General features: G+C 37.1%; 3 protein-coding genes across 3 annotated transcripts; 2 read left to right on the forward strand and 1 right to left on the reverse strand.

Moving 5' to 3' along the window:
- Window positions 1-6,858: 6,858 nt before the first annotated feature.
- On the reverse strand, window positions 6,859-26,603 carry LOC148271543 (uncharacterized). Its single transcript, XM_088241265.1, is given in 16 exon segments — window positions 6,859-7,824; window positions 8,503-8,635; window positions 8,709-8,860; window positions 10,850-11,029; window positions 12,306-12,419; window positions 12,422-12,499; window positions 14,478-14,608; window positions 15,745-15,868; window positions 16,403-16,534; window positions 17,604-18,281; window positions 19,826-19,927; window positions 20,823-21,149; window positions 21,767-21,870; window positions 23,429-23,506; window positions 25,926-26,013; window positions 26,473-26,603. Coding segments are annotated over 16 exon segments (2,694 nt in total). The 5' UTR covers window positions 26,512-26,603; the 3' UTR covers window positions 6,859-7,590.
- A 6,196-nt stretch (window positions 26,604-32,799) lies between these two features.
- LOC148271544 (carboxypeptidase B1-like) lies at window positions 32,800-37,463 on the forward strand. The gene is made up of 3 exons (XM_088241266.1): window positions 32,800-32,883; window positions 33,868-34,077; window positions 36,627-37,463. Exons 1-3 carry the CDS (start codon window positions 32,881-32,883, stop codon window positions 36,978-36,980), a joined length of 567 nt encoding a protein of 188 aa, XP_088097392.1. The 5' UTR covers window positions 32,800-32,880; the 3' UTR covers window positions 36,981-37,463.
- Window positions 37,464-48,578: 11,115 nt separating this feature from the next.
- Window positions 48,579-57,915, forward strand: LOC148271545 (queuine tRNA-ribosyltransferase accessory subunit 2-like). The gene is made up of 7 exons (XM_088241264.1): window positions 48,579-48,843; window positions 49,430-49,698; window positions 51,214-51,398; window positions 51,919-52,088; window positions 53,648-53,886; window positions 55,936-56,061; window positions 57,681-57,915. The coding sequence occupies exons 1-7, from the start codon at window positions 48,718-48,720 to the stop codon at window positions 57,889-57,891; spliced, it is 1,326 nt and encodes a 441-aa protein (XP_088097390.1). The 5' UTR covers window positions 48,579-48,717; the 3' UTR covers window positions 57,892-57,915.
- The last annotated feature ends 14,174 nt before the right edge of the window (window positions 57,916-72,089 follow it).

The raw sequence follows: 72,089 nt of genomic DNA on the forward strand, positions 1-72,089 counted from the left end.
AAGTTCACGAAACGCGTGTTATTATTAGTGATGAAACGGATAGTGTTTTGGCCAGATACCGGATATTCGGCGAGCCCCTGAGCGGTATAGCCGGATACCCGGCCCACTGCTTCTTTTTTTCAAGAAAATATATTTTTATTGATGTATTTTAACAGAGATGAAGAATATTTTATAGAAGGTAATATAGAAACCACCGTTAAACTACTGGGACTCATCCAATTCTGACCTTCCTCTTGACGCTCAAATTAGTAGAACGATAAGTTCATGCTTTTACCAGCTGAGACAGATTAAATGCATACGCAAAAATTTGCCAGTTGATGCCGCCCGTCAATTAATAAATGCGTTTGTAGTGTCTAGAGTCGAGTATTGTAATGGTATCTACGCAGGTCTACCAATGAATAAAATGACTCGCCTACAGTCTGTATTGAATGCCGCAGCGAGACTTATTTTTGGTATCTCTAAGTTCAGTCATATTAGGAAGTACTCCCGAAGGGGAATTACACTGGCTACGGTTACCACAGAGGGTGGAATACAAACTCTGTTGGCTTATGTATAAGTTACTGCACAACTCTGCTCCAGAATAGATATTCTGTCCCCTTAGATAAGGGGACTCTGCATTCCAGATGAACTAGCTGACAGACGTCTCACGCTTAGATCAGCCACATCAACGTCGAAAGGAAAAGTTATACCTCTACGCAAACAGCGCACTAAATTTGGCGAACGCGCATTTGCGGTCGCAGGCCCTACGGCATGGAATGCTCTCCCAGCAGAGGTCCGAAACTGTGAGAGTGAAGTGATGTTTCGGAAAAAACTTAAAACCCACTTGTTCTCTAAATCATTTGAATAAATCCGTAGCATGTAACAACATAATAAATTGTTTTAATTAAATTACAAATTTAAAAGCTTCAATTAAATTAATTTAACAATATAATCACCATGTAAAGCGCCCTTGAGGTATTTTATTACGAAAATGGCGCTATATAAGTTATCCATAATACTAATAATAATAACGCTTGGTCGGGAAAACGAATTCCCACGCGGGTGCGGGGCGAGAAATAGCGGGGACGAAGCCCTAGGGCTTCTACGATATAGTGGACTGTATTTTTTAATTTTAATAAATATGGTGAATATCTTTGATATTCGGTATGCGATGTCAATCAGTCACAACCCCAACAAATGAAATGGATCAGGAATGGAAGCCACTAACCCGGTTCATTCTCGATGGAATTGCGGTCCGACTGGTCGATTGCGAGCGGCATCAACACTAGGACAGGCCCCCGACCTGGAGCTGAACACTGGTGGTTGGTGGAAACAATGATGCAGCACACAATTGGCGAAAAAATATACAACACGAGGTCCTGCTGTGGCGGGTTATCAAAAGATACTGGAGCTGGGAAGTGAGCAGTTGTTGTGGGTAAAGGATATTGAATTGTGACAATGATCAAAAATGCATACCCACATAATTCGCAACCAACACTAAATATTCCTTGTTAACCGGGGACGAAGGAGCATATGAAGCGAGTGAGGCTGAGGCTCACTAAGAAATCATTGCTATTCACCAGTACCTAATATGTATTTTAATTCGCATTATATCAACACTTTATGAAGATAAATAACTAGCAACCAATATAAAAATGCTCAAAGATGCCTACAAACATGGTCTGTACTGAGTTCAACAATGTTTGAGTATGTCCAAATGCTTGCAGACTGGCTGGATTTCCTCCCTAGGGAGTTATTAATATTTAAATTTATTTCAACAGGGAGGGAAAACATTTTTGAGAAGGGAATATGGAAGTCTAGGCATTTACAGGGCTTATGACCTGTCATTGGCTGGTTTAAGTGGCCACTTTACACACTGTAACATTCACCATTCTGCCTATGTTTGAACATCCACATTCTCTCAACTCTTCCATCTGTTGTTGACTTTTGTGAAGGAAAAGAGCTGAAACGGAAACACTGAGAAAACATTATAACAATAATAAAATATAATTATACCTTTTTAAAACTAACTCAGAAACTATTTCACTCACACAATAGGCTGCTCGCGTACACGGTAATAGAATAAAACAACGAGTAAAAGTGTATCTGCTATTAGAATCGGTACATTTTGCGCTCTCGCTAGTCTGGCAATCGAGCGGTTAAGCGACCATTGCGGGTGGGGATGAGAAAAACAAAGTTTGACCAGTTTAAAATTTATTTACAAATTATAAATGCTTACAATATAGTTTGAGAACATCGTCCTCTTTGGGCCTGTTTCATTTTTAAACATATATCAAAGAACGGGCCCTCATTTTTTATATAATATATATGCATACATATATATTTATAATATATTCCATTTTTATCTCTAATTTATCACTAATATTAAACCTAATGTCCTAAGGAGACGCCACAATGTATTTATAACTAGAGATAAAACGTACAGTGATTTGGTCGGAGACCGAATATCCAGCGTCCAGATACCAATTATCCGGCAGTCGGATACCAATTTCCGGCGGCCGGATACCAAATTTCCGGCGGACAGATACCGAAATTAACGAAATGCAACAGACAGAACCCCGATCCGTCAGAGCGTAGCTGAGGTTTTTCTCTGAAGCTAGAAAAGCGCAGTCGTTTACTGCCAACAAATACTTAAAATTTTGTATTTATTCATCGCAATTAACCCCAAGTATTTAATTATTAAAAATAAATTTGTGATTAAAATTACGCCTTGTTTACCTTCAGTATCTGGTATCTGGCCATGCTGTAACAAATATACGGCCAGATACTCCATTCTAAAAAAAGGCAGGATACTCATTTCATCTCTAATTATAACATTAATACCAATTCTTTTAAAACAGCTTAAATAAATATAGACAAATTTCGTGTAAGCGTATGTTAATTCTTTAATCTGTACAATCAGTGAAAAAGATACCGTAACAATTTTCATAATTTAGTATTTATAGCTAATTTTGCGAACACCAATGTATTTTTTAACACATTTTTAACATTGTGTTCGCGAATTCAATTCAACGCCTACAAAATTAAAATCAATACAAAATATATTTACATCCCACAAAATAATTATTAACAGTAAACAATAAGATGCTTATATTCTATTTTATTTTTAGTGGCTAAAATTTTTTGTCAATTCGCGGATTACGCGATAAAATTTATTTTTTAGAACGACGTTTAAGACCAACAACTATCCGTAAAGCTGTTTCACATAAATTATTGCTTTGTACAAAGTGGTTTTCATAATATCAAATTTCACCATAAATATAACTGTGCCTTGATGAAGAAAATCAGTGGGTCTTTTGTGTTTTTAGCGGACAGAGTCAAAAAAATATATTATTATAATCACTAGGCTATTTTAAACATGATGTCATTGGTTTGCCTAATATGCAAGAGGTCTCGGGTTCAACTCCCGATACGATCGCCAATGAAGAAGTTCAGTGGTTTAAAAAAAAAAAAAAAAAAACTTTATGTACAATATTTGAGTTTGTCCAAATGTTCGTAGACAAAAGACTGGATTTCACCCCCTCGGGAGTCATTAAGATAACAAATTACAACACGGATGGAGAATACCTTAAATAAGGGAATATCGAAGTCTAGGCATCTACAGGGCTTATGACCTGTCATTGGCTGGTTTAAGTGGCCACTTTACACGCTGTGTAACATTCACCATTTTGCCTATGTTTGAACATCCATATTTCTTCAATTCTTCCATTTGTTGATTTTAGTGAAGTTAAAGAGCTGAAACCTTTATTGTTGCGAAGAGATTCATCTGACTGAATTATTTCACATACGAACATTTGGACAAACTCAAAATATTGTTGATAATATCCAATTGTTTGGGCTCCCCTATAGCTTGGCGCATTATTACTCTGAAATCACAACACTCTGTCACTTGATGATTTAGAAGAACTTGTGACGTCTTTTAGAGCGGTAAAATTTTATTAAAATCAATTTTATTAATTTTTTCATATGTTTAGAGAAATTTATTCGTACAATAAAATGCTCTAATTTTAAGCGCGTGCAAGAAACATAGCTTATATCCAATTTCCCTAGGCACTGAACTCCCCCATTGTAAAACATTTAAGTTTGTTAGTCAAAATTGTTGATTACTGATTGATAGTCAAAATAATTTATTATAGAAATAAAATGGCAGAGATACTTAAACCCACAAATTTACGATAACCAGTGACCGGTTTCATCGGTTTCAGGACATCGAATCGGCAGTCATAGCCTCAACGATATATTAATGTATTCAAACTCAGTATTTTATTTCTATAATAAATTATTAAAATAACATTATATAAACTCTTGTATTTACCCCGCAACACTTTGTAAACAGGTCCTTCAGTCAAAAATAATTCAATTCAATTACTATAATATAATTTTGGATTCTCTATCCCGACTATTTTTGTATGAATACAGTGAATTTTATATATATTAAAGATAACAGTCTCGATAATGTCGCGAAAGCGGTGAAACTGGTCACTGGTTATCACTTGTCCTTTATTTCTATAGTAGATTAATTGATATTACAATATTGCAGTGTTCACGATCGTTTCAATTCAAACATTGCTACGTGCAATTGATTATACCTATATAATGGTTTTGCATTAAATATTGTCAAATTGATTTTACAATGGTTTCATTACAACACTGGTTTTCTATTAAATATTGTCATAGGCAATTGATTTTACGGTGGTTTTATTTAAACATTCCCACAAGTATTATTACACAATGTTTTCACATTAAATATTGCCATAAGCAATTGAGATTACGGCAGTTTTTTCAAAAGTTGCCAGAAGTAATATTACAATATTTATCACACAATGGTTTCATATTAAATATTGCAAAGTGCGATTGATTTTACAATGGTTTCATTACAATACTGCGGTTTTATATTAAATATAGCCACGGGCAATTGATTTTACGGTGGGTTTATTTAAACATTGCCACAAGCATTATTACACAATGTTTTCACATTAAATATTGCCACAAGCGATTGAGTTTACAGATTTTTCAAAGGTTGCCAGAAGTAATATTACAATATTTCAAAGTGCGATTGATTTTACAATTGTTTCAATTCAAACATAGCTACGTGCAATCGCTTATACCTATATAATGGTTTTGCATTAAATATTGTCACATTGATTTTGCAATGGTTTCATTACAAAACTGTGGTTTTATATTAAATATCGCCCATGGGCAATTGATTTTACTGTGGTTTTATTTAAACATTCCCACAAGTAATATTACAATATTTATTACACAGTGTTAAATGTTGCAAAAATCTATTGATTTTATAAGTTTCAATTAAAACATTGCTACGTGCAATCGAATATACCTATATAATGGTTTTGCATTAAATATTGTCAAATTGATTTTACAATGGTTTTATTACAATACTGTGGTTTTTTATTAAATATCGCCCATGGGAAATTGATTTTACTGTGGTTTTATTTAAACATTGCCACAAGTAATATTACAATGTTTATTACGCAATGGTTTCATATAAAATATTGCCACGTGCAATTAAAAGATTTATACTAGTGAGCCATGATTAATATATTAAGTATTTCTGTGATAAAAATTACCTTTGAAGCGACATTAAGAATACAATTTGGGAGTTTTCAACTAATAAATTGACAGTACATAATAATAAACAACTCTGCAACAGTAACTATGAAAAAAAATAATGAAAAAAGAGATTTAAAAATTGACAAACGGCGATTAATTATTTTACACAATAAATATTTACATAAAACAAAATACAAAAATTAATTATAAAATGCGTAATTGTTACAATAAAATTCATTAAAAAGTCAAATAGAATGAAAATGTAAAATAATATTAATATTAAGTAGACGCATCTGATTTCTACAAAAATATACGAATATACACTAAGGAGTACAAAATTACGCTAAAATATACCAAATACTTTCTCATGATACGTAAAAAAAATGAAAGAAATGCGTAAACAATAATTTTTTTCTAGAGTATTCGTGAATATTCATTACAAATGCTCGCCGGCGGCGCGCGCTCGCAATCACTCGAAGAGAATTTATCTTCAACTATTCCCTTGAATAAGCGCTTTGAAGGAGATTGTTTGTAAGAAAATTATTCATCGTACTTTTTGATCAGAGGAAAACTGAAAAAACTATTTTCATTCATTATTTATGTTCAAAGCATTAACTTTGGGGTCAAAAAATTTAATTAATGTTGGTAAATATAAGTATATAACCCAAGTGCTGACTTTTTATGTCTATCGGTTTCAAAACGTATTCGTCTCTTCATCAGGACACTTTCTACACCAGCATGCAAATAATAAAAAAGGACTTAAATTAAACAACATGTAAGTGTTTCACATTAAAAAAGCTGCAAAAAATATTATTCCCGTAGTAAATAATCAAATAACTTTTCAATATAGCCCACTTTTTGATTAAAACATTAACGAATCGTGTAACGTTCAACCTCTTAGCCGATACCCTTCTGAACACCCACCCCAACACATTCTGCAACAAATTGATAAATATAAATAACCTAATTATACTGTTGGCCTCGTGGTGCAGTGGTCAGCGCGTTTGCCTGCCACGCAAGAAGTCTCAGGTTCGATTCCCAACATGATTGATGTAAAATATTTATTTAAAAAGAGTGATTTCACACTAGAATACTTCATAGTCCCTGTACTGGTACCTGAAGCGCATGACTGATCATCTTACATTCATGCGACAAAAATAATCAAGATACACTGCGATTGGTGTACCAATGCAGTGCCCTATGCACCATTGGGTGCGGAAAGGGAATGATGGTGATGAATTATAGTGCATGTTCGGACATGGTGGTGTTTTCAACCCATGTATGTAGTTTATGTATTTTTTCGTAAATACTAATTTCAACCAACCATGCGCTCAGTAGCTGCAAGACTTGTTGTAATCTAACTTATATTTTTATAAATTTGTTTTTTATTTCGTTTTTTAAAATATCTCTAAATCTCTAAACTTCATTGTCAAATAAAAAAAATAAAAAAATAAAATAAATAGGGGCTAGATTTCTTACTGTCCATGTGCTCTGTGGCTGCAAGACGTGCTGGGATATTTATTTACTGTACAGCGTCCTTGAGGCGACTTTCACAAAAATGGCGCTATATAACTTATCCAAACATGTATATATAATGTATACTACAGTGACGGTGAAGCTGAAAGTGTATTTTAGTATTTGCATGTTGGTGAAGTGAGTGTCCTGACGAAGAGACGGGTACGTCTCGAAACCGGTAGACATAAAAAGTCAGCAAACACTATTTAATAACATTAATTGATTTTCATTCATGTTACATGTAAATAAATGCTACTAGAGGTTCGAACAGACAGTTCGATGCTGTCAAGCAAAGCGGTACGTCTGATCGCAATGATAGTCTGTTAGAGAATGTGGTGGAATGTAGATGACATTTTATGTCATCTACAATGCGCTTGTAACGTGTATATTTATGGTACTCTATTGGCTATCGGAGAAACCGAGTGAACAGACCATTTGCATTTATGTTATGTCCATTTGAATATTTTCCTATACCACCGAGGGTCCGGCCGGCCCCTGGCCAGGTCAGCAGAGCAGGTCCTCGAGCGCGTCGAGCTCGGCGGGCGCGAGTGGCGCGGCGAGCGCGGCCAGGTGCGCCGGGGGCAGGGGGCGCGCGGGGCGCGCGGGCGCGTGCGTGGCGGCGGGCGCGCGCAGCGCCTGGCGCGCCGCCGAGCGCAGCAGCGCGCCCCACGCGGGCGGCGCCGGCCGCGGCAGCGCCCCCGCGCGCTCCATCAGCGCCACCAGCAGCGACAGCCCCAGCTGGAAGGAGACGCACCTTAAGACACGGCCTTTTGAACAAAGTTTGTCGGTGAAAATTTAACCTTCGCTTTATGTTCACCATCTTGCCTATATCTTTTTGTATCAATTTTTCTCTTAAGATACGCTGCAATCGGCGTAAAAATGCAGTGCCCTACACATCATTTAGTACAGAAAGGGAATGATGATGAAAAAAATAGTAAAAGCATTGAAGATAGTCAAAAAAAAAAACAATGCATTGAAGGCAGGTAGGTAAAAAAAAAGGCATTGAAGGCAGGTAGGTAAAAAAAAGGCATTGAAAGTAGGCTTAAAAACGGCAATAAAGGCAGGTAAAAAAGCAATGAAGGTAGGCAAAAAGGGCAATGAAGGGAGGTAATAAAAAAAATAGTGGATTGTAAAGTTTGTGGTTTTTTGGAGTGAGTCAGAGACAGAGGCTAGAACTTGGTTCATTTTTGAGAATTGTTTTTTTTATTTTTATTTATTTTGTTTATTCAGAAAAACAACAGCAATACAAAAAAATATATACAACATTATAAAAAAAAACATAAAATAAAGCCAAATAAGTTTTCCAGATAAATACAATCATAAAAATCCAGTTCAGTTAGATAATAATATATGTAGAAGTGCATGTGTGTGAGGGTGGGTTTATGAACTTTTTCTTTCTGTAGTCCAATAGCATACCTGCGTGGTGAGGAGAAAGTGCATGAGCCCCCTCTGCATGGCGGGCGTGCCGGCGCGGGGGGCGGAGCTCTCCTCGGTGAGGACAGTGCACAGGTCCGACACGGGGGCCCATCCCTCCGTACCATTCAGGTAACTGCAAAAAAATGTAATAAAGTATGCGTCGCGGGTCGGATTCGAGACGTACGGTTCAGGGTGCGGTGCGGTACCTGGAGAAGTGGTCCAGCAGGGGGGCAAGGCAGGGGGCGTCCCTGCGGCAGGCCAGGGGCAGGCAGCGCAGCAGGCGCGGCCACAGGCGCCCGAGGGCCGTGCGCCAGCGCTCCACGGGGGTGGTGCACGCCAGTATCCTCGACACCAGCAACTGCGCAACGCAAACAAATACTGAATCGAAGAATGGTTACCTATAATGACAGTTTTGGTGACATCGACATATTACACTGTAAATTCTCGATTATGAACGCTATTGTCATCTGTATTTATCGAGACGGTATACTTAACTTCTATACTATCTCTATCTACCGCGGTATGTTCTACCTACTTGTCATATCCACATCATATGATCGAAACTAGCCAATGGAACGACCGCTAACAATTAGTTCGCGTTCCTTACGTCATTAGCATTTCAAATACTACTCATTTATATTTTAAATATAAGATAGAAAGTGCCCACTTCAAAGCGATTATAAACTCCAATTAATCCCAATTAAAGCAAAAAATGCTCGCTTGAACATGAGTTTTGTATGACTTTTGGAAATCACCTAGACGGTACACTTTACGATCGTCTGTATGTATCCACCGATCGACGCCTCGATACATACACTCGGAAAGATAGTAAAAACAGATGGAAAAATATAATAACTAAATTATTTTTTTAGAGTAGTAACTTTCTAACGCCTAGATACTCTGATTTGTTAATAGGACGGAACCTAGCGACATTATTTTCACATCTAGGCGTTCGTTTTATTAAAGTGACAGTTATGTCGGAATTTAATTCGACTTCAAAACTTAGTTATTTCTCTCATATTTTTAATAAGCATTTAAGAAAAAAAATTCCAACCTCAAAACGATTAAAAATTTTAATAAATCATAATTGAAAGAAAAATTGCTCCGTGGAACAAAATTTTTGACACTTTTAATGCGTAGATAAACGTATCGAGGTTCTAGACCCGTCGGTATAAAACGATGTACTTCCATCAAAACTTGATGGTGGGGGTATCGGTACTATACCTTTGTAGTCGGTCGGGAGACTTTCATCTTCAACTATGACGTCATACTGAACCTATGTCATTTTAGAGTGTAAATATGTGTACCGTGACGTACGCTTCCCCTTGTTTCATATCGATGTACCTACCCAAAACTTGAAGGTGGGGGATCGTCAGTCGCGTGCACAGAGTTTTTAACTAGGGCAGGCAGTATAATGTAACATTTAATTATTTTTTTTGTATCAATTTTAATTTAGGAGTGCATCTTCCTTTGCTAATAATCAGTTTTTTATCCATAAACGATAGCCGAGAAAACGCGTTGTTTCTTAAAACGATTAAACACACATTTCCGTCACTATCACAAGTTTTACAAAACTCCATTTCAATTTTTTCATCAACAAAACAAATATGGACTTTATTCTCGAATGTAAAAGAAGAAATCCGTTTGAGGTTATTTATCTGACATTGTTTTGAATCGTCTTTTATTAAATAATAATTGAAAAAATCGCTAGATGTCAGTAACGTGTTCGTTTTTTAGTTCAAATAAGCACTGCCTATGAACCAACTCATGCACGCGTAAATACAACTGAAAAATAACCCACACGTATACAAGAACCAATGCGTGAAGAAAATAGGCGTTTTTAGTTCGTGCCTCTGCCGTTAGCGGCGTGCCGATCGGAACGATACACGACATGGCGCATTTTTCAAATTTTACAAATAGTAACTTGCTTTTTAGTTATTGTTTTAATAAAATTCTAGTAGGGTAGGCACTGCTTATGTGCCTATATGGAACGCACGCCACTGGGGATCGTAGTATATCTTTTTAATCGCTAGAGGAAATTTATCTTCAACTATACCACCAAAGTGAAGGTATGACGTCTTTATCTTCCCATCATAATCGAGGCACTGGTACGGGCACCTTGGAAAATAGTTTTAGTAGTTAGGAACACGAATCTCTTCGCAACAATAAAGGTTTCAGCTCTAAAATCAACAGATGGAAGAATTGAAGAAATATGGATGTTTGAACACAGGCAAAATGGTGAATCGACTCACAGTGCGTAAAAGTGGCCACTTACACCAGCCTAAAGTAAATGCCTAGACTTCCGTATTCCCTTCTCGAAAATGTTTTCCCTCTCTTCATTCCTTACCTTTCCCTTGCGGACGGTGAGGAAGGACGCGAGGCGGTCCTCGTGCAGCAGCTTGGCCAGCAGCACGGCCAGCAGCTCCGCCCGGTTGGGGGCGGGGGCGGGCGGGGGCGCCGGAGTCCCCTCCCCCGCGCCCTCCGGCTTCTCCTCGCCCTGCAGCAGGCGCTGCTTCTCCTCCCGCTCCTGCTCGCGAGAAAATAAAATTGTAGGGGTCTTTTCCAAACTCAGTTACTACGAGGAAGATGGGGCTGACTCAATTTGCTCGTTATTGAAATTATAATAAACGCTTAGAAACATAGGCACTATTTTCTGAATTTAAAATGCAGATACAGTAAAAGCCGACAGAACCGAAGGGCATGTATGACAAGATATATTAATGTGGAAGAAGCTAGGAATGTATGCCAGGATAGATGTGTGTGGCGGTCCATTCTCTCTGCCTACCCCTACGGGAAATGGCATGATGGTAGTAGAATTAGTAGAGTAGTAAAACCCCCTTTTTGCGTTTTTCAAAGAAGCAGTAAAAAAAAGTGTTGAATGTTCTTCATCTCTGTTGTAATATGTTAATATAAACAGCTCCCCAGGGAGTTGAATCCAGTCCTTGTCTACAAAAATTTGGACAAACTCAAAATATTGTTAATAACATTATTATTTTTTTAATAATATTATTTATGTATTTTATTTGTATTTTTAATCTTGAAACAGGGCGCACACAAACATGTTCTAATGTGAGCTCGAATAATAACTAAAACAACAAAACAAAACAAACCATCACGCCGTTTCTCCGTAAGGGTAGGCAGAGAGGATAGAACGCCACAACACTCTATCTTTGCATACAGATCTCGCTTCCTCTACATTCATACATCTTCTCATTTACGCGCGCCGATTATTCCTACTTTTGACATGTCCATCTTTAAATATTTGTTGGATTTTGTCATGCCACGTCTTTCTCGGCCTTTCTCTGTTTCTGCATCCATTAACATTCGCATTGTAAATATTCTTAGCCGTTCTCTCGCTGTCCATTCGTTCTACATGTCCAAACCAGCGCAGAGCTCCTTTCTTGATTTTGTCGATAATGCTTGTCTCAGCCTTACATAATGTACGGATCTCAACATTTGTGCGTCTATCGTACATAGTTTTACCGCACATTCGCCTGAGAGATCGCATTTCGACAGCATTCAGCCTACTTTCATCGCTGTTTTTCCAAGTCCATACTTCGCTCCCTTACATCAGGGATCGGACCAGGACTCCGTTGTGAACTGCCAATTTTGCCTCTTGTGACAAGCATTTATTTGCCAAGGATATTCGAATAATAACAATGTACATATATTTCCTTATTAAGCAATTTAACTCATATTTCTTAACCTACCATGCGAATTCCACTGCGGATTGTCCGAAAAATACGGTAATTCATGATAAGCGTTTATATTATGAACTAGCCAGGGGTACGGGATCCACCTACCTTCAGCACCAGGGCGTTGGCGATGGCCAGCGGCTCCGACAGGTCCTCCACCAGCAGCAGGTGGCGGTACAGGGCCTCGATGGCCAGCAGGGTCTGGCGGCCCTGGCGGGGGGACCCCCGGCGGCGGGGCCCCCCGAGGACTCGGAGACCACCTCCATGTCCATGATCTTCCGCGGCGCCGTCACCGAGCCACACTGGAGACACGATTCACCATTACTGATATGTCAATGATGTTTTGAGTAAAAGGTAGCGAAAAACATTAAGCTGTTATTTGCCAAAACAGCTAGGAAAAAAAAAAAAAAAAAAACAGTTAAACAGTAATATTTATTTTCGGAAAAAGCTGTAACAGTCTCATGAGAAAATTAAACTGTTACTGTGAAGAAAACTTAACGAATGTGTCAAATAAAACAGTTTAAAAAAAAAAACATTTTTAAAGTGCCCACAGTGAAATTTATTTTATTTATTTAATTTTACAATACGCCCAAGGGGCATTTACAAAAAATATACAGTTAAGTACAAACATAGTGCGTAAAAATTTAAAAGATAAACAATGCTTTTTTGTATACATTTAGAAACAATAAGAAGCATACTGCCATGCAAAATTAAAAGTGAAACTTTACATAGTAAAAAGAAAAAAATAATTTTATATGGATATAATAAAAGTAATTGAATTAAAAAGCAAATTGTAAATAACTTGTAAAGAATTCAAACAAAAAAATAAATACATTTTCCATATACTTACAAGTATAAAAAAAATGGTATCAACAAATTATTGTTAAAAACAAATAATGAAAATTAGTTAACAGTAAGTATATAATTGAAATAATGTTAAATTGTTTCTTAATTAACTTTTTTGAAATCTGTTCCAGCAGTTGCTTGTACCAGATTTTTGGCCCACGCTGCTATTTATTCATTATATATACGGCCTAAGGCAATTACAACAGTTACATGAAGAAACATAAATGCAAGAAACTGAACAAAAATAACATAAAACTATTTAGCAAAGACAAACAAGGGCCAAAACAATAATTGTATACAATATATTCATAAAAACGAGCTAAACCATGCCAATCCAACTTCATCCCACACTGTTTAGTCGCGAAGAGATCTACGAAAAGCCGGAAGATCTATCCCAAAGAATTCCAAGTCGTGTGATGAATTGACTAATCTACACATTCTGGACATTGGGGCATAAAAACCAAAGTTGCTCTTAGAAGATTTTATAAATAGCAGATTTTAACTTCTGGTGACACGGTTGGGAACATGAAAAGAAATTGATTGCAACAGAGATGGGACATCACTTACAGCATTAAATATTTTGAAAATGCATATAAGGTCCATCTCAGTTCTACGTCTCTCTCCAATGAAGACAGATTAAGAGATTGCTGTTTCAAAATAGGAATTATTACCCCTTTGTAATCCGAGCAACCATGCCACTTTTCTTAGAAAACGGTGTTGGACAGACTATAAACAGTTATTTAACAGTTCCACAAAACAGTTAAAATTGAAACAGTAACTTCATTAAAATAACCGAAACGCCTATCTTTATTTTGAGTATGTCCAAATCATTGTAGACAGGCTAGATTTCACTCCCCATGGAGCGATTAAGATTTAACTTAAAAATAGCCAGGTCGATGTGACGTGGCTAGTGTCGCAGACTCATGAATCGGGGGTCCGAGGTTCACACCCCGCTCTACCACAACTTGGTTTCCATTTTCTAATAGTGAGTTATTTACAACTCGTTGAAAATGACCCCCAAAATTGAAATATTTGGGTACATCATAAGGACACAATTAAAAGCGTCTCCATCTCTGTTGTAATATGTTAATTTTTATAGCTCCCTAAGGGGTGAAAGTCTTTATCTTAAAACATTTGGACAAACTCAAAATATTGTCAAACTGGTCCAAGGAGAATAAAAATTAAAAATGTTTTCTGGCGTTGCCTAGTAGGTGAAATAATTCAGCCAAATGAGTCTCACTCACATCGATAAAGGCTCAGCTCTTTTACTTCACAAAAGTCAACGGACAGAAGGGATGAGGAAATATGGATGTTTAAACATAGGCAGAATGGTGAATGTTGCACGCGCCAATGACCGGTCATAAGCCCAGTAAATGAACGCCCAGACATCGATGAAACGGAACCTCGAAATGGGTTCGAGTAACGCTACTGTACCTGCAGTTTCCCTAGAGAGTTTTCAAACTGCGTGGGCACGTAGTGACGCGGGCCCTCGGAACTCGCGCACGCGTTGTCTGCCCCACTGCGCGGAGTGTTGCGTCTCTCCCGCTTGCCTTCCCCGGAATTCGCTGGAACAAAACAAAATTTTCAAATCTTGTACGGGAATGCGAAAATTGGGAACATGAAGTATGAAGTCAGAAAAAGCCAGCTAAACACATTCTAAAATGACAGAGATCCTAATAACTATCCATTCAATAGGTGCGTACATTTTCATGGTCACTGTTATCAATATGTATCTTTTTTTTGGGGTTTTCCCGTGTCAAGATTCAGATTTGTTCCGAAGTTTCAGCTACCATTGCAGGAGCCATCTTCAGAGTAAACGGTGTGTGATTTACACACATGTGACATGACACACGAGAATCCACTCATTTTATTTATTCAAGAATTAACTCATTTTCTGATTTGAGAATCCACTCATTTTCTGATTCGAGAACTGACTCATTTTCTGATCCCAGAATCCATTCATTACCGATTTGAGAATGCACTCATTTTCTGATTTGAGAATCCCTCAAGATTTTCTTATTTAAGTATTTAATCATTTTCTGATTTGAGAATCCACTAATTTTCTGATCCCAGAATCTTTTTATTACCGATTTGAGAATCCACTCATTTTCTGATTAGAGAACTGACTCATTTTCTGATTTGAGAACTGACTCATTTTCTGATCCCAGAATCCATTCATTTTCTGATTTGAGAATCCACTCAATATCTGATTCAACTGATGAGTGTTATGTGACAAAAACAAAAAGCAGAAATATCTATGGTTTAAGTTTTGAACACCAGTACAATTGTTGTTAAAATAACACCTTCATCAGCTCTCAAAATCGGCTTCCTGCTCCTTTTTGATTGTGTAGTCAGCTTTACGTGTGAAAAGGCTGTACATAAAATCGTCATTTTTCAGTACATTTAAAAAAAAATGCGACATAACGCCCCCATCCCACTCGTGTCTCCAATTCAAGAATCCATTAAGATTTTCTGATTCAAGTATTCAATTGTTTTGAGAATCAACACATTTTATAATTCGAGAATCGACTTATTTTCTGATTCGAGAACCAACTCATTTTTGGATTCAGAATCAGCATGCCTTCAGCGCAACATGTTTTTGAGCGCAATGCCTATTGTGACGCCCATAGACATATTTTTTCATTTTTAAATCCTTGTAATATGTCCATTGCTGCTAGTAAAAAATAATATAATGAATTACCGTTGTATCTTTCATATATGTTGTTGAGGTTCTGTTGGCTAAAGGGGTGGTTCTGCTGGTTGGCCTTGTGGGCTTCCTTCATCTCTTGCTGCTTCTCTTTCTTGGCTTGTCTATCCAGGAACACCTGCAAGGCATGTCGATTCATTGAAATTTACATCCCCAAGAAAGATTGCATGAATTCATTTATTAAACACCGAGTTGGACCCAGCAGCAAAAGCACAAAGGTCATTGATAAGAAGCATCCGCCTTACAGATATCATAGTGATATTAATTAAAGGAATAAGCAGTGCTTGATATCAAACAGCAACATTTTACCAAAGGTAGTGGTGGTCTCTCACACTAACAGAGATACACGCCCGTTAATTTCTTTTCACTATGAGACTCGCAGTTCTCAGACATGATGATGATGAGTGAATGAGTAAGAAAACTGTAGGGAAGTGGAGGAAAAGGGGAAATTAAAAAGTATGTATTATCAAAATGTAAGGGTTTTGCATACCGTGCAGTAGTGATCATTCATGTGGGCATTGCCCTATGCACCACTGGATGCAGATAGGGACATGATGATAATGATGTGTGCATGAATAAGAAAACAGTAGGGGAGTGGAGGAAACGGGTAAATGAAAAAAGTATATTATCAAAACGTAAGGGGTTTGCATACCGTGTAGTAGTAATCGTCCATGTAGGGTGTCCCGGTATTAAGCTGCATCAACTGGATGTTGAGTAGCCATTGTTTCTCCCTCTGCGACATTAGCCCGCCGTATTGGTCCCCGTCGCCTCTCCTCTGCGCCGACTGTACACACAAACAGTGTTGTAAAGCACAAACAAAATCGCCCACTGGGCACGCGCTCACCCGCCCCGCGAGCCTTTTAAAATCTAAAACTGAAATGTGGTCCCGTGGCTGCATCGCAAACTCACGGCTCAGAGGTCCGAGATTCATAACATGATTACAACTTGTTCAAAATGGCCCTCAAAATTTAAATATTTCATTAATCATAAGAAAATATTTTTGTTTAAACCAACTGGTGCAAGAAGAATATAAATAGAAAAATATTTTCAGGCGCCACTAGTATGTAGGCAAAATAATTCGGTCTAATGAATCTCACCCACATCAATAAAGGTTTCAGCACTAACTTTACAAAAATCAACAGATGGAAGAATTCAAGAAATATGGATGTTTAAAGATAGGCAAAGGGCAGATAAACATTATACATATAAGTACAAGTGTAATTATTACAATGGAATTTCATCAAGAATTTAGTGACCGACCGAAGTTTCGGTTTTGGTCAGGTTCGGCTAATAAAACAAGTTTCGGCTAATAAAACAAGTTTCGTCTAGTAAAACAAGGTTCGGCTAATAAAACAAGTTTCAACTAATAAAACAAGTTTCGGCTAATAAAACAAGTTTCGGCTAATAAAACAAGTTTCGGCTATAGCACAAGTTTTGGCTAATAAAACCATTTTCGGTCGCGGTTTCGGTTCCGGCCAAAAATTAGCCGAAACTTCGGCTCAGCCGAAACCAGCAGTCGGAATGTGTTCTTGTATTGCCATTGTATAACAAAAAAGGCTCGGCTGGAAATCTTGTTTCGGTCGGTCACTACAAGAATTGTAAATAAATTATATAAACCAAAGAAAATTATGAATGTTACGCAGTGTGTAGTGGCCACAAAAAAAAAAAAAAAAGCCCAGTAACTGCCCAGATTTCCATATTTCCTCTTCTAAAATGTTCTCCGTTTTTCAAGGGCCACGCTTTGCTGTTTCATAAAGCCTTGGATTTGCCGAGTGCGAGTTTGAACCCGGGACCTCGAGACGGCGACATTACCACGGAACCGCGACCCAGTTTTAAAAATAAGTTTTACCTACCTGATTGTTCCCCATAAACTCGTCCAAGGTCTTCGTCCGTCTGAACTTTTGAAGGCTTAAAAGCGGATGCGTTTCTTGTATAATTTGCATAACTTCTTCCTGGGAGAACACCCTTTCGGTACCGTTCACCTTTTTCGGTTGGTTATTGGCTTGAACATTGTTGTGATGCTTGAACCCAGCGGGCTGCGATTGGTTACTCCGCAAGTTCATCTGGTTTTGCAGCATGATGGCGGGATGCTGTTGGGAAGGCGCCATGTTATTCGGCAGCTTGTTCATCATCGGTTGGTTCATGTTCTCCATCTGCTGATTCATGTTCCCCATCGGTTGGTTCATATTACCCATCGGCTGATTCATGCCCCCCATCGGTTGGTTCATGTTCCCCATTTGGTGGTTCATATTCGCCATCGGTTGGTTCATGTTCCCCATTTGGTGGTTCATATTCACCATCGGTTGGTTCATGTTACCCATCGGTTGGTTCATATTCCCCATAGGCGGGTTCATATTCGTCATCGGTTGATTCATGTTCCCCATTTGGTGGTTCATGTTCCCCATTTGATGGTTCATGTTCATGTGGTGGATGTTGTTTTGCTGCTGCTGCTGCTCTATGGCTTGCAGGTTTGTCATGGTGTGCGGAGGTCTTTGTAGCAATCCCGGAGGCATTTTGTTAGGCGGCAATTGCTGGAACATTCCAAAATATATCATTAGCATTTAATAAAAATATATCACAATAGAGATAATATCGTAGTCTTATAATATTTGAATACAACAAAAGGGCCGTTTACATATGACCAGTACAATTTATTATAATAAAATAAATATAACGGTATATTCGTGCCAGAGTGTTTCAATACTTTCTCGGGTGTCCCGCAAGGCTCTAATCTGGGTCCATTGTTGTTTTCTATTTTCATTAATAATATTAATGTTTATTTTGTAGAACGCCATATTTAAACTTATAATATAACTTTAACATATTACAACAGAGATGAAGAACATTTTAAAGAAGGCAATAAAGAAATCTAGGCATCTACAGGGCTTATGACCTGTCATTGGCTGGTTTAAGTTGCCACTTTACACACTGTGTAACATTCACCATTCTGCCTATATTTGAACATCTATATTACTTCAATTCTTTCATCTGTTGATGTTTGTGAAGTTAAAGGATCTGGGCGTTAGATTTGCGAGCACCCTGACATTTCACGATGGCATAGGGCATCAGTGTTAAATCATTGAAGATGTTAATGTCAACTAATTATTTAAAAAATAGCACTCTTTGAAGAATACAGATTACCTATAATGACAGTTTTATTGACATTGACATATCACATTGTAAATACCATATTTTTATCAGATCTGTTAAAGACAATTTTAATTTATCTCCTGCTTGACTTTTAACTTTTAATTTTATCTTTCAATTTTGACTTTTTAATTTTAATTCTTAATTTTATCTTTTAATTTTAACTTGGTAATTTTAATTTTAATTCTTAATTTTAACTTTTAATTTAAACTTTTAACTTTAATTTAAACTTTTAATTTTAATTTAAACTTTTAACTTGAATTTAAATTTAAACTTATAATTTTATTTTAACTTTTTATTTAAACCTTTAACTTTAATCTAAATTTAAACTTTTAATTTTAACTTTTACTTTTGATTTTAACTTTTGATTTCAACTCTTAATTTATACTTATTTATATGTACATATACTACCTGCATCTAATAAATTATTGTTGGTTGTGAATTTTTACAAAGAAATTTAAATGTTCATGGAAGCAGATAGAGAGGGAGCTATACAATGTCTTCTCCCTTTTATGTACTTTTTATTTAATTAAATTATTATCCCCTCTCCTCCTGCATTCATAATTAGTGGGAAATCTGTAATTGGTCTTACTTTTCTAAATTGTTCTTTTGTACGTTGTTAATAAAGACTGTATGATTTCCTTAATAAATAAATAAATGTTATGATTCTTTCTGCATTATGCCAGGGTTTTCGAAAATGCCCGCGCACTGAGAACTCTTCACAACTCCTCGGTGCGAAGTAGACTCGAGAGTGGCTCGATGATTTGGGGGCCACATGAACTGAAGTGCTCTCTTATGATACTTTACCTACAACATAATTTCTTATCCCGCAAAATCAACAACTCTATCAAATAATTCCACCAAATAAATCGCCACCCCAAAGTGGCCGCTTCGAAACAAATGAATATGTGTATATGAGTGTCCTTACATTGAAATTCCCAAAGGGGTGCATCGGGGGCGGGGGCCCCGCCAGGAAGGGGGGCCGGTGGCCCATCATGGGGGGAGGCATCATGTTTGTAGGAAATCGGTTCTGCAACAATACAAAAAAACAACCCTTTTTAATCATTGAAATTCATCATCCATTACATCCCCGTACAGCAGTGAACTGGTTTTATTAACAATGTTTGAGTATGTCCAAATGCTTGCAGACTGGCTGGACTTCCTCCCTAGGGAGTTATTCATATTTAAATTTATTTCAACAGAGAGAAAAAACATTTTTGAGTATCTCACCAGCTCATTTACTTCACTAAAGTCAACAGATGGAAGAGTTGAGGAAATGTGGATGTTCAAACATGAGCAGAATGGTGAATGTTACACAGTGAGTAAAGTGGCCACTTAAACCAGCCAATGACAGGTCATGAGATCTGTAAATCCCTAGACTTCCATATTCCCTTTTCAAAAATGTTTTCCCTCTCTGTTGAAATAAATTTAAATATGAATAACTCCCTAGGGAGGAAATCCAGCCAGTCTGCAAGCATTTGGACATACTCAACATTGTTGAATTAACTACCCGGTAAAAGAAGAAGTATAAAAATTGGAAAATTGTTTTCAGGCGTTGCCTAGTAGGTGATTTGGTTCAGCTCTTTTACTTCACAAAAGTCAACAGATGGAAGAGTTGAGGAAATGTGGATGTTCAAACATGGGCAGAATGGTGAATGTTACGAAGTGTGTAAAGTGGCCACTTAAACCAGCCGACGACAGGTCATAAGCCCTGTAAATGCCTAGACTTCCATATCCCTTCTCAAAAATGTTTTCCCTCTCTGTTGAAATAAATTTAAATATGGTTTTATTAACCCCGTCCTCCCGGCGATGTGTAGCCAGTACGCATTGAATCTAATCGAAAACATTTCAGCAATCTCTATAGCTGTGTAGAATATGACCGGACGTTCCTAATAATTCCGTCACGAGTAATGAAATAAATATACCTGAAAAAAGGGCATCAACATGGGCATGTTGGCGTGCTGCTGCTGCTGCATCGGCGGGTGCTGCATCATGGGCGGCTGCTGGCCGGGCGGCGGGCCGTGCTGGCCGGGCGGCGGGCCGTGCTGGCCGGGCGGCGGCTTGTGCTGCCCGGGCGGCGGCTTGTGCTGCCCGGGCGGCGGCTTGTGCTGGCCGGGCGACAGCTTCTGCTGCGCGTGCTGCAGCTTCTGCAGCTGCGGCGGCACCAGCATGCTCTGCTGCTGCCTCATCATGTTCCTCTCCAGCTCCTCCACGGACAGGGCGTTCTTCATCCATGCCGGCGTGGGAGGGGCCTGTGAAGAAAGATTGTTTATGAATACGGTACCTCGATTGCACATCTCGGTCCTTGTATGCAGGAAGACAAGATGGTCGGTCTCACGCTTCTGATTCAGTCCAGGGGGTCGTCAGTCCAACGTCGTTAATAATTAGGTTTATTTTAGTTTTTTTAGTTTTAAAGCTGATTTTATATATTAATGTTGATTTATGTGTCAAGCATTGTATTAAAAAAAATAATTAACACGCCAGATACGAATGATTTTTGGTGTGTCAATATAAATAACTCCTTTGAAGTTACTACAAAGTTATGTCGTCACTTTTTCTGACAAATGTAATTCTAATCAAGCTATATTTTAAGAACTATAAGTACCCTAATATAAATAGAAAATAACATGTTCAAACACAATGACGTTATACAAGAGTTAAATAATCTGCATTTGATTTTGACCGCGTATAGACTCGAGTTCCAGACAACACGCAGTGTGTTAAAAGTTGCTCCGGCAATTCCTACAATTATTATTGATTCCTACAATTATTATTGCGCCCTTGAGGTGATTTTCACAAAAATGGCGCTATATAAATTATCCAAACATTATTATTATTATCACCCTCGCACAGAAACAGTAATAAATACCTGCGCTAGGTTGGGTAGAGCCGAGGGCTGCGTGGGACAGGGGCTGGTCGCCTCCGAGGAATACTCGTCATACTCCTCCAGCACCAGGTGAGACAGGAAGGCTTCTAAACAGAGTAAGGGGCCATTTTACAATCATTAAAATAACATAACACTGTGAAATTTTGTAAAAAGATCATTCAATAACAAATAACAGATGATTTAAAAAAGCCTTTCCATTTCCTGAGCAATAGGGTTGTTGATTGTCGGAATAAGCTGCCACAAGAACTGATCTCAATGTGTAGTCTCAATGGGCTCAAAAATGGACTAGATTTGTTTGGGAAAAGTTAAAATGCGCCAACAACAAAATTTTGTTTAAATAGATTTAAGCATATCAGTTTTAAGCTGCTCGCTTAAAATGAATATAATAATATTATTCAAAATGCTTTGAGCATGTTCAAACGTTTGAAGACAGGCTGGATTCTACTCCCAGGGAGTTATAAAGATCTAAATTTTTTATTGCAACAGCCAAAGAAAACATTTTTGAGGAGGGAAAAGGATTTTACATTTTGGATTTTAGTTCTCACCACTCGGGCTATTGAGGTTGACTCGTGGTCGGCGCAGTTGTGCCCCTACCTTCCGACTTTGCCTGTGACTGTTTGGGAGGGCGGCTTCTCACTTACGCCGGGAAACCGGACTGCGGCAGACGCGGGTGATGAACCAGCACACATGGTGGTAACGCTTGTTGCTTTTGAAATGTTCTTTTACAATAATAACGTACTAACAGAACTGAACTAGGCTGAAAATAGACCAACACTTAACCCATCTAAAACGGAACGACTATGGATGGCTTCAGCCAGACGGCACTACCCGATGTAAGGAGTACCGCTTTACCCACCGTTAAACTACTGGAAGTCTTCTATCATTCTGACCTCTCTCTTGACGCTCAAATTAGTAGAACGATAAGTTCATGCTTCTACCAGCTGAGACAGATTAAATGCATACGCAAAAATTTGCCGGTTGATGCCGCCCGTCAATTATTAAATACGTTTGTAGTGTCAAGAGTCGATTATTGTAATGGTATCTACGCAGGTCTACCAATGAACAAAATGACTCGCCTACAGTCTGTATTGAATGCTGCAGCGAGACTTATTTACGGAATCTCTAAGTTCAGTCATATCACTCCACTGCGGGAATTACACTGGCTACGTTTTCCACAGAGGGTGGAATACAGACTCTGTTGGCTTATGTTTAAGTCACTGCACAACTCTGCTCCGGAATATCTAAGGGAACTATGCACTCCAGATGAACTAGCTGACAGGCGTCTCACGGTTAGATCAGCTACGTCTACGCCGAGAGGAAAAGTTATTATACCTCTACGCAAACGCGCATTTGCGATCGCAGGCCCTATGGCATGGAATGCTCTCCCAGCAGAGATGCGAGGCTGTGAAAGTGAAGTGATGTTTCGGAAAAAACTTAAAACCCACTTGTTCTCTAAATCATTTGAATAAATCCGTAGCATGTGACAACAAAATAAATTGTTTTAATTAAATTACAAATTTAAAAGCTTCAATTAAATGTATTTATCTATAGAATACCGGTGTAAAGCGGCCTTGCGGTATTATATTACGAAAATGGCGCTATATAAGTTATCCATAATAATAATAATGCAGGTGAAATACATACCCAAATCCGATTGATGTTTGTCACTTTCAGTGAGCATAGACAATTCTTCATGCTGCTGTTCCCAGTCTCCTTCTTCGCCTGAAAAATAAAAGTGTTATCATTATTTTCAAAACAGCATTTCCAGTTTGTCCTAATTTTTGTAGAGGACTGGATTTCACCAATCCACTTACTAGGCAACGCCTGAAAACAATTCTCCAATTTGTATGCTTCTTCTTTTACCACTTAGTTGATTTGACAATGTTTTCAATTGATTTTATTTAATTTCAATTTTTTCAATTTTATTTATTTATTCATATGTATGTACATTACAAAATGGAATATCTTAATTCATACATATGGAAATAATTCAAATAATTAGGTAAAATTAGGTATATATTTTTAAAAAACACATTAGTATACATAATATCCAAAGAATAATATGCATTATTGACAGAATCAAGAAAGGGGTGCTGCGTTGGTTTGGACATGTAGAGCGAATGGACAGCGAAAGAACGGCTAAAAGGATCTACGATGCAAATGTTGATGGATGCAGAAAACGAGGAAGACCGAGAAAGACATGGCACGATCGAGTCCATCAAATACTTGAAGATGGACATGTCAAAAGTAGGAATAATCGGCGTGCGTGCATAAGATGTATGAATGTAGAGGAAGCGAGGTCTGTATGCCAAGATAGAGTGTTATGGCGTTCTATCCTCTCTGCCTACCCCTACGGGGAAACGGCGTGATGGTTTGTTGTTGTTGTTGTTGTAATATGTTAAAAAAGTAAGAGAATCTTGTAACGAAAAACTATCTCAGAGACGTGAAAAATGACAATGTTCAAAGTGATATTGTTCAACATAGAGATAGCCCTTCCAACAGGCACAACCATTGGCAGGTCGGTCCTGTATATTGGAATGTGAAACAGTCTATGCTGACGCTGCCTAAGGTAATTATCCGGAACATAAAAGCTAATGCTCCGCATAATTTCAGGGTTGTCAATAATACCGCGCAACAATCGAAAGAAGTGCGTTGTTAAATACACATTCCTTCTAGTCTTCAGACTGCTGTAACCGAGCATACCCTGGAGGAACTCGGTGGGATAAAGCCATGGATAATATCCGCACTCCCTCGTGTAGAGAAACCGAAGAAATTTCTTCTGAACCTTCTCCACCATAAGAGAGTACTTCAACTCACAAATGTCCAAATGTCAATATCATGTCCAAATGTTTGCAGACAGACTGCATTCCCTTCCTAGGGAGTCATTCAGATCTAGGTTCAGCCGGATGAATCTCACCCGCATGATAAAGGTTTCAGCTCTTTTACTTCACAAAAGTCGACAGATGGAAGAGTTGAGGAAATGTGGATGTTTAAACATGCAGTCTCGTTAGCAGCACTGTTTTTGACAACCTGTCAAAGTTTGACGGCCATCGGATGTTCAGTATTCTGTCAGCGTCTGTTTGAGTGAGACGGAAAATTGTTGTTTGGCGATTTTTACAATGGATAAAAAATTGGAATTAACTTCACTAAAATCAACAGTTGGAAGAATTGAAGGAGTATAGATGTTCAGACATAGGCAGAATTGAATGTTACGCAGAGTGTAAAGTGGCCACTTAAAGACAGGTCATAAGCCATGTAAATGCCTAGACTTCCATATTTTCTTCTCAAAAATGTTTCCCTCTCTGTTGCAACAAATTTAGATCTGAATAACTAACTAGGGAGGAAATCAGCCTGTCTGCAAACATTTGGACATACTCAAAACATTGTTGAAGAAAATATAGATACGTAAAGTCAGCAGAAAATAAAGAAATAACAAAGGAAAATCAAACAAGAAATTTTAACATAGGTACGCAGCTAATTAACAGTAAATAAAGAGTTTTAATTTAAAAAGTATTGAAATAACAGAGGCCATGTATATCCAAGTCAAATACACATTCCCTCTGGTCTCTTAAACTGTTGTAGCCGAGTGTACCCTGGAGAAACTCGGTCGGGTAGAGCCGAGGATAATACCCGCACTCCATCTCATACTCTATCACGTAGGATATCTCAGAAACTTCTTTTAGATTTTGTCTATCATAACAGCCTCCAAATCGTCGAGCCACTCTCGAGTCTACTTCGCACCGAGGAGTTGTAAAGAGTTCTCAGTACGCGGGTATTTTCGAAAACCCCGGCAGCACACAGAACAAATCCTAACATCTTCAATGCATTACCACTGATTGTCTCTATGTATTCATGAAATGTCAGGGTGCTCACAAATCTAACGCCCAGATCCTTAACATTCTATGTTCGTAGCAGATTCTGGTCAATCATTTTGTAGCGATAAAATAGAGTTCAAATAAAATTAAAATATTATCTGTAATTATAAACGTGTCATCTTTTGTTTAATATAACACGACGTTACAGCGCGGTCTTAGAGGGATTTTTTAGCACAGTCTTCGAGGAGTTGAAATGCGCACAATTTGAGGTTATGTACGCAACAAATAAACGTCGTATTTTGATGGGAATTTGATTATGTATTTACCTGATCCGCCAAAAGTCTCGTCATTGAGCGCATCGTACTCGTCTTCGGAGCCTTCCCTTCCTCCACCGTCGTCCCTTTCACTTACATTCTGCAAAAAGCGTAAAGAAATAATAGAACCAAACCTCTCGAGGAAAGCGTGAAAACACACGGTAGCCGCGAGCATTTTACTGATGTTCCAACGGCACGATCCGAACACAACGTTTATACAAGTAATGCGAAGGGAATCGGGTGAAAACTTGGGGTTTTACCACCCCGCAAGATAAAAACATTTCAACCGATTTTTCAAAAACAACGAACACCAAACACTGCTCAAAACTCCTCCATTTAAACGACAAAATAACTTTTTAAAGTGACGTAAATTCGTCGATCCGTTTGCAAACAAGTCAGTGTGGTCGCGCGTGCGGCGTCTGGAGCTTTTCGTGATTATTTATTGTCAAAATGGCATGGTCGTTATTTTCTAGCACGGCAGAATTCGCGGCCGTTGACACCTGAAATTGTACAAATGCGCCGAAAATTGTGCAAAATCCGACGGATTGAGCAAACTCACCGATAAAGACGTGTCGAAACCGAAAAAAGAATCTGCCATTTGATATTCTCTGAATTTCTAAATAAAATTGACATGACTCGTCATGCCAGGAGCCAGGACATATGTTACAATGGCGGACATCAGCTTAGTTCGAATTTTTACCGCTGCTGAACAATTTATCAATGGCTAATTTTTATTCAAATCTTGCCACACGAAATTGACCCTTTAGCTAAGAAATCGTAGGGAATTTCTAACTATTTTTGAATAAGCTATATTTTTAAGGGTTCACTGGAATGCTTACACTCTCAAAAAAACATTAGATTAAGTATCTACTCAGTTTGACAGATGAAAAGGGGTAAATTTCAAAATGAACAATGTCATCCCGGGTTCCAGGGTTTATTTACATATTTACCTATCAAAATTATAATACTGACGACATCAATTATTCAACAATAAACTTTGTACTTTATAAATTTTTTCACTCTTCAGGCTGGTTCAGACTACGAGACTTTGGAATGATTTATTATAATATGTGAAAAAACAACCTTTCAACCATGTTCAGGTCAAAGGCTTCAAACTGCAATTCTGGAAAAGGCATTTATTATTTCAAATTAATTAAATATGTCTTATGCACATTCCAGAAAAAGAATTTTAGTCAATAGACAGTTCAAATCCTTCTGCTATTGGTATGTTTTTTTGGGTGATACCGTATGTGTTGAATTTGTTCCGACGTTTCAGCTATCATTGCAGGAGCCATCTTCAGGGTAAACTGAGTGTTTGTTTAGTTACCAATTATTTGTACCGAGTCGCCGTCGGCAGTAGGCACATTTCTATTAATTTTTGTAGTATGTAGTGTTGGGAACCATGTTGAGTTTAATTTAAGCCCGTCGTCTTTGTTTATGTTATTTGGATGTCCGTGTATTTCAATTGCCTCTATTATTATTCGTAATTACTAGGTTTATGTCAAATATTCGGTTCGAAGGTGAAAAAATGTCCGGTGTCTATAAAGTGTTCCGTTATTGCAGATTTGTCAGGGTGCCCAAGTTTACACGCTCTTTTGTGTTCCTTTTATGTTTTTATTTGCTGTGCGACCTGTTTATCATATGTACCCTTTATCACGTCAGAACAAATCCAACACACACGGTATCATCCAAAAAAGATAACAGTAATATTGATAACAGTGACCTTGAAAACCTTCGCACATATTCTTCCGCTATTGGTTTAAAATACATTTAAAATAATGAAACAGCTTTTTCTTGTGTTTTCTAGAAACATCTTACATAATGTGTCTACCTTTCTTTAAACCTTGCGTAGTTCATATGAAGACAGGACAATATTATCATGTCTTAGCTACAGACCTATTGTCCTAGCGGGAAATTTGGAGGACAGGACAACGGACTAAGACGGACCACGTTGCAATGTATCTATTTTCGTTCATGTTTAAAAAAATCTGTAGCTTTACTGAACACATAAGAAAAATATTTTAATGTTTCTCCTCTGCATTAGTAAAATTTGGGATGGATTACCCTCGACGATTTTCTTTTTTTTCACCACAACAGGCCAGGAGGCCCAATTACAGCAAAGATCACCCAGGCTTGAGAAAATTCACATTTAATTGTCTTATTTCCAGAAATCAAACCCGGAACCTTCCGCGCATGGGTCGAGCATCTTGAACACCACACCACGGAGGCCGCTGTTATTATTAGTCAGTTATTATATTTATTGTACATTATTATTGGAAAAAATGGTTTAGCAACAATAAAATCACCAAGTAGATTATACAAAAGATTTATTTCACACTGAATTATAGTTCTTTTCAATATTTTTTTCTATTGGTTGGCTTTTATCAATAAATTTTATTTGTTTTAATAACATTTTTACCGTATCAAACTTCCAATTGACCAATTTAGTACAATTTCTTATCAAGTTGAAACAATACCATTATGTTTTTGAAACTGTGTTTTCTGATTTTTTTACTGAGAGGTAAATAAAATATATTTGAATATTTTGTTTTCCTAAAAGGTGATGTCATATTTTTTATTTAAGAAGGCCAAGAGAGCAATTTATTTATAAATTATTTGCATATAAGGGTAGGCAGAGATAATGGACCGCCACATATGTCTATCCTGGCATACATACATTTTGTCATACACGCCTTTCAGTTCTGTCTGCTTTTGACATGACCAGACTTAAGATTTTGGTTTATCTGATCATGCCACGTCTTCCTTCGTCGTCCTCGTCTCACATTACCGTTAATTTTCGCTATATTGACTTGTTTTACCATTCTTTCGTCGTCTATTCGTTCTACATGACCAAACCATCTCAGAGACCCTTTCTTAATCTTATCAATTATACTTGACTCAGATTTACACTCTCGTCTGATTTCATCATTTGTAGCCCTGTCATACATTGATTTCCCACACATTTCATCCTTCCTCTGCCAGTTCCGTGTTTCACTTCCATACATAAGTTTTGGGGCTAAAACCCCGTTGTGCACTGCCAGTTTAGCTTTGATTGACATAATTTTATTAGCAATTACTGTGCTTAGTGCGCCGTTCATTTTGTTGCCCGCATTCACTTTCCTTTCAACATCTTTTTCTACTCTCCTATCTCTTGAAAACATGCTTCCCAGATACACAAATTACAAGTAGTTTTATAATGTCTAATGATGAAATGTCAAATGTCCACTCTCTACTTTCGCAAAAAGATTCATAATAATGGGATGAAATTTATAAAATGTTAGTGAAATTGTTAATTATTTTAAAGAGATAGATAAAGTCTGCACAACTCTGCTCTGGAATATCTAAGGGAACTATGCATTCCAGATGAACTAGCTGACAGGCGTCTCACGCTTAGATCAGCTACGTCTACGGCGAGAGGAAAAGTTATTATACCTCTACGCAAACAGCGCACTAAATTTAGTGAACGCGCATTTGCGGTCACAGGCCCTATGGCATGGAATGCTCTACCAGCGGAGGTGCGAGGCTGTGAAAGTGAAGTGATGTTTCGGAAAAAACTTAAAACCCACTTGTTCTCTAAATTATTTGAATAAATCCGTAGCATGTGACAACAAAATAAATTGTTTTGATTAAATTACAAATTTAAAAGCTTCAATTAAATTAATTTAACAATAGAATCACTATGTAAAGCGCCCTTGAGGTATTTTATTACGAAAATGGCGCTGTATAAGTTATCCATAATAATAATTATAAAGTCTGTCGTGTTTCTAGGCATTATAGACGTAAATCGAAGTCGGCGTTTTTTAATTCGTTCTCAAAGAGCAAATTGAAATACTCAATGCATAAACGTTAGAAACTAGCTTAAATATATCTTCTCTTCAAGACCGTCAAAATAAATCCGACCTTCTAGTCCTATTTAAAATTATCGATTCACTCCTTGATGCGCTTAAACTACTGAGCTCGATAAAATTAAATATCCCAACTAGAAACCTCAGACAAAACTTACTCTTTCATGCCGATAACTATAGAACTAAATATGATTTTCATTCCCCTATGCCCAGAATTCTCAGGTCAGCTAACAAACATACCAGTCTTGATTTCTTTGATAACAAGTTGTCTTCTTTCAAACGATCACTGAATCAAATTCAATTATAAACACCCCTCTCCCGCTTCCACTCCCACCGAGTCTACTCTCTATGTTACATTGTGTCTTTCTACTTTCCTTTATTAGCGTATATACAGGGTGTTTTTTAAACTCTGTCACATCCGAAACCACAGTGATCAGTATGGGCAAGAAGACATATTAGCGTATTAAAAAAAATATTTAGAAACAAGAAATTCTCTAAAAGTAAAATAATAAAAAAAAAACAAATGGTTGCTAACTTCTGCAAGGAAGCAGTGAGAGGAGCACGGCGCAGTATCAGACTCCCCCCTCCTCGATTCTCCTCTGCAGAAGTAAGCAACCATTTGCTTTTTTTAATATTTTATTTTTTTAAATTTTATTCGTTCTTAAAAAATAATTTAATGTGCCAATATGTCTTCTTGCTCCTGCTGATCATCGTGGTTTCGGATGTGACAGGGTTTAATGAACACCCTGTATAAATAAAAATTACGATATAAATTTATTTATCACATTTGAAGTTTTTTTTTCAGAATGCACACAAACATATGCTGAAAATGTTCCATCTTCAAAGAAAAGGTTAGTTTTTTTCTATTCCAATAAAAGAAATTGACGACATTTGAAGTATTTACCTATAGAAATATAGACTGATACCCGTATGCAGGGACAAAACTTAAGGTGAGGAAAGTACATTCTAATTTCAAATGCAGAAAATAACCCGAAGGTGAAGACAATAGAATGTACTTTCCTCACCTTAAGGTTTGTCTCTGCATACGGGTTTGAGTGTTCAAATGTTAACCTTGATAAGGGAAGCTTGTAGGTTCAAACTCGGTGGAAAACCAAAAATTAAATATGTGGAAAAAAGCTCTTTTATGTTATTTTCAACTTTTGCTTACTGGTGATGGGTTCGATTAGACCCAGAAGTATTTAAAATTATGGAATAGTATATAAAAATATTTTTTTATGTGTTATTCGTTTAGAAATATCAAGAAAAATCGTAAACAAAACTTTACAACGTGCCTTTCTACTGATTCAAAACATATTTTGAGGATTGAAAATCCCCAAAAGTGGCTTTTAAAACTGGGTTTAATCTGAACCACCACCGTCAAAAGCACGTATTTTTTGAGCCAGCGGCCTTAAGGCTCTTAAAAGAGTTAATTATTTATTTACGGACATTATCCATTTATACAATTCATAGGGATATATATTACAATAAAATAATAGTTAAAAGCATTGATAAAGAAGAAAAGAAGCATTGACAAACATAAGGGACATCGAGACAAGATCTGGACTATTTATTTAGTGCTCGTTTAAATCGTTGTAAACTTACACCAAAAATGTCCATATCTTGTCTTGAGTTTACAGTACGACAAAGACGGGTCATTGGAGAATTAAGGCCATATTTTTTTCTATGCTGATCGATTTACAGTCTTCATTGTTTTTGAATTTTACCTGTCCCAGTAATGATGACACATCGATTATACCATTTAGTATGCCGAACATATATATAGTCAATATTAGTTCAACTTTTTTATATTTAATATTTAAGATTGACCCTATATCAGTAAATGAATATAATTATACTGAAAAACCACAAAGTTATTGTTCCAAACATGTAAATAATATATTATATAATCTTTTCTCTTTTTCACAGTGACGAGTTCCGACTGAATGAGTATCACTCTTATAGCGAGGTATTAATTTTAGTATTTTATGGATGTTCCAATATTTGTAATGTGTGTCGATTGTTCCGGACGAGCAAATAAACTGTTAATAATAAAAATATTTTTGCGTGAATGTACTAACTAAGAACCCCAGTAATTGTCAGCTGAGTTTTAGGCCCTCAATAAAGATAAAGTTTCACTTTCAGGCCTGGCCTCAGCAATACCGTGGCAAAATTGGCGTATAGAATATTTTATTAAATTATTCGCCCATGTATAAAGTTCTAAAAAGAACAGTAAAAATGTTTATTGAGTTGTATGAGTTGCAAACGTCGCGCAGCTATCGTGCGGGCGAAGCGTGATGCTGTCTACGAGACCTGCGGCCGACAGAGTACCTTGAGTGGTAGGGGTAGTGGTACCCCCTCCACTCTGGGCCATTCGGCGCAGCGTTAAGCTAGGGTTTCCTAGGACAGCGGTGCAAGTATCTTAACGGCCGTAGTGAACGGTGATGCGGTGGGAAGCCGTCGTAACGTCGTCTAGAGAGTGGTTTCATAGGGAAATTGTGTTAAATGGTGTTGATAACACCGTTTTCCTAGGAAACCACACTCTAGTCATCGTTACGACGGCTGTCCACCGCATCACCTTTCACTACGGCCGTTAAAATACGGGCACCGCTGTCCTAGGAAACCCTAGCTTTAGGGCTAGCTTCCCTGAGCCCAACATGCAACGCTTTATAAGGTGTGTAATTAGATATAATAAATCAGTTGAGATCCAGTCTCTAAACAGTGAGCGCGTGTTTTACTCTCCGCTCTGCCCACCGACTAACTTCGTCTCTCTTGACCATTTGAACCAGGTGGATAGTCCATTTCCTGAAGAATTTCATAGAAGTTGATTTGGAGTCGATGCAGTCATGCTCCGACCTTCCGACTTAGCTTTTTGGGTCTGCTTGAATGTGGCTTCACAGGAGACGAAACCAGCGCAACACGTGGCAATGTGTGCGTTACATCAATCTTGGTGGCCTTTGAGAGGGGGGAATTAATTTCTTCAGTACCTTTAGACGCATTCTAAGTATTTAATTTATTTTAATAAATGTACATTTTAGATTTTAGGTCATTTAGAGGAACTGCAAAAACACCACGATAAGAAGATTCAACTTGAAAAAATTGCGAAGACATATGAAGGTCGAGATATGGTAACAAAATACATTAATATTTTATAATTTTCATATTAAATATTAATTTTTCAATATTTTATGTGTAAGATGAAAGTAGGCTGAATGCTGTCAAAATGATCTCTCTTTTTCGATTGTGCTACAGCCTAAATCGAGCCTCTCCGACTACTATCCTCCTCCAACTTTTGCCTCCAACTCCGCCTGTCTTCAACACTCGTTTTCCAATTCATAACTTGCAGAAGCTGTGCTGCATCTTTTTAGACGTTATCCTTCTACCTCAGCCTGGGTGTTTTGACCCTTCTTTTACCCCCTGAAAGTCCAGTCATGATTCTGTTAGGTGCTTGCGCACTTAGCATTCTTTGTACGAGTCCAGCCCATCTCAACCTGACCAGTTTGATGTTTGTTAAGACACGAGGGGCTTCATATATGCTTTTGATGATTCAGCATTTTGCTCAGTGCGCTTCTCTTCTCCATATTTCACGGGACCACAGATTCGGCGAAGAACTCTCCGGGTAAAAGCTAGTAATCTAATTGTGTGTTAACCTTGTATATCTGTACTTTGCTACTGTTTAGTAAATAAAAGCATTTATCAATATTATTCCTGACCGATTACATTTTTTCCCCATCCTTTCCCTGGCTCATTCTCACGGTACCTACCTGACATCAAGATAGAAGAAATTCAAAACTAGAAAATTTGTATTTGGAACAAAATACACAACTTTTTGAAATAACATTACATAAACAGTTACTTCTACATTATCTCTGGTTACATATTATATCATAGTGTATTTCATCATCCAGTGCCCGAAATTGAAGAACGTTCACTTCATATCAAAGGTAAATGTCCATTCCATGTTCCTATCCTTTATTCAAATATTCCCAACCTCTTAAAAAACTGAATGAAATTCGTTTTTCCATTACAGTCCGCCTTTTCGTTAACAACTACTATTTACTTCTTAAGTAAAAACTGTTTTTAGTTCATTAGGAATCGTTATAATGTTGCAGGTCTTTGCAAGGATTTCCAGCAACTTTGAAGCCAAGAATCCAGCAATATTGCTAGACGCCGGAACCCACGCTCGCGAATGGGCTTCCACCGCTGTAATTTTGACCCTAGTAAACAGTCTGCTTCGAAACAACACAGACCTTTTAAGTGGAGTCGACTGGTACATCATTCCTCTGGTGAACCCAGATGGGTACGAATACTCGAGAAATTTCGTAAGTAAATAAATGAACTGTTCACAATATTTGAACAGATGTAAGAAAATTCATCACCTCATTTTCCGTAGGGTAAGCGGAGAGAATAGAATGCCTTATCACTCTGTCTTTGCATACTTCTTCTTATTTAATGGCTTTTTGCTGCTCATTAGAAAACGGCAGCAAAAAGCCAATTATGGCATCTTATAGAAATTGTGTTGTAGATTTTTTTACATCATCCGCCGTTATTTTGCCATCCATTTGCTTTTTTTCTATATTTCATCATCACTACCCTATTCGTAATCAGCAAAGGGCACTGCATTGGTAGGCACTCCAAATGCAGCGCATCTTGATGACTTGTGTTACATGGAAGCAGCGTCGTAGCTAGTTTTCGTAAATATATCAAGCTATCGAATATCCATTCCAAAAGCCAAAAAAAATGGAAAACGATTTTTTTTTCAGTTAAGACTTTTAGGCAGTGCGCCTCGGGCAGTCGCCAGCCTGCCCGCATTAAAAATAAGGTGATTAGTCTTACGCATTAGGTTCCAGCCCAGGAACAATGATATTTATATTGCAGTGTCAAACCAATAGGATCTCAGTAAATTTCCATCAGATTCTTTTTTTGAGATTTTTACATGAAAGTAGGCGTCGAGTCTAAAATGAGAATAATCGTCTATTGTTAGTATTATGAATCTTCTCTACCCCCTAGAGAGTGATTAATCTAGGGATTTTTATTTTTTTTAATACGACGACACTTCGCTTCATATAATGGCAACACTGATGATTAAACGTCAAATTAAACGTAAAAAAAAAAACTGAAATAAACGAATGCGGTTTGGTTAATTCAACCTAATTAAGTGTTTTGGGTAATGCTTAAGGTCGCAATAATGTTCTAAATTAAAATCATCATAATAAAATAAAATAAATAAAACAATGTTTGATTTCACGAGTTTATATTTATTTGACGTTTAATCATCAGTGTGGCCAGTTATGAAGCAAAATGTGAACACATGCAAAAAATATAAATCCCCAAATTAATCATACTCTAGAGCAGAGGTTCCCAACCCCGTGCCCGCGGAACGATTTGTATGTGCCCGCCAATATTCGACAGACAGATTTAAAAAAAAAACATTAATTAAGAATGTGAATTATTTTTATTTATTTGTTACAGTTTTTTTTTTGAGTGCCTGGGTTTATTAAATACGTTCGTATGTTTGCGAAATTGTATGTATGAGTGGTTCCTTTGCTGACAGTACTGTCACTTGTCGCAACTTGTCTAGCGGCGAGTCAGACTGCATTCTTCACGCTAGCCTGGAACGGGGAGTGTTATTTGCACATCATTCCTTTTACGCGCAGAAAACCCGAAGTGAACGAACGCCACGAACTGAGCCGAGCCTGAGCATTTCCCACATATGAAGAAAATGCTAGGTAACAATGAATTAAACGGGTCATTATTGATTAATCATCTTCAAGTGTTTAAAAAACAGTTTAAAGAGAGACTTTTGCAGTTTACACATATCGAGCCAATTGTTTCCTTCTGGATCAATCCTTTTATTTGTCAAATAAATGTGATGGAAATGGCCGCATGTATTGCAGATTTTGTTCAGGGTAAGACAGAAGGCGGTGAACCTGGCTTGGACACGTGCTGCGCATGTCTCGGGAGAACCTAAACCCAAGTTGCCTCTTATTTAAACCTGCGGGATCACGCCGTCCTGGAAGGCCGTCAATGACGATTGTTATTCGGTGGAATGAAGGGGCGCTGGATTGACATGGAAAGAAGCGAGAGTGCTGGCTGGCATAGGGTCTCCTGGAGGCAACTGGTGATGTCCACATGCTCCACTTAGGAGCGGATGTGGAAAAGAAGAAGAAGAAAAAGACAGAAGAACTAGAGTTAGAAATTTTGGACCTTAAGAATGATATTTTGCTAAAATCCTTAATATCAGAGGACTTTTGGAATACAGTAGGCAGAGAAAAGTTCCCATTTTTGAAAAAAGCGTCATATAAAATTGAATCATTTTTCGGTTCAACATATTTAGTCACTGTCCACTGATGAGCATCTTTACGGTTGTTTGCGAACAGGATTATCGTCATACTCACCTTAGGCACTGGCCAATGATATGCAATGCCAAATATCATATTGACATACTGATGTTATATTTTTTTTATAAAATGTTATCTTTGTATTTGTGTTTTTTGTTTACGTTTTGTAAATACATTTCTCTGTGTGTACGCAATTTGAATAATAATTTTACTATATTGAAACATTTTTGTTTATTATTTATTAATAAATTATGGGAAAATGAGAAGTTATGGGAGGAGTTTTTCGATTAAAAATAAGTGGTGCCCGCCACCCTACCGATATTTTAGAATATGCTCTAGAGTAAGAAAAGGTTGAAACCCCTGCTCTAGAGGATAGAAAAGATTTAGAATACCACTTCAGAATTCTGGTTCTATTCTACTGTCGCATGTAATTATTGTTTTCCAAAAAAAAATAGACTTATGTTCTAATTTTACTATTTTTTATTATTTTTTCAAATTGTAATCGATTTTCGTTCTTTTTATTATTTTAGGACCGCATGTGGAGAAAAAACAGATCAAAACATTCGAACAGCAGTTGTTTTGGTACCGACTTGAACAGAAATTACGGCTTCCATTGGGGAGAGTCCGGAGTGAGCAACGACTCGTGTGACCCGCAGATATATCCCGGACCGTTCCCCTTTTCAGAAGTAGAAACCAGAGCTGTCAAATCCGTGATGAAAAATCACCTGGACAGAATTATGCTGTACATAACTCTACATGCGTATGGAAATTATATGGTTTACCCGTACGGATACACGGAGACAATACTGCCGAAGCAATGGGAGAAATTACACGAGTTCGCTACGAAAGTCACCGAAGCCGCTCGCTGGGTTAGTGGAAATTAGTACAAAATCATGAGCGGGGGGCAATGGTACCCGGGGGCAGGGGGCAGCGATGATTTTGCCTTTAGCCTCGGAATTCCATTTGTTTATACTATGGAGCTGACAGTCGGACATGGATTTGTGTACCCAGAAAGCGAACTTCCAAAGCTGTTCAAAGAGACAGCTGCCATCTTTAAAACGGCCAAAAAATTGATTCAAGAAGAGTACAAGAAATTGAAGACCTGGTTTTAAAAACCTCAAATGTCTCAAACCAACAATTTTTCTGGAAAGTGCTTAAGCGGAACACCGCGGTTTTACTTTTGTTTTTGTCTTTTAATGAAATAAAATCATGGGGGATTGTCTATGACTAACAGTGGTGGCGGTCGTTTTTGTTTGTCTTAGATAATAATTATTGTGTTTTTTCCTTAAAAAGTCGAAATAATTCACTAATTGGGTTAAAAAAAGAGTGGTGTACATAAAATTTTATCTATTATTAAGTGTTTTCAGTAGTTTGTGTTTGTTTTCGTTCTCTGTCCCGAAACCTAATAACCAGGTAACAATTATTTTTTCCATACACGTGTAGGCAATTTTTTTTTTGGTTTTTACAACTTGTTTTGTACTTTTCTTTTTTTTTATTTTTTATAAATGAACGATAAAGAGAAACCTCCGGATCCACCGGATGGATCTCAATTAGATTCGTCGTGCGGTACAATGGACACTGTTCCAGATCCCGCCGAATTTGTTACAATAAGGCCTAAATCAAAAAAACTCAAACTTATAAATTCGGAGAGGAAATCGAGTTCTGAGTCAGACCGCCCCCTCCCACACAAAACACCTAGCCCCCGACCCTCAGCTTCTACAAACCCAGGTACTCCAGAGGTCACAAACACTTTATCGCCTATTACCATTACCTATTACCATATCAATATGGTTAGATATGCAAGCCTCTTATAGGACATTTATAAAAGAAATAAAATCTAGTTTCTGGTGTACAAAAATCACTGAACAGAAAAAGTCTCCAAAACAACTCTGGCGAAGCCTTCAATCTGTTCGTGGTGACTGTATAGCAGAGACATCTAACACAAGCGCTACTGCCACTGATTTTGCCGACTTTTTTACAAATAAAGTCGAAAAAATCAGACTGGCGTGTAGTTCAGCGAAAAAACCTGTAATTTTAGATAATGCCCTTCAAAAATTCAGTAAATTTGAACCAACGTCTATAAATGAGGTTAAAAAAATTGTTGCAGCATTACCCAACAAACAATGTATATTAGATCCGATGCCAACATGGCTTTTGAAAAAATGCATTAACGTATTAGCTCCATTTTTAACAGATTTATTTAATACATCCATGGAGCGCAGCATTGTTCCGAGAGCCATAAAAAAAGCAAATGTAACTCCACTTTTAAAAAATTCCCAACTAGATGTGGAAGATCTTTCCAGTTTTCGCCCTATTTCAAATCTTCCCATCGTATCAAAAATACTAGAAAAAATAGTTTCTCACAGGCTCGTTAACTATATCGAGCGGAATTCTTTATTTTCGGTAAGGCAATCGGCATACCGACGTTTTCATTCCACGGAGACGGGAGTGATAAGAGTACTGTCTGACATTATAACGTCGGTGGACTCTGGTAATCTGGTGTTGATGGCTCTTCTGGACATGAGTGCTGCATTTGATACTGTAGACCATAATATTTTGCTTGAACGTCTGGAGAAAACTTATGGTATCCGTGATCAGGCACATATGTGGTTCAGTTCATATCTTAATAAAAGAGAATATGCTGTCGTGTTCCAGGGTAAGAGCTCAACCAACTTTCGGGTGTCTACAGGAGTGCCTCAAGGGTCAGTACTCGGACCACTTCTCTATCTCCTTTACACTAAAGATATAGAGAACATTATCAAAGAATGTGGATTGTGGTCGCACTGCTATGCAGATGATACGCAGATTTATTTTTATTGCAAACCAGGCGAGAGAAGTGTGCTTGTCAATTTAATTGATGGATGCATCAAGAAAATAGGAAACTGGATGGCTGAAAACAGACTAACATTAAACCCATCAAAAACTGAACAACTGTGGGTGGCTTCAGCCAGACGACAGAATTTGATCCAGGATACGGCTCTACCCAATGTAGGGAGTGCCGTTCTACCCACCGTTAAACTACTGGGAGTTTTACTCAATTCTGACCTATCTCTTGACGCTCAAATTAGTAGAACGATAAGTTCATGCTTCTACCAGCTGAGACAAATTAAATGCATACGCAAAAATTTGCCGGTTGATGCCGCCCGTCAATTAATAAATGCGTTTGTAGTGTCTAGAGTCGATTATTGTAATGGTATCTATGCAGGTCTACCAATGAACAAAATGACTCGCCTACAATCTGTATTGAATGCCGCAGCGAGACTTATTTTCGGAATCTCTAAGTTCAGTCATATCACTCCACTACTTCGGGAACTACACTGGCTACGTTTTCCACAGAGGGTCGAATACAAACTCTGTTGGCTTATGTATAAGTCACTGCACAACTCGGCTCCGGAATATCTAAGGGAACTATGCATTCCAGATGAACTAGCTGACAGGCGTCTCACGCTTAGATCAGCTACGTCTACGGCGAGAGGAAAAGTTATTATACCTCTACGCAAACAGCGCACTAAATTTGGTGAGCGCGCATTTGCGGTCGCAGGCCCTATGGCATGGAATGCTCTCCCAGCAGAGGTGCGAGGCTGTGAAAGTGAAGTGATGTTTCGGAAAAAACTTAAAACCCACTTGTTCTCTAAATCATTTAAATAAATCCGTAGCACGTGACAACAAAATAAATTATTTTAATCAAATTACAAATTTAAAGCTTCAATTAAATTAACTTAACAGTAGAATCACCATGTAAAGCGCCCTTGAGGTATTTTATTACGAAAATGGCGCTATATAAGTTATCCACAATAAATAAATAAATAAATACCACACCTACCAAAGTCCAATCCCGCATGTACAATGGAATGGATCGTGCTCCATTTATCGTACATGTAACAAAAGTACAAGTAGACGGCGTCACCCAAACCAACTTGTACGATATTGACTTCGGTCGATTTCTTCATAGAAACAATATTCGGACTGCCTGGAACGGAATCAAGTCCGTCGGCCGTAACCGTATTTCTGTGGAGTTTAAGACGGCAAACGAAGCCAATACGTTTGTAAAATCAGAAATAGCTAAAAAAGATAATTATAACGTTTTCATTCCGACTTTCCTAGTAACTAAACAAGGTGTTACCAAAGGCATCCCTTCGCACTGGTCTGAACAGGACATTGTGGAGAATGCCGAGGTACCTCATGGATTCGGAAAAGTAATCAAGGCTCGACGACTGAATTACAGATCGAGTAATGGTGACGTAGTCGAATGGAAACCCTCCCGCACGGTGGTTTTGACCTTCGACTCAAAATCTCTACCTTCCCACATTTCCATCTTCAATGTGTCCCTCTCCGTAGAACTCTACGTATTTCCGACTATTCAGTGTTTTAAATGCTGTAAGTACGGACATACAAAGACTGTCTGTAGATCTCTTGTGCGCTGTTACAAGTATGGCTCCTCACACAATGGGGAATCCTGCACGGTGGCGGCAGAAGATATAAAATGCCTCAATTGTTCTGGTAACCACTCTGCCACCAGCAAGCTGTGCCCTGAGCTTAAAAGGCAACAAAACATAAAACACACGATGGCTGACAGAAACATTTCATATATTGAAGCTTCTAAAATGTTCGGAAAAGCGACGATTTCCTATGCAGAAATCGTCTCTAAAACGACAAAACCGAATGTCAATGTTGTTATGCCCGCGCCCTCCGCGCCAATATCCTACAAAAAATCAGTAGAGAGGAAGTCGAGGTCAAAAAAACTACCTTCCAAACCTAATGTTCCTCATCATGACCCTTCACTTCTGTATTTCCCGAATGGACAACTTCCATCTGGTTCTAATGGGAATGCTTTTCCTAGCACAGTCCCAACATCGAACAATACAATTATATCTACCATATTGAGTATTCTAGTATCGATCCTTCAAAACAATCCACAAATACCGTCCAACGTCGCCCATCAACTTCTAAATATAACCTCCCTACTTAACCACCACCATGGCTCCTCAGATGAGGATTCTGCAGTGGAACAGCCATAGCATTTTAAATAAAAAAGAAGATCTCTTGCATACATTGCAAGAAGAATCTATTTCAATTGCGGCCATTTCGGAGACGTGGATGGTCCCGGGATCTACTATTAGATTCCGGGGATTCCACTGTCTGCGAGATGATCGTGAGGATGGGAAGGGTGGCTCTGCCCTCCTCATCAAAAACTCCCTTCCCTTTATCCCTATTAATGTCAAGACTGACGGCTGTCCTTTCCAAGTGACAGCTGCAAAGGTTAATGACTTGACCATCCTTTCCATGTATATCTCCCCAACCAACAAACCCTCAAAATCGATACTTTTATCTTTGTTCCAAAAATTGACCCCTCCGTTCCTTATCCTTGGTGACTTTAATGCCCACCATGCCCTGTGGGGTGCTCCGACATGCGACAGGTTGGGAAGAGATATTGTTGATCTCTTGGATGATCTGAATATGTGTGTCCTTAATGATGGCTCCGCGACGCGCCTTCAGCTTCCAAATCAGCGACCCAGTGCAGTGGATCTCACCATCTCCAGCGCTGCAATGGCACCATCTGTGCAATGGTCAATTAAGGATGACACTATTGGTAGTGATCATTACCCTATAGTAGTCAACCTCATATCCAGCCATAGATATTGCCAAAGTGGCCTATCCCCTGGGGGAAGACGAAGACCGAGATACATTACAGAAAGAGTTAAATGGAGATACTTCTCTGACGACATTGAACTTAAAGTGAACGAGCTGCCCACCCCGACGAAAGAGAATGTAGTGAAGTGCTATGAAGCATTGTCATCATGCATCGTCGAAGCAGCAGACAAACATGTCCCTGTAAAGGAGAAAGGCAATAGAAGTAAACCCCCCCCTGCCCCATGGTGGGATAGCGAATGTGCGGAGGCAGTTTTGAAAAGGAAAAAGCAAGCTAAAGTTTACTCCTTAAACATGAGCCTAGAAAACCTGTTGAGTTTTAAACAGGTTGAAGCTAAAACAAAACGCCTCTTAAGAGACAAGAAACGACAAGGATGGAAAAACTTCTGTTGCTCTTTATCACGAGACGTGCCTATATCAACTGTTTGGAGCATGATACGTCGATTTAGAGGTTCTTTCACTCCACCAGTGAAACGTCCTGAGACCCTAGGGTGGGTTGAGGAGTTCGCCAACAAATTAGCCCCGCAGACCGCAAATAACTGGAATGAGTCTCCCTATTGGTACCAGTTTACAAATAGAAGCTGGTTAGATCATAGCTTCAGTTTAGATGAACTGAAGACTATTCTGACCCGGCTCACAGACTCAGCTCCAGGGATTGACGGTATACTGTATAGTTTTATCCAACATAACAGTGATCCTACCCTCTCCTACATCCTATCATTGATCAACATGATCTTTGAATCAGGAAACATCCCCCCTTCATGGAAAACCCAATCCATTATCCCTATCCTTAAACCCAACAAAGACCCAAACTTTGGGTCTTCCTACCGCCCCATAGCCCTCTCCTCCACACTGTTGAAAGTGGCGGAACATATGGTGAGACAACGCTTGGACTGGTTTGTGGAGAGCTCGAAAACTCTCCCCGAGTCTCAATTTGGATTCAGGAAAAGAAAGAGCACTATTGAAAGCGTGTCGGTTCTGACATCTGATATCAGAGCCGCTCTTACTAAGAAAGAATTTCTTATAGGTGTCTGTCTGGACATAAGTGGTGCATATGACAATGTTATTATCCATATTCTAGAAGCTAAAATGCTACGAATTGGAATCCCGCGAAAACTCACTTCCTTTATAGCAAATTTGATTCTCTCCAGAAAGGTAGAAATCAGTGTTCGCGGTCATGCTGTGGTGGAGAGAGAGTTGAGCAAGGGACTACCTCAGGGTTCTGTCCTGAGCCCGATTCTCTTCAATATCTATACGCATGACATAAGCGGAATTGTTCCCTCAGAGACAAGTTTGCTTCAATACGCGGACGACTTCTTCATGTATACATATGGGAAGGACCCAAATAATCTAGAAAATACTCTAAATTTAGGTATGAGAAACATCAGGAATTGGTTAGTGGAACATGGCTTGGATCTATCGACTGGTAAAAGTAATGCCATAACCTTTTGTAGACAGCGAAAAATCCCAACCATAAAAATTCAACACGGAGATGAGATAGTACCTTTTACGTCCCAGATTAAGTTCCTGGGAGTAATTCTGGACACTCATCTTACATGGAACTCATACATAAATCATATAGTAAACAAGTGTCAAGCCGGATTGAATACGTTAAGAGCAGTCTCGCGAGTATGGTGGGGGAGCCACCCTTTTATACATAGACTTTTTTATACTGCGTATATCCGGAGCCATCTAGATTATGCCTCGTTCCTTTTAGAACCTTGTTCAAAAAAGAATCTCCAAAGACTTGACCGGATCCAATCTCAAAGTCTGAGACTAGTCGTCGGAGCCATGAAGTCATCTCCAATTAACGCTTTACAAGTAGAAGCTTGTGATCCCCCACTCGGTATGAGAAGACAATACTTGGCGGATAGATTTCTTCTAAAATGCTCTGTCCAAAAAAACAACCTGCTCCTCAAAAAGGTACAATTTCTCTCTGACTGCGTGACATCCTCATCTTTTTGGTTTCATAAACCACCCCCTTTACTAGTCAACAGTTTTCATTTTTACAAATCTTTCGAATCTAACATTTATCCTAAAGACCTTCTTCCCCTTTATCGTTTCCCATTTAAAACTTCTATTTATGCCCTAAGTATTGAACTCACATTCGGAGTCGAAAGCCACCTACAGCCCCGGTGTACATTCAACCGTATTCGGTCGTCAAGATGGATAGGTTGGAAAATTATCTACACTGATGGATCTCGGTCAGATTCGGCAACCCATACGGGTGCGGCTATATATTGTGAAGACAACAACTTTCAAAGATTGTACAAATTGCACAAAAATGCATCTGTATTTACCGCAGAATGTATCGCAATCCGAGAAGCTGTCAAATACGCCTTAAGCTCACAATATAGCAAGTTCCTAATCCTGTCGGATTCCTTGAGTGCCTTACAAAAAATCAAATCCCCTCCATCCTTTTATCCCGAGGATGAGCTCTGCGTGGAAACTCGATTTCTTCTTTCTATATCAGAGGCATCCAATAAGAGTATTGTTATGTCCTGGATCCCTAGCCATTGTGGTATTCCCGGTAACGAAAAAGTGGACGCGTTAGCAAAGGAGGCGGTCCACTCCGGGGATCCTGCCTATAGTAATTTACTACCACTAGGTGATCTCCTTGTTATGACGAAGGAGAAGCAACTTCGCACATGGCAAGAATATTGGGTAGCCTCTTCCCAAGCCAAGGGTAAACATCTTTTCCAACTGAAACCAAATGTTACAGAAAAGCCTTGGTTTTCCAAAGTGATTCTTAACAAGTTTGAGACATCCTCCATATGCAGAATGCGCATTGGGCACTGCTGCAATGGTTCTCACCTGTTCAGAATCCATGTCCGGGACTCTGCCATTTGCGAATGTCAGCTAGATGAGGAAGATTTAAACCATATTTTTTTTGGATGCCCCATAAATGATTGTTATCCTGATTTCCTATCCGACCTCTCTGATATTAATATCCCATTCCCTATTCATATTCTAACTCTCCTGTCCCCACCCAATAAACGTGTATTTAAAATCCTATGTAAATATCTAGTTGTAAATGGTGTAAAGCTGTAAATATGTTTTATTATTATATGTATATATTATATTAAATACTAACATACTAACTTGTACATATTATATTACTAACACATGTGTATATATGTAAAAAAAAAAAAACTACTCGACACTGGCCAGAACACCCAAGTTGAGATGTGAAAAGGCCATGAAAAAACGAAGAAGAAGAAGAAATAAAATCATAAATGTACGAGTACTTTAAGTGCACTCTACATAAATTGAACATTTTATAAATATTATACAGGTGTCCCATAATCCAAGGTATTCCTTTTAAGTTAGGCCGGCTCATGAAGTGCCTTAGTTTTTGAGATATTTCGACTTTTATGAATTTACCGAACATCTACGCCTTAGATCAGTTTTTCGAGTGCCATTTCTTCAAATTTTCATATTTTAGGAACACTTTTCACTTTAATAAACCAAAGCAATTGTTTACATCGGAATTCCTAATAAATGAAACAATTATACGATCAGCTCATTTTGCATTAAAAAAGCAATATCTTTTTTTCGAAAGTAAAACATAGTGAATGTTATATAATTTTAAAAACAATATAAATTGAACAATTTTTTAAGATAACTTGCCAGGTTTACATCGTATTTTTTTTCAGAGTAAAGAGTCAAAGTTACCTAAAGATTTATTTTAAATTCATTGACCTGGCATTAATTAATTTTTTTCGCCAAAGCAAATCAGTATTTGTTATATTTGGGACTGTGATCAACAGAAAAATTATTCAGAATTGTGAAACATAAACTAGAATCCTAAAATATTAAAATTTGAAGAAATGGCACTCGAGAAACTTATCTAAGGCGTAAATGTTTGGGAAATTCATAAAAGTGGAAATATCTCAAAAACTAAGGCACTTTTACTGAAGTTATGTTTACATTTTTTGGTAGGTCATGAGCTGGTCTAATACCCTTAAAATGAATACCTTGGATTATGCAACACCTGTATATACAGGATGTTCATTAAACCCTGTCACTTCCGAAACCACGATGATCAGTATGAGCACGACGACATATTGGCACATTAAAATTAATTTTTAGAACGAATAAATTTAAAAAAAAAACAAATGGTTGCTTACTTCTGCAAGGGAGAAACGAGGAGGGGGAGGGGGGAGTCTGATACACCTCTGACCACGCGGCAACGCCCCCCTCGCTTCTCCCCTGCAGAAGTAGGCAACCATTTGTATTTTTTTTTTTTTAAATATTTGTCCTAAATATTTTTTTAAATATGCTATTATGTCTTCTTGCCCATACTGATAATCGTGGTTTTGGATGTGATAGGGTTTAAAGAACACCCTGTATAATTAAATATTAAATCAAATGTTATCGTGACATTTGATGTTTTAAATCAATATTGGAACCTTTGTGATTTTTAGTGAAAAATAAACAAAAAATAGCATAATATACATTTTTGTTATATATACTACATATATAAGAAAAATAGTTAATGTTACAAAGTGGCTACTCAAACCAGCCAAAGACAGGTCATAAGCCTTGTAAATACCTAGACTTCCATATTCCCTTCTCAAAAATGTTCTCCACCCCTGTTGTAATTTGTTAAAATTAGTACCAATAGTTGAAATAAAAATAGCGGTTTTTCAAAAACATATACCTGATATTTAAACGCTCCATATTTATAATTGTAACAATATTCTGTAAACACTGCTTTAGCCTTAGAGTATATGTACTCTAATACCCGTATGCAGAGACAAACTTATTCTAACTTACTCTATTGTCTACACCTTCGGGTTATTCTCTGCATTTGAAATTAGAATGTACTTTCCTCACCTTAAGGTCTGTCTTTGCATACGGGTATAAGGCTATAGCAGATTAGCAGCATTTATGCTAAAACATATTTCAAAGAATATTTGGAACACCACAGATGCAGAAAACGACAAAGTATAGGTAGGTACTCTTTCTTTGGTGGTAGAAACGAAATTTTTTGTTCATTCATACAAATTAATGTGTAAAATTTCTGTTTTCACAAAAACACCATATTTTCAATAGTGAATTTTAAGGTACCTGCAATTTTTTGTCACAAATATTTGGAAAGAATAGAAATATGGACGCGACAACAATTTCTATATATGGTGCACTAACTTTTTGAAATGAAGATTAATTTTTTAAAACTATTTGTGAACTTGCATATTTGTACATTAGCGGAGTTATTGTCAAATAATGGCGATTTCTTGCAACTAACCAATAACATTAGATGAATATATTATATCATTTTAGCTTATGCGAGAAAAATAAATGTAGGAAATAAAATTAAATACATACAAAAATAAAGCTAGCAATGTATATTTATTGTGTATCATATAAATTTATTGAAATGGGTACAAGTTTTCAATGGGAATAGGGAAGAAAGAGAAAGGATTAGGGGAGATAATATTGAAGATGTTTCTTTAGGTGTGTTATTTTTTACGGTAAATAGTTGCACATTATCGAGTAAGTTGGTCCTTTTTTAAATTTCTGTGTAGTCATTGTGTTGAAATTGTGAGGTAAATTATTACACATTTTTAGTCCATTGTTTATTTGTCGGAATTGGCCTGTTCTTGTTAACCTAGCCTATATGGTAGTGTTGTGATCTTCTCGTTATGTGATTGTGTATGTCAGTTACTCTTGTCAGCGAGATATAATCCTCTTTGATGTGTCCTTGTGTTATTTTGTGGATTCGTTTAAGTGTTTTTAGTTTTTTCAAGCCGTCTATGTCTAGATGTTTTATGTTTTTATAGAGTTCCATGGTTGGCGCAAGGTAGTCTAGTAGATGAGGGATGATTCCACAGTGGATCCGCATGGAAACTTTATAAAGAAGGAGGATATGTAAATGGGAATTAAGAAAGTGCTTTGAGAATGAAAACGAATAGGTAAACTATGAACTGATAAGCAATAAAAAATTTCAGATGTGTATATGAGAGTTACAACTGTAAAGTACAGTGAACAGTCCGACACAGTCTCTCCGTCGTCTAATTTTTAGCCAATTCAGTTATCTACGATAGTCAAATATCGCCACCCTAACTTGTAAAACTCGTAAACCCACAAATGGCCAGTAATTATATTTAGGGGTTATCTGCTAGGACTTCAAATAATAATTTACATGTGTGTGAAACTTATATAACCTCAAATTGTTCAATATTTTTTTAATATTCAAAAAATACTTCGCTACCGTTTGCTACTGAAGTAATAACTGTTATGTTATGTTTGGTGTACTAATCGCAGCGTATCAAGAATCAGGGTCATTAATATTACATGCAGGTAAGATGATCTATGTTAAGTCCCACGCTTAAAGAACAATGAAATATTTATAAAAATAGAGAAATTAAATTGAAACTCGAAAAAAATGTATGAATGTAATTTAGCAAATGAAAAATAATATTTAAAATTTGTTAATGAAATTTGTTTTAAATTCGAGAAAACAAATAATGTTTAAGTAACTGGCCAAAACCCTTAATGAAATTTAATATTTTTTGGAATTTCTGAATTTTGTTAAAAATTAATTATTGAGAAATTTGAAAATGAACGACTCTATTATTTAATGTCAATCCTGTTGGAATTGAACTTGGGATCTCAGGCATGGTATGCAAACGCTCTAACCAGTAAACAACTAGATAAAATGTGATTGTAGACTAATGCAGTATCCTATGGACTATTGAGTGCGGATGGGGGAATGCTGAGGTGATTATACGTCACACTTTTGAAATGTACGTAAAGTTCGTGAATACTTTTGAAAAGTGGCAACATTATACAATTGACAGTTGACAGTTCCCATTTCCCGCTCTTAATTTGACATGTGATTATCTATGGAATAAAAGTCACCAAACTCAAACGTCAAAACACGCGAATGACAAGACATAACCTCACATTTTGTTAGTAATCGTATCAAGTATAATATTAAAAGAAAATATTAAAGTATAAAGGCTAATGAAAACTATGAAGTTTGTACAAAAATGCGCTTCCCAGGGACTTGGAAGAGCTGGAACTATCACAGAAATAACTCGTCTGCCGAATCTGACCATCCAAACACCGGCTTTAATGCTTTTTACGAAGGTAATTTATGCATTTTTATTTATTTAATTATTCTTACAATGTGGAGCATTGCTATTCCGTCAGATGCCAACGGTTCACTAAGTTGATATAATCAAGAAAACATAAAATGTCACTAAAATTTTGATGAAAATAGTCTATACCATCAGGAATCACATTGTAAAAAAGTATGTTTAAGATTACAAGTAACTTTAACTTTATATCATTATAATGTTTAATCTTGAAGATTTCAGAATCCTCCTATTTCCTTTCCAAAATTTTACCATTTATAAACCAAACATTTGTAATCCTTTTCCTTAGACATTTTTTTTTATTCATGGTAGGGACGATGTTGATGTACTGCAAGACGTTGCTCTCGTCTTTATGTGCAATACTGTTAGAGTTGCATAATATGTTGTATTGGAATCTATAGAAAACGCTGACTTACTTCATCGGTTGTTGCACTATAATTTCAGATAAAATTATTTAGCATGTGTGTGTCGTCGATCATGGACAATGAACCCCACAACGGTAATACAATACATATAAATAAACAAAGTTTTGGTTAAGTTGATAATCATTAATTTCGTATTATTAACATTTGTTCTAGGGAGCAAGCGTTCCCCATTTAACTCATGAAGTTTTACAAATGCTAACAAAGGACCCCCACACAGTGCAGCTGCCTCTATTGACCACTTTGCAAATGCAAAAAAGTATCGAAACCCAGGGGGAAGGTATCGCCAAGTTTGCGGGTGTAGGGGACCACTTATGCTTCATGGTGTTGCAAGATCCAACAGTGGACATTCCCCAAACAAAGCTGGAAAAATATCACATGCCACTCTGGACGCGCATGGGGAAAAGAGAAATAGATGCGGACGTGTAAGTTTCGTTAAAACTAAAATTTATAACTTTTTTTATTTAAGAAGGTGAACATAAACAGAAAATTTAAAAGGAAAAACGTTACAGAAATTATATAATTTTAAAAAGTAGTATAAACATTATTAAGAACTAAAAGCATACATATTTTTACACAACATTTATTTACAAAAATTTAAATAGATGACTGTTAACATAAAATAATAATCAATATAAAGCCTTGTTACATATGAGCCATTTAATAATTTTTCCTTAAAAGTTTTGTCAACATTTTCTTTTAAGATCTGCTTAGGAATCTTATTGAAAATTTTAGTAATTGTATAATGAAGTGTTCTTTGGCCATACTTGTTTACAAACCTCGGTACTGACAAGCTTTCACGTTGTGCTAGCCTCGTATTGTGTGTATGTAAATAACTTTCCTGATAGTTATTATCAAATCGATATCTAGCAACAAATTTGAGCCATAGAATAGCATTTACGGACAGGCACCCTTGCTTTTTAAAAAGTTCGGGTACCCTTTCCTTATCAATTCTAGCTGATCTGTCAATTAATTTAAGAGCCGACTTTTGTAAAGATTGAATTTTTTTAATGTTGGTTTTACAAGAAAGGCCCCAAATGGTAATACCGTACCTAATAATTGATTTTGACAATGATTGATAAATAAGTCTTCGTCATCAGCCGTCTCTTGTCCAATGGTGAACATAGGTCTCCATATTTCCCTATCCTGGGCCAACCGCATCCAACCACTTCCTGCAACTCGTCTTATGTCATCAGACCACCTTGTCCGAGGCCTGCCGACACTTCTTCTACCCGTTCTGGGTCGCCATTCCAGGACTTTTTTGGTCCATCTAGAGTCTGTGATTCTGGCTATATGACCAGCCCAGCTCCATTTCTGGTTGGCAGCCCTACGGACCACATCAGTGACTAATCTATGTATTGGTTTTTCTGTCTCTCAACGAAATATCCAGCATTCTCCTTTCCATGGCTCTGTGTCACTGATAATTTGTATAATTTTTTTTTCTTGAACACAAAAGTTTCACAGCCATATGTCAGTACAGGGAGGATATATGAGAGCTTACCAAAGGCAGCCCATGCTAAACCTCGCCTTCCTTCCATTTCTACCTCTTGATTATCTTTCCCGAGCTTTATTTCGTGTCCTAGGTATATATAACTATCAATCTTTTCAATGATTTGTCAAATGGACAGTAGTAAATGACTAAGATGTTTCATGATTGGTTTGCATCACTCATTACTTTAGTTTTTGAAGCATTCATTTCGAAGCCTATTTTCAGAGATGCTGTATTAACTTCGTTTAAGTCTTGATGTTTTCTTTTTCTTAATATTTATTTTATAAAAACATACAGTCAACAATGATTAAATTACACATTAAAGATAAGGTTGAAAGACAGACCAGCGAAGTTACAAAATAATAATCAAACATATTAAATTATGGTACATTCTTCTTGTTTGTCAAATAAATAAATAATTTAAAGTAACAGGGACATAATATTATTTTAGATATATGGATCTAGTGGAGATCTTCAAGCCGGACATGTACGCAGTTCTGTGTGACGGTTGTACGAACGACGCCAGTTCCAATAAACGCATCTCCAAATCTATTGACCGAAGTGCGGCCATGTTCTCCGGTTGTTTAGAGAGGCATAAAAAGTCAGAATTTCTCAGTAAAAACTCTTCTATACTGGGTAAGTATAAAACAACAATGTTTTGAGTATGTCCAAATGCTTGCACACTGGCTGGATTTTCTCCCTGGGGTCCACATTTTCACCGGTTGTTGATGTGCTGGGGCGTCCGGGCCGTTCGTCATCTTCAACGTTTTCACAGCCATCTCGGAAACGCTTATACCACTCGTACACTCTTGTTTTACTCATAGCAGACTCACCATAAACCTTTGTTAACATTTCGCACATTTTGTTACTCTTTATTTAATTTTTTACACAAAATTTAATACAAATTCTTTGATCCATTTTTTTTAACAAACGAAAATCCCCGAGATAATAATAACACGTCAATCCTTAGCGGCTGCCACAGACAAAGTAAACAATGAATCCAGTTGAAAATTTAGCACACTGCTGGGGCATGTATACCAACATAATAAATAAAAAATGACTGTCAGACTCTCCAAACCCGCAAAATTTAAAAATTCTCATTTCGTGTTGAGACGTGTTTAGGATTAATTGAATGAATGCTCTGAATAAATTGCAGGTGTAATTGAAGGAGGGAACTGCTTAGACCAAAGGAAGAGGTCCTTGGAGCAACTTTTAGAGAAGTCTAGTGACTTGGGAGGGTTTATACTGGACGGCGTAGAGACAAATGGACCCGAATTGGAGCATCGATCTTATGAAACCGTTCAAACTATTGTTTCTCAAATAACTGTAAGTGTTTTTTGCTTTTATTTATCTAAAATCGATATTCAGCTACCAAAATGTACATACATATTAATACATAGACATGCCCTATAGAGTAATAACCCGCTAAGCCTCTATTTTGAGGCTCGTCAGCAGGTGGGGTGGAGGGGATATGGAAGGAGGTAATGAAAAATACACCAAAACACCCAGACCAATTGAGAAAAATATCTTTCTTGGATTATAGTCCTTAAAATATAGCTTCATTAGAATGACAGTTGTCAGCAAAAGTGACGACATAACTTTGTAGTAACATCTAAGAAGTTATTTATATTGACACACGAAAAATCATTTGTATCTGGCGTGTTAATTAAATTTTTTTAATACAATGCCTGACATATAAATCAACATAAATATATAAAATCAGCTTTAAATAAAAAAAAAAACTAAAATAAACCTATTTATTAACATTTAAATTTATTTCAACAGAGAGGGAAAACATTTTTGAGAGCGCAATATGGAAGTCTAGGCATTTACAGGGCTTATGACCTGTCATTAGCAGGTTTAAGTGGCCAGTTTACACACTGTGTAACATTCACCATTCTGCCCATGTTTGAACATCCACATTTGTTGAAATAAATTTAAATATGAATAACTCCCTAGGGAGGAAATTCAGCCAGTCGGCAAGCATTTGGACAAACTCAAACATTGTCTAATTATTAACGACGTTCTTACGACACTTGATCAATGTAAATTGATCAAATTAAAAAATAATTCATTTTGTGTTGTTCATGAAAAAAGTATAAATGTCTTATATTTTGGTGAATAATTGTCTTCAACACACTATAATAGGCTTGTTTTTGCGTTTTTATATTAATTTTCGGAAACAGAGTTTCATGTTTGCATGAAAAAACTGATAAAATCTATTTGATCGGTACATGGTCAGTGATCAGTAATTTCCCATCACTATTGACATTAGTTTGGCAGCTGTCATTTTAATCAAGCTATATTTTAAGGACTATAAGTTTAACATATTACAACAGAGATGAAGAACATTTAAGAGAAGATAATATAGAAGTCTATGCATCTACGGCTTATGACCTGTCAATGGCTGGTTTAAGTGGCCACTTTACACACTGTGTAACATTCACCATTCTGCCCATATTTGAACATCTTTATTCCTTTAATTCTTTCATCTGTTGATGTTTGTGAAGTTAAAGAGCTGAAACCTTTATTTATTAGGGTGAGATTCATCTAATTGAATTATTTCACCTACAAAAATGTAAATACACAAGATAATACGGCCGCGAGAACGTTTGGAAAACTAGTCCAGGGCTGCATCCAGCGATCATGCGTATGCTACCAAAAATTGGGGAATATCAATTTTTGGAAGTGTTTATGAATATATTTTATACCATTATTTTATTGCTCTTTGTCTTTGCTACATAGTTTTATGCTCTTTTTGGTCAGTTTCATGTATATATGATTCTTCATGTAACTGCTGTCGTTTTTTTATGTCACCTCCAATCGGGGTAGGAGCTCGCTGCATCAAAAGCACAAAATCCTACATCTCTCTAAACCTTTTCCAGGAACGACTTCCTGAGAACAAGTTACGAGTGGTCCAAGGTTGCTGGAACCCCGTGGCTGTACTGGACTTCATCATCCGGGGTTGGGACCTGTTCGACTCCAGCCTTCCCTATATTGCCACCGAGAGAGGGGCGGCGCTGACCTTCCTGTGTGACCCGGCCGCAGTCCACAGGCCGCCTGGCAAGAACGACTCGGAAGGGGACGAGTCCCCCTGCTACGAGATTGACTTGCACGACCCAAGGTGCGTAGTTTGAGTATTGTTAGTAGGTAATATGTTTGATTGAAGTCTCTGGGCCTCAATTTGTACAGCACCCAATTTCCCTGCTCACCGGTTAGAATTTTTTTTTCACCTATGTGAGTCTTCGGGAAGGTGTAAGATGAAGATCTGAAGGCGCTAAATCAGGGGAGTATGCGGGGTGGTTCAAAATGTCCCAACCAAACAGAAATGTCCCAACCAAAAAAAATACAACAGAAATGGAGAATACCTTAAATAAGGAAATATGGCAGTCTAGGCATTTACAGGGCTTATGACCTGTCATTGGCTGGTTTAAGTGGCCACTTTACACACTGTATAACATTCACCATTTTGCCTATGTTTGAACATCCATATTTTTTCAATTCTTCCATTTGTTGATTTTAGTGAAGTTAAAGAGCTGAAACCTTTTTTATTCATCTGACTGAATTATTTCACATACTAGGCAATGCCTGAAAACAATTTTTAAATTTTTAAACTTCTTCTTGGACCAGTTGGTTTCATTACAATATTTGAGTTTTTTTGAGTTTCACCCCCTCGGGAGTCATTTAGATTAATAAATTACAACAGAGTGTGAGACAATATGGATGTTCAAACATAGGCAAATGGTGAATGTTACACAGTGTGTAAACTGGCCACTTAAACCAGCTAACGACAGGTCATAAGCCCTGTAAATGCCTAGACTGCCACACTCCCTTTGTCAACATTCCCCTTCTTTTGTTTTGAATTGCTCTTTTGAGCTTTTGTTTTTTGGCAAATGAACTAGTGTGCCGCCACTGTGATGACTTTCTTTTGTCTCAGGGGTGTAATGAGCCACCCATGTTTCATCACCAGTCACAATGGAGCTCAGAAAACCCCCACCTTCCAATTCAAATCGCTCGAGGAACTCGCGAGATGCCTTACCTTATGACGGCGCGCACCTCGCAGTTGGCGAGATTCCTTATTGACATCTTTCACAGAAACGAACACTACGAGGCAATTTTTGGTACTAACAAGGGTCGCCGATGCTTGTTGTGTTCAGGAGACCCCCTACTACCAATTGGTGTTGCCAACTTTTGAAAAAAAAATACTCACAGCACGAGAGCCAAACAGTTCTCTTGCTTTCTGGATATGCCTCGTATATGACGTATATAAAACTCTTTATTGCTCACTAGTTCGACCCCATCTAGAATACGCTTCTCCTATTTGGTCTCTATTCTACAGGACTCATATTGACCATATCGAGTCTGTCCAACACCGTATTCTAAGAAAAGTGGCATGGTTGCTCGGATTACAAAGGGGTAATTATTCCTATTTTGAAATAGAGCAATCTCTTAATCTGTCTTCATTGGAGAGACGTAGAACTGAGATGGACCTTATATGCATTTTCCAAATACTTAATGCCATAAGTAATGTCCCATCTCTGTTGCAATCTATTTCTTTTCATGTTCCCAACCGCATCACCAGAAGTCAAAATCTGCTATTTGTAAAATCTTGTAAGAGCAACTTTGGTTTTTATGCCCCAATGTCCAGAATGTGTAGATTAGTCAATTCATCACACGACTTGGAATTCTTTGGGATAGATCTTCCGGCTTTTCGTAGATCTCTTCGCGACCAAAACAGTGTGGGATGAAGTTGGACTGCATGGCTTAGCTCGAAGTCTTATGTCTTTCGTTTTTATGAATATATTGTATACCATTATTGTATTGCCCTTGTTTGTCTTCGCTACATAGTTTAATATGCGTTTTGTTCAGTTTTTTGTATTTATGTTTCTTCATATAACTGTTGTAATTGGCTTAGGCCGTAAATATTATAAATAAAATTAATATAAGTTATACAGGCAACACAACTTCCCTTTGATAGGAAAAGTACAGCACAAAAATTTTACAGAGACATTAAGCTTCCGACAAAATATAAATTGTGCACCACCCATCGATGGGAGGAAAAACAAAGCTCCCCTAAAACTACAGTTGTGTTCTTTTAATAGAACAAACATGTAACACTAATAACATTATTAGTTTTTTATTATTACATTATTTATGATTATTTGAATTGCAGATATTCTGAAGACTTCCGTCCCGTGCTGGAGGGGTGCAGTTGCTTGTGCTGCAGTAAATACACCCGGGCGTACATCAACCACCTCTTGAATACAAAGGAACTGTTATCCAGTGTTCTACTAATGGTGTAAGTTTTTAAATTTGTACGTTTATTAGGGGCTTCATGATAGACGCAGCGCAACCTCCCCAGCCCACTATACCAGAGGTTGCCACTGACCAGAAAAGAGCAAAATACTCAGTTCTGAGAGTGCCAATGTCCAAGATGTTCCTAAGTGAGCAGAATACGTGACACAGTTTTCTTAATCTGGAGACCAGCGATTGGACCTGAACCTCCCATCGTAGATTTTTGTCAGATATTTAGTTGTAATATTTTTACAATGAGGTTTCAGTTCAGTGATTTTTTCAAACTCAAAGACTGTTACCACATGAACAAAAACGATATTGTTTTGTCCCCGGACTCAACCATTGTCCACGTGTAAACAGCAATTTGTAGGTCAGAACATTGCTCCGAGACATTGCATGGAAATATATGGGCAGGCTATCTCCGCGGAACAATGATTATCCCTGCCACCGTGCGCGGCCGGATTGTCCTCGTTTGAAAGCACACGGTCAGGACCCTAGGACAATAGCGATTTGCTCAACGCAAGCGTGTCGGTCCCGTGCGATTTTTTCTGCTGAAAAAATGGCTTTTTATTATTTAGTTCGTTCTTTAACTATTCCAATTCATGTTTGAAGGCATGGGAGATCCTACTCAGTTGGAGGTTGACAGAAGAAAGGGATGTTGGTACTTCGAGTGTGTTTAATACAACTGTATAAACAGATTGGCAGTAAAAGTAATTGCATAGACGTTTTATGTTAGTAACTGTGGAAGTACTGAACTACCCGACTTTATGATGGAACTGGCTGTATGAACACACTAAATAAAGATGCCACTACTTATGTATATTATTGCCTAGTGTTCATTTTACTTCCTAATGGGATCTTGAGGTCATGTGCTAATTCCGTATTTCTCTCTCTTAAATGAACTAAATTGCAAGAACGAAGAACATCGACCGATCTTACGACTTTATATAAAATAATAAAACCAATGTTTGATACCCCTGATCTACTGAAATTGATTTCATTCTATGTACCACCTAGATTAAGCGGAACATCTACAATATTTTATTGTCAAAATTGTCGAACGGTAGCTCAATATAACTCACCTATTGTTAGATTACAGAATACCGGGAATGAATATGCATCACATTTTGATATATTTAGTTTATCTCTGCCTAACTCAAAAAATAAAGTGACCAACATATTTTTATCAAAAAGAGCAAATCATCTTCAGAAGATTGGGTTGGAATAGTTATAATTTGATTGATTAATGAATTTTGTTATTGTATAATTTCTTTAAAATATATATGTATTTCAAGTAATTATTAATGTGTACAGTACGAGTATATTAATATTTCATACTCGATTTTTAATTTTTTTTAAAATATTTTTATTTTTAAGCACTCTTTATACCACATATATGTAAATGGCAGAAATGCCGTATATAAATAAATATCAACAGTTTGTTATTAGTTATTTGAATGTTTTGACAATCTATTGTTTGCATACAGAAAATATATGCCTCCCACAAATTCACGAACCCAGAGTCCCACAAATGGGGTTTTTATTATTTTCGCTCTCCTGTAAAATTCGTCATTTGTTCATTTGCTACCCTTCATATAGTCAAGTAACTCAACATTTTTTCAGGCATAATCTCCATCATTACTTGGAATTTTTTAAAGCGATCCGCGCAAATGTGACGACAGAAAATTTGACCAAGATGAGAAAGCTGATCAGCGAGCAATTCAACCGGCACGAAGCCAAGAGGAAGTCACAGGGGACGAAAAAGCCAATTGCGGAACCCACCAAGAGAAGGCGGCGCCTGTCGGAAGACTCTAAAATTAAAGAAACTGGCTGATAAATAAAACTTTCATGTATTGAAGCAGAATTGTTTTTATTTTGGGGAATCGTAAATCGCTTCTCTCAAGTAAAAATCTTGAAAAGAATGAGTGGAAATAGGTCTGCTTAGTAGTGAAGTGATTTGCGCAATCTTTCAACAATCCCAAATAATGATATTGCGCTGGTGATGCTCCAATATTGCGTAACTATAATTTTCCGCTTTTGGTAGGGTAACCCCGAAATTGTTCTATTAACCCTCCCTCCCTGGTGCCCGGTGATGTGTATCCAGTACACATTGCGTCTAATAACTATATCTCCATAAATATAATAAATATTGGGTTTGGATTTTCAGTATTCCTCCATTACACATTTACGTATCGACTGAAATAATTTATTATTAAATTGTATTATTATGCACAAAAAAAGCATTTTATCGGAAATCGGGGATAAATGACAAATATCATCAAAAGTATACTCTCAGTCAGTCACGTAGTCCAGTACTAGCTACTTAGTAGCTCTCGGGAAGTTGGCGCGGGTGCACATTTCGCCCGAGTCAGCGATACCCAATGGTTTTTTCATGTTTTCAGCAAATAGATTTGAAATATTATCATCTATGAATTAAATTATGGTTAATTAAAGCTATTCCCTATAAGTATTCCACTGTCCCCTTTAAAATTTCTTATTTTTTAATGTGTAGTGACTACACAGCACCGTAACGCACGGGTGTTTTTAGGACAGTAAGGGAAAGGTTCATATCTGTACCTTGAGCCTGAAAGTCAGAGTGTTCAGAGTCATATTCAGATTCTATTAATGCTGAAAACATCAGAGTCCCCCGATATACCACTACCGAAATAGCTCGTTCTAAAACACCAGTACACTAGTAGGGCAGTAATAATACTCTGCTGGTATTAAAGCAGTGGATACCGAATCAATTACACCATTTTTATAACAAACTACCTCTGACACAGCAGATTAAATCTTACTGTCATAATCAGCCATACTTAACCATTATGGCATTTCTTTTGCTGTTAATTTCATTATTTTACTTTGATTTTTTAAGCATACTGTTTACTTTCAATTGCTGTTTTATGCTATTAATATTGTGTCGATAAAATGCCTAGACTTCTATATTACCTTCTCTTAAATGTTCTTCATCTCTGTTGCAATATGTTAATATAAACAGCTCCCCAGGGAGTTGAATCCAGTTCTTGTCTACAAAAATTTGGACAAACTCAAAATATTGTCAATAAATTACCTGGTCCATGAAGAAGTATAGAAATTGAAAAAATAACATTTTCAGGCGTTGCCTAATATGCAGGTGAAATAATTCAATTAGATGAATCTCACCCGCATAAATAAAGGTTTCAGCTCTTTAACTTCACAAACATCAACAGATGAAAGAATTGAAGGAATATAGATGTTCAAATATAGGCAGAATGGTGAATGTTACACAGTGTGTAAAGTGGCCACACCAGCCATTGACAGGTCCATAAGCCCTGTAGATGCCTAGACTTCTATATTACCTTCTCTTAAATGTTCTTCATCTCTGTTGTAATATGTTAAATTTATATTTACCTATTTTCATAAAATTTTATGTTTAAATTAATTGCACGTAATTTAATGATTTTGCCTAAAGAAAGTTTTATAAATACATTGTTTTTCATTCAATATTCTACATGACTTTTTATACTGAAGTCCGAGGAGGAATTGGGGCGCAGGCCGGGCGGTTAGAACAAAACACATCAAAGTCCCATGGTTATTTGATAGTCCATACTTTAAATGCTTTTTTCTTAAATATTCTGCTCAGCGATTTCGTCAATTTCCATTACGATGGACAATAAAAACACGCTATAGGCACAGTGGGTACAGCTTCACAGTCATACGAGTACGGCCACTCATTGCCTTGATAGACATCACGTGAGCTAATACATCGCGTCATAGCCGCCATATTGGATCAGTTCGCGTATTTATTGGACACATCTCGTACATCTTCATCGCAGATATGCAAATTACGATGAAAGGGTCACAAAGAAAATGGCACAAATATTGATCATCATTTTTACTGACAAAAATCTTCAAACATAAATAAAAAAACAACCATTTACTAATGAGAAAATATATACATATTATATATATCATTCGTTACATGTGTACTGAATTACTCCTGTCAACTGGGAGCCAAAAATATACATCAAGATTCCTCAAAACAGTATAGATTTATACTTTGAAATAAAATGGCAATTTGAAATAATGAGTTGGACTTTTCAAATACATTTATCCATTAACATATTACAACAGAGATGAAGAACATTCAAGAAAGGTTAAATAACCTATATACCTAATCACTATTCTGCCTATATTTGAACATCTATATTCCTTCAATTCTTTCATCTGTTGATGTTTGTGAAGTTAAAGAGTTGAAACCTTTATTTATGAATGTTACACAGTGTGTAAAGTGGCCACTTAAACCAGCCATTGACAGGTCATAAGCCCTGTAGATGCCTAGACTTCTAAATAACCTTCTCTTAAATGTTCTTCATCTCTGTTGTAATATGTTAATATAAACAGCTCCCCAGGGAGTTGAATCCAGTCCTTGTCTACAAAAATTTGGACAAACTCGAAATATTGTTGACATTTATCCATAACTGATAAAATAATAAAATTATCCGAGTTTGTGTGAATTACTCGAATCCCACCAATTAGCTAGGCTAAGCTGAATCGTAGTAATTAGCTGGGATCACCAAATTTGACTGTGTAGTTATAACCTCACTTATTTAGGATCAGCCAAGTTGACTATTCATCTGGAATGAGTCAACTCTTACTAATCAGCCAAATTTGTATGTTTTCTTTTATTTATTTAATATTTTTAAAAACCAGTAGGGTTATATAAGTTCTAAAGTCTGTTCATTATTACAAGAATTTCCAAACAAACAAACCAGCCGTGTGATACCTGACAGAAAACAGCCTATTTCAACACATATCGTCTTAATTTAGTGGATTGACATTTATTAGATTCGTTAGTATCTATTTTGAAATTTGATAATAATTTGATGAATTTGTTAATGACTGTGATAAAAATATCAATAAAAACGCCTCAGTCAATAGAAACATTAGCGTTCATATGATTTAGCCAAATGTTTCAATTTTGGTGACCATTTTCAACGAGTTGTAAATAACTCACTTTAAGAAAATGGAAATCAAGTTGGGAAGAGTGGGGTACGAACCCCGGACCTCTGATCCGCGAGTCCGCAACACTAGCCACAAGACCACAGCCCGATTCAAATAATATAATAAAACTTAGCAAAAGAGATTTTTATGATAATTTTATTCAAATCATTATTTAAATTTAGCGAGTACTCTCAGGTAAAAATCATGCAAAAGGAAATCGGCTGGAGATTAGTCGGTCCTGTGGTGTAATGGTTATTGCGTTTGCCAGGCATTAAATGAATAAATAATTGTAAAGCAATAAATATCGATCTACCGTATTGAATTTTACCATGCCGTGGTGTGAAATGGGCCAATCATGCAATATCACGCAGTGGGCTCGTGGTTTGCACGTGCACAGCGATCCAGTCTCCGTAAATGTACGGTAGTCTTGTTATATCTCGTCATTTTAAATCTTTAGTGCAATTTTTTAGGTAAGTCATTGTAATGTAAATTTTTTTACCATCTTTTACGTCAAACTGGCGTGTTTTTTCGTACAGTTCTGTCGTAGGTCAGGCAGGGCAAATCGTATGTCAGTTTAATTATTTTATTTTGTTGTCTTTGTATTCTTGTTATGTCTGTCTTGTCACCGTTTCCCCAGAAGGCGATCATGTATCTCCATTAGTTTTAGCCCGAGCTGAACCTTACCAATTGTTGGGATCGGCCAAATTTGGCCGGGATTAGCCGAATTGACTACTGAATGAGAAAACTCAATATTACAAAATAGTTACATAACAGAAAATAATATATATTTCTTTCATAAAAGTTGTCAAAGCCAATATAGGAATATTACTTGAATTTATGGGATAGATTTCAGCATAACGGATTTATTTTGTTTGGTAAAATAAACATACATTTACCCAAAGAAATTGCTTAAAAATTGTCACAAACGTCTGCTATTAAAGTGGTCAAAAAATAAACGGAGAAACTATCACGCCATTTTATGTAGGAGTGGTCAAAGAGGATAGAACGCCACACCACAAACGACATCGTGCTATTTCAACAAAATATAATCTATCAACTAAAAAAGGTGGAAAAGGGACACAGTTCAGAGTGCGAAAAATCTAGAACCCTGTACGGTCGTTTTCGGCTCGATGGCTACTCGGGAAATTGAGTGGCGGAAGTCCACCTCGTCGTGTAGTGGTTGGCGCGTTCACCTGCCCTTCTCGAAGTCCTGGGTTCGATTCTTGACAGGGCAGACGTGAAAAATTGACTTGGTGGTTCTATGCTGCAATACATCATCGTCCTTAGACTGACGGGCTGATCGATAATGCATGAATTCTTACACTGATCGTTAAACGTGGCATTTTGTGTGCCAATGCACTGCCCTATGGGCAGGGATATGATGAAGACTGATTGCCTTCAAGTATACAGCAAATGATTGACGCACACCGTTATAACTGTACGCACGCTGGGTTATGACCAAACAAGATGAAAACATGGTACATCCAACATCCGCGCATTACGGTGCTGTGTAGTCGCTACGCGTGCAAAAAAATGAGAGATTTTAAATTGTAAAAATGTAATATTCATAGGCAATTGCTTCAATTATTTATAGTTGATATAAAGTGAAAATATTTTTAATCTAGTTGCTAAAAACATGAAAACATTAGCTCATGCTCGCAGCGCGGGCGAAAGGACCGCCCCTGACGAAAGTCAGAGAGCTACTAACTGGCATCGGCAAGAAGTACAAACTTTGCTATTCGCGCGTGTGGCGTGTGAAATTGTCTCCCTCGCTCCCGAATATACCTGTATTATCGAGAACGAGACGTAAATAGTGTGTGAGACCATTATATATTAGGATTACACTTTTACTATGTACTCCACAACATGTGACATATTGATAAACTTTCTATAGTAATGGTGATTTATCTCCAGTTTTTGATCAAATGCTTTTTGTTCCCAATAAGCATTGATTATTTATTAAATATTTTAACCGAAGGGAGAGTTAGTAATGAATTGGAGGCACTGTATGACAAACCCAGCATTGTACAATTCATAAAAAAGGAGATTACAATGGTTGGGTCATGTGCCCAGAATTAATAATGATTGTGCCCTCTTAATACCACTCCGGAAGGCGGATGAAGCAGAGACCGGCCGAAACGAAGATGGCTGGATGATGTGAAAAGTGACATGAGAACAATTGGACGGGCTGGAGAAGAGCCGCAGGATGCCGGGAGGAATGGAGACAGAGTATGACGAGGCAAAAAGGATGGACCGCCACACGACTATCCGGCCATTTATACACGTCCTTCGGTTGCGTCTGCTTTTGAGAAGACCAGACTTTAGATTTTGGTTCATCTGATGCCACGTCTTCCGTGGTCGTCTTCGTCCTTCGTTACCTTCCATTCTATCCATGCCATATACGTCTTTTGATATCCATTCGTTCGACGTGACCGAACCATCTAAGTGCCTTGAACATTTCCTGTTATAGTGCTTACTTCCAGGTTACATGGCAAAATGTGCTGTGTAAACTATTCTAAATATAATTTTTGGGAACGCAAGGGAACAATAATGACGACGTTACACTTTTAAGCAATTCTTTTGAGTACATTTGTACGTTTTTAAAATTTTATCATCCGAAATGCTTTTAACTCAAACACAATACAAAACACACACCTACGTATAGTAAAACTTACGAGTTATTTGGCCAAGTTGACATTTTGATAGCACCAACGTAAACTGTTGTATGTTGAAATAGATGGATAAACTGTTGTACGTTGAAAGAGATAAAATAGATTTTCTAAATTAATTTTTTCCCCTCAAAAGGGGACACCTACTAATTTTTAGGTAATAATATGACATGCGTATTCAAGAAAACGCATATCTATTCATAGTTTTCATTTATTACGTCTTGTGCACACGCCTGGTTGAAATATACAATACGGAAATATCACATACTACGAATACCGATAAAAACATTTGAAAAATTGATTGTATTTTCAAAAACAATATGAATATTGTGGAGAAATGTTTTCATATATAATTTTAAAAATGAAATTGTAAAAAAAAAATTACAAAAATGCAACACTTTTGGCCTTGACAATTGTGACAGTTTTATTTAAATTTAAACAATATTTTGAGTTTGTCCAAATTTTTGTAGACAAGGACCGGATTCAACTCCCTGGGGAGCTGTTAGTATTAACATAATGAAGAACATTTTAGAAAAGGTATTATAGAAGGCATCTACAGGGCTTATGACCTGTTATTGGCTGGGTTAAGTGGGCGCTTTACACACTGCGTAACATTCACTATTCTACCCATATTTGAACATCTATATTCCTTCAATTCTTTCATCTGTTGATGTCTGTGAAGTTAAAGAGCTGAAGCCTTTATTTATGCGAGTGAGATTCATCTAATTGAATTATTTCACCTGCATACTAGGCAACGCCTGAAAATTTTTACCTTCACAAACATCACAGATGAAAGAATGTTACACAGTGTGTAAAGTGGCCACTTAAACCAGCCAATGACAGGTCATAAGCCCTGTAGATGCCTAGACTTCTATATTACCTTCTCTAAAATGTTCTTCATCTCTGATGTAATATGTTCAATTAAAACAGTCGCAAAGTTCCAAATTTAACCGCATCGTGACGTATTAGGGACACGGCCAATGCAATGAACCGTTTTCGCGGGAATTCAAAATTATATATTTAAAAATATTTTTTATGCTATTAACAAGTACAAAAATTATTTTCCTTTACTCAACAGAAGTTCACACACCCTATTAATTTCAAATTGTCAAAAAAAAAAGTGATATTTCACTATTGTATTGTGATGATAAATAACACCATTTTTAATGTGATTTTGGGTTTTATTCTCCAAACTGGTAGGGTTTTTTAACGATCCCCGTACATTCAGAATCCTGTAGAACTCGTTGATTCGAACCAGGCTTGAGTGCTTCGGTGATATGGAGTCACTCATGTTGGAGAGGGTTCAGGAAACATTTACCCGATGGGTTCACACTGACGCATTTTATCAGACTGGTACGAGGTTTTATCGAGAACTCAGCCACTTTAGAGTTCAATTTTTATGTTCCACAGTCAGCACAGACTGTTTTACCGAACCCACCTGCCCTGGTTATGCCGATTGGCAGAGCAGTCAGACAGCCGAACATTATCACTTTGGAGATAGACACCTTTCACGTCGGTGAAACTGTGTATGTTTAAGAGGCAAATACTTGCTATTGGAGAGTATTATACCTTAAAAACGTCAAACCATCGTGCAAGGGCTCCTGGTTTGATATTGTCCTTAAATATTTTGTTATTTGTAAAAATGTTTGGGTAAAATAAATCAATTCAAATTTGAACATACGACAGTTTACGTTGCTGCTATCGATTTGATAATTTTATCTATCAATATAGGAAACATATATATTATATTACGATAAATTAATCACTAATTTATAATGTTACATTTCAAAACATTGGTATAAAATTTATATAGAAAAAAATACATTTAACTACATAGAACGATAAATTGGTGTTTTTAATTTATTAAACCTAGATATGATATAAACCTTATGTTAAAACCTTAGCTATATACTCGTAGTATGATTTTTATAAGAATTTCCCACTGACATTCGGGCGATCATAAAATATATTTGTATCTCTTTGCCGAGGTTTCTGATTACATTACAATGTCGATCAGCGGAGGGGATTTAGCTAATTTAGTTTTCGTTTTGAGTATTTTTTTATTACTGGGTACCATGTCGTTCTCCGACGGATGGAACAAGATAAAGAGGTACTGAAGACCATAGAGAGAGAAAATCTCGAGTACTTTGGGCATGTGATGAGAGGCGAAAAATACATTTTACAAGTCATTCTACGGGGAAGGATCGAAGGAAGACGCAGTGCAGGAAGAAGGCGCATCTCTTGGCTCGAGAACTGCGTGGCCGGATCCATTGCAGCACTCGGTCCTCGTTTAGGCTGGCTGCCAGCAAAGTGAAAGTTGCTGCGATGATAACAATAACTGGGTACCAGGGCCTCGATTATGATGGGAAGATAAAGACGTCATACCTTCACCTTGACGGTATAGTTGAAGATAAATTCCCTCTAGCGAATACAAAGATATACTACCGACCCCCCACCTTTAAGTTTTGGGTAGGCACATCGATATGAAAAAAAGGGGAAGCGTACGTCATGGTATATATCTAAAATGCTCTAAAAATACTCTAAAATGATATAGCTTCAGTATGACATCATAGTTAAAGATAAAAGTCTCGCGACCGACTACAAAGGTATACTACCGATACCCCATCAAGTTTTGATGTAAGTACATCGGTTTATATTGACGGGTCGATACGTTTATCTACGCATTAAAAGTGTCAAAAATTTTCTTCCACTTAGAAATTTTTCCTTTAATTATGATTTATTAAAATTTTTAATCGTTTTGAGGCTGGCACTTTTTTTCTTAAAAGCCCATCCCATTAAAAATATGAGAAAGAGATAAGTAAATTTTGAAGTCAAATTAAATTCTGACATAATTGTCAGTTTAGTAAGACGAACGGCTAGATGAGAAAATAATGTCGCTAAGTTCTGTCCTATTAACATATAAGAGTATTTAAGAGTAATTATTTAAGATACTAAATTAAATTCTCACACGTATTTTGAAAAAAGCATCCAATTTCATTTGCTTTGATTGTTGCTTCCTTTCTTGCAGAATCATAGCATAAACTACAAATATTTGAATATTCTTTTAATTTTAATAATAATAAAATATGAAATATAATCATACTTTTTATTTTTCTTAAAAACAAAACGAAAACTAACTCGGAAACAATTTCACACACACAATAGGCTGCTCGCACACACGGAAATATAATAAAACAACGTGTAAAAGTGTGTCTGCTATTAGAATCGCGGCGCCTACTGTCGTCTGGTGTGGCCGAACCAGGGAATCCCCCGCCGGCACCAACCAGCGTACTTGTAAATCTGCGTAAATCGAACTGGTGCAAAACGACGTTTACCTGTATTTCTATTTATTACTTTTTAATAGAAAAAAAAACTTAATAAAACCGTACGAATTTAAAACAGCGCTCGCGCTCGTGGCAGGACGTCTCCGATGAATCCTGTGGGATCCTGCACTTACAATCTTGCTCCGATCCTGGTGAGAAAATCACGTGGGATTTCGGTATACTGAGATTGCGAGACCTTGTTACAGGCTCAAGTCAATATTTTGCCAGACCTTCCTTGGTTCAGTTGCCACATGGAACCAGCCACTAGCTTACAAGGGACGAGAGAATACAATGCTGGTATTAATTTACAAATGTGTATATTCCGTCCCTTTCCAGTAAGCGACTGGATGCTAGATCCCGTTAGATCTGGCGCTCTCTCCACGCATGCTGTAAGGGCCCTGATGGTGGACATTACAATGTGTTCCGAAACGTCGGCAAAGTAAAAAATGTGCAACAGAACGGCTGTAAAAATCTAAGGACAATATTTTGAGTACCGTATTTTGCAGACGATAAGACGCATCGGACCATCCCAATTATGGTTGAATATTCAAAGTAAAAAAGCGCATCTGATGGTCTGAAAAATACGGCATGTCAAAATGTTTGTAGAGAAGGAAATAATTGGGGAATATGGAAATTTAGGCACATAGAAGACTCGTGACCCGTCAGTGGCTGGTTTGAATAATCGCTTTAGACACCATACTGCCTAATATTTGTGTTTTCAAAAGTTGTATATACGAGTTGATAAATATCAAACGCCAGTATGTCCACCGATTTAAAAAAAAAAATTTGTTCTACAAAATGTAGAGAAAAAAAATATTATCTATTCCGTACTGTTCAAATTAAAACATGTCCTCATTATTACTATAAAAACACGGTCAAAAAACTCTGTTTCAATTCAGAAGTTAGTATGTAGATATTTATCAACTCATATCTAGTCAAAGCAGGCGTCCTTTTACATTATTTAACGCTTCTACTTAGGTGACATCTGTTGAATTTTTGTTGAAGTTTTTTCATAGCAATATTCAATGTAATGATCGCTTAAACCACCCAATGACACGTCACAAGCTCTGTTGAAGCCTAGACATCTATATTCCCTTCTTGAAAATATTCTGCACTGTTTTAGGATGTCAATCTTACGAAAGAATCCAGTCCTTGTCTACAAACATTTGGATTGGCTCAAAATATTACAAAAAAATATACAATAGTGGTTTCAGCTCAATGACATTATTAATTGAATCGGCATTCACTTCGTAACACTTCATTATAAATTATTATGAAAATAAAACTTTTTTATCAGTGTTACACAATTTTATTATTTTACAAGAAAACTACTAGTTTCGGGAGAGCATGTATACGAAAAAAAAAACGAGAAAGTATACGAAGTTTTATATCACTCGTCGATGAACGAGTGCTCTCCCAAAACTGTAGAAGTGTTCTTGTAAAAGAGGAAAAAATTGTGCAAGTTTTATTTTCATAATACTCAGCTCAATGACTTCACAAAAATCAACAAAGAAATATGAATGTTCAAACATGACAGAATGGCGAATGTTATACAGTGTGAAGTGAGCATTTGAACCAACCAATGACCGGTCATAAGTCCTGTAAATGCCTCGACTTCATGTGAGTTGAAAATTATTTATATTTATACAAATAAATATTTGTTATAACACAATATAAGTAACATGCAGAATATATATTGTCGTTGTTCTGGCAACAGTCACTAACCCTTAAAATGACGGTTTTGAGTTTAAAACAAAAGACTGGACCTCTGATCCGTGAATCCGCAACACTAACCACAACCCGGTTCAAATAATATAGTAAAACTTGACAAGAGATTTTAATGATAATTTTATCAAAATCATTATTTAACTTAAGCGAGTACTCTCGGGTAAAAATCCTGCAATAGGAAATCGACTGGAGATTAGTCGGTATCACGGTGTACTGGTTATTGTTAAATAAATAAATTACAATGTTTTTAAGATTTATGAATTTCAAATCAAACATTACAATTGAAGATCTTAACTATAAATGTTTAATGAAGCAGTTAAAATTAATACGTATTAGTGATAGAAGGGACATTTCAGATTTAGTGCTGCTTTTCAAGTTATTAAATAATGTTCTTGACAGTCCCGAACTTTTAAATTGTGTGAATTTTTATGTGAGACAGCGTGGGACGAGACAAAATACTTCTTTTGCTGTTGATTTGCATAGTTCAAACTATGCTAAATACTCACCTATACCACGGCTCCACATGTTAGCAAACAAACATGGAAACTTAGATGTATTTAATTTATCTTTATACAAATTAAAATCATTACTTTTTAATCACTTCTTTTCTAAATTATAAAAATGTACCAAGTGTTATACTTGTTTGACTGTTTATATTATGACACATCGCCTCTGTTACTTCAATACTTTTCATATTTAAACCCTTTATTTATTGTTAATTTGCTGCATACCTATGTTATAATTTCTTATTTAATTTTTCTTAATGGACAACTGTATGAAAGAGATAGAATGTATGAGTATTGGAGCAAAAATGGATAATTTTTCAGTAAGCTGCTTGTTGTATGCTGACGATGCAGTTCTGTTAGCAAGCAGCAAGGCTGATTTGCAGCAAATAGTCTCTAGAATGTATGATGTATGCCTGGAGAGCGAATTGGCGATAAACGAAAATAAGTCAAAAGTGATGGTATTTGAAAGGGATAGTGAGGTTACCGACTGCATAATAAATGTAAACAACGAATGTCTCGAGCAAGTAGAAGAATTTGTGTATCTGGGAAGCATGTTTTCAAGAGATGGAAGAGTAGAAAAAGATGTTGAAAGAAGAGTGAATGCGGGCAACAAAATGAACGGAGCACTAAGCACAGTAATTTCTAATAAAAATGTCAATCGCAGTTAAACTGGCAGTGCACAACGGAGTTTTAGTCCCAACACTTATGTATGGAAGTGAAACATGAAATTGGCAGAGGAAGGATGAAAGCCGAGTGAACGCAATTGAAATGCGATCTCTTTGACGAATGTGTGGGAAATCAATGTATGACAGGGTTACGAATGATGAAATCAGGCGAGAGTGTAAATCTGAGACAAGTATGATTGATAAGATTAAGAAAGGGTCTCTGAGATGGTTTGGTCACTCAAAACAAGTATATATGGCGAAAATGAACGGCAACGTGAGACGAGGACGACCGAGGAAGACGTGGCATGATCGGATAAACCAAAATCTTAAGTCTGGTCATGTCGAAAGCAGACAGAACCGAAGGGCATGTATGACAAGATGTATGAATGTGGAAGAGACTAGGCTTGTATGCCAGGATAGACGTGTGTAGCGGTCCATTCTCTCTGCCTACCCCTACGGAGAAATGGCGTGATGGTAGTAGTAGTTAATTATTTCCTTATTTTCTGCTGATTTTATTTCATGTATCTATATTTTCTATACTGCGCACAAGTGTTTAGTTTCATTAAAATTGTTTTTCAATATTATTTTATGCTTTGTCAAAGGCGTAAGCCGTCGAAATAAATAAATAATTGTAAAACAATGAATATCGTATTGTAGTTTATCATGACGTGGCGTGAAATGGGCCAGTCACGCGAAGTCGCGCAGCGGGCTCGTGGTTTGACGCGCACGGCGGTCCGGTCTCCGCGATTTTTCCTCGGACTCCAGACTTTCAAATTGATGTTTTTCGGGTTAGTGACTGTCGCCAGAACGTCGACGATACGAACAATATTATATTGCCTATTTACATATATGGAACTTACACCAATCTTAAAACTAATATATTTAGGAGACAATCAAAATCGTTTTGGTTATAAATCACTATGGGAGTCCATTCTACATGCTTCCATCAAACTCTATACAGTTACAAATCTTACTCGATGCCATCAAATTGTTATTTTTGCAAGTTCTGAATGAATTTCAGTAGCTATTTTCAGATTTAAATTTGCTTTGATTTTCGGGGAACATCTCACATTTTTACCGCCTGTAAGAAATCAAATATTTTTATATCCATTTTCCCATAGCTTTCTCAACAAGTGCACACGGAAAAATAATGTTAGAAAATGAGTAGCAACATGTAGATTGGCTAAAAATATACAAAATATCAAGTAACAAATAATGTTAATAAAAACATCTCGAGTTTGTCTAAGTGTTTGCAGACAGGCTGGATTTCACTCCTCGGGAGCTGATAAAATGTCAATTTATTGCAACACAGAGGGAAGACATTTTCAAGAAGGGAATATGAAAGTCTTTGGGAAGCACGTTTTCAAGAGACGGAAGAGTAGAAAAGGATGTTGAAAGGAGAGTGAATGCGGGCAACAAAAGGAACGGCGCACTAAGCACAGTAATTGCTAATAAAAATATTACAATTTTTGAGTTTGTCCAAAATTGAAGAAATATGGATGTTAAAACATGGGCAAAATGGTGAATGTCGCACAGTGTGTAAAGTGGCCACTTAAACTAGCCAACGACAGGTCATAAGCCCTCTAAATGCCTTGACTTCCATATTCCCTTATTTAAGGTATTCTCCATCCCCGTTGTAATTTGTTAATCTTAATGACTCCCGAGGGGGTGAAATCCAGTCTTTTGTCGACGAACATTTGGACAAACTCAAATATTGTAATAAAACCAACTGATCCAAGAAGAAGTTTAAAAATTGAAAAATTGTTTTTAGGCGTTGCCTAGTATGTGAAATAATTCAGTCAGATGAATCTCTTCACAACAATAAAGGTTTCAGCTTTTTAACTTCACTAAAATTAACAAATGGAAGTATTGAAGAAATATGGATGTTCAAACATGGGCAAAATGGTGAATGTTGCACAGTCTGTAAATGCCTAGACTTCCATATTCTCTTATTTAAGGTATTCTCCATCCCTGTTATAATTTGTCAATAAAAATAAGTCAATCGAAGCTAAACTGGCAGCGCACAACGGAGTTTTAGTCCCAACACTTATGTATGGAAGTGAAATATGGAACTGGCAGAGGAAGGATGAAAGCCGAGTAAACGCGGTTGAAAGGCGATCTCTTGAACGAATGTGTGGGAAATCAATGTATGACAGGG

Source organism: Micrasema longulum, unplaced genomic scaffold, assembly GCF_059751315.1.
Source record: "Micrasema longulum isolate JH-2025_06_02 unplaced genomic scaffold, ASM5975131v1 h1tg002807l, whole genome shotgun sequence".
Taxonomy (NCBI): Eukaryota; Metazoa; Arthropoda; class Insecta; order Trichoptera; family Brachycentridae; genus Micrasema; species Micrasema longulum.

Coding starts and splice junctions, on each gene's coding strand:
- LOC148271545 (XM_088241264.1), top strand. CDS start 48,718: ATGAAAACTATGAAGTTTGTACAAAAATGCGCTTCCCAGGGACTTGGA. Junction 48,844..49,429: donor CTTTAATGCTTTTTACGAAG/GTAATTTATGCA, acceptor CATTTGTTCTAG/GGAGCAAGCGTTCCCCATTT. Junction 53,887..55,935: donor ATTGACTTGCACGACCCAAG/GTGCGTAGTTTG, acceptor TTTGAATTGCAG/ATATTCTGAAGACTTCCGTC.
- LOC148271544 (XM_088241266.1), top strand. Junction 34,078..36,626: donor ACGAATACTCGAGAAATTTC/GTAAGTAAATAA, acceptor TTATTATTTTAG/GACCGCATGTGGAGAAAAAA.